This window comes from Mercenaria mercenaria, unplaced genomic scaffold, assembly GCF_021730395.1.
Source record: "Mercenaria mercenaria strain notata unplaced genomic scaffold, MADL_Memer_1 contig_3596, whole genome shotgun sequence".
Lineage (NCBI taxonomy): Eukaryota > Metazoa > Mollusca > Bivalvia > Venerida > Veneridae > Mercenaria > Mercenaria mercenaria.
In genome coordinates, this window is record NW_026461750.1 from 1 (window position 1) to 55,804 (window position 55,804).

Consider the following 55,804-nt stretch of genomic DNA (forward strand, 5'->3'; position numbering starts at 1 on the left):
CTCTCGCAACCTTGTTATGATTGTGCGAATTTGCAACCTTGTTATGATTGCGCGAACTTGCAACGTACACTATCTTCCTCAACCTTATTTAAGTTGATGAGACAGTTTAAATAATATTAGAGTCTGAAAATGTAATTATATATATACTTCCTTCAATTTGACAAATTGCACAGTTTATCAAAATTTCGCACTTTCATGAAACAATATTTGTAGTGACCAGTAGATAAAGACTTAAAATCAGGGACAATAGATTTTAAAACAACATATTTTGACATACAAAATTTAATATTTGGTTAAATATATTGCCTCCCTTTTATATGTATCAGTGAACTAAAAGAGTTTTAAAAGGGTTAGAGAATCGCAAGCTAGTCGCAATCTTAAAGACCTGCTCCGCGGCTTTTCAAATTCTTTTGTGTATGCAACCCATGATTACAATTATTTTAGGTAACAGTTAACGGCCACGTGCCACACTTTAGCACGCAAAACCACAGGTATTTCATATAGAATTTTATATAAAATAGACTTTTTTTGACAGGCGTCACTGTTCATAGTCAGGATTTCCATGCTTTTTCAGTGACAATTCGATGTTAACAGGTAGGACGGGAGCAGGGTTTTAAATATTAATAAGTATGCGGGATGCCCGCTGCAACCTTGCAAAGCAAGACCTATCCGCAAACTTAATTTCTGTCGCAAACTAGTCGCAATCTTAAATAGTATTAAGATCGCAGGATGCCCGCTGCAAGCTTGCGAAACAAGACTTATCCGCAAACTTAATTTCTATCTGAGCATCTGCAAGCATTATATTACATGGCTGCAGTCTTTTTAAGATTGCAGAAAGCTTACGCAAGCTTAGGGTAAACTTCTCACAAGCTTGCCGCATGCTTGTATTTTGGTTTGGGCGTATAGTAATTTCAATAATATAACAATATGTAACAGCAGGTGGGTAAGTTGTTTACAAAATAATGGGTATGTGAGTAACACAAGGATTGCTTATACACAGAACAATAAATTGACAGTAGGGAAAGAGTTTCTAAAAAAGCTTATTAGCTTACTACTCGATCCCTTGCTTTTGTAAAAATGTATTGTAATCACATGCTATTTGTTGAATAAAATATTGTTTAAACCAAATTGACAATAGCACAAATTCAGTACTGGTTAGTTCTTTCAAATTCATACATTGACAAACAGTATTTTATTGCGCAAATTAACTGATTTGGATATTTAGATTGTAGTTCACAACTTTTATGTACCTTTTATACATATCTGCACAGGAAATTATATTTATGTTCTTTTATTGTAAGTAAACTATCTCAACTACACATCTGTGTCTGTGTTGCAAAGTTCGTCTCAGCTTTGAAAACAAACTAATATCAATATAAAAAAAGTTTTCCCTTTTACTTTATGCACTGTACACTAACATATGCATTATGGACCTTACAAGTACCTGCTATATACCTATCTGAGCCAATAGTGATGGTGTTGGAATATAATGACCTTAACGGTTTTTGTCTTGATTATATAAGGGTATATATTTATATATGACTGTTCCAAGTAACATCCTTTTACGTGATTTTATAAATTATTTCGCCGTTATAAAGTGTCACGATGACCAATCACCGTTTTCAGTCATGGTGCTTGGAGTCTCTCGAAAAAATAAAAATAAATGCAAAATGATAAACAATTGTCAGGTACATGTACTTGCAGAAAATGGATGAACACTGCTTTAGCATCCAGAAACGTTGGTTAAGTTGACTGACGGCCATTTCATAATCGAAATACTGCAAATCTAACAAATAAACACATTTTATTTTAAAGAACGTCATCTTCGTTTTCGAAATTTTATTTAAGTGATCATAAATTAAGTTTTCCTCATTTATAAGCGGGTTTTATGCAAGTGTTTACCTTTAGTAACACATCTGTTTCACGTGGGGAAGTTAGCAGTTTCTTGCGGAGAACAGGTTTGCACTGGTTAGGTTAACTGTCCGCCATTACATGACTGAAACAGTTGAAAAACGGAGTTAAACCCAAAACAAACAAAATAAAATAAACTTTCAGTAAGCTGCAAAAACACCCCACAGGAATGACGTTAGGAATTTACATGTCCTCACTACTGAAACTTCAGGACTATGCAGTTCTATTTCGATCAAATGCACGCATGATCCACGTCTTACATGATGAACAAACAGAGCTAGTCAGGGATTTCTTCTCTTATTTTGTAAAGCCAGAGTGTGTACCAGCCTCTAAACAGAAAATGAAATTGATGGAATTTGAAGAAGCTGTTGCCTCTGAAAGATATGTTTATTGGAGCAGTAGCTTCAAACCAAGCTGCATCTTGCAAATGTAAGACTGTAAAAATGGTGTTTGTTATGTTGAGAACAGCTTACATCAAAGCTGGAAAGGTATTGCTGAAGAAAATGCCAATCAACAACAATTTGCTATGAACAACCTCTGCCATAGATCCTTCAGCTAGGGGACATTGGGAAACCATCACACTTCTGACAGAGCTTCCTGGTTCAGTCACAAAAGAGTAGGAAAAGTATATTTCCGAGATCTATATGTACCAGTTAGATCCAACCCTCCCCGACTTCAACTCAGACACACTAATTGACCACTGGTGGGCAGCTCGGGACACCTACCCAGAAATGAGGAAGTTGTCATTGGTGTGGTTGTCCCGCTTCCATGGTCCAATGATTGAAGGGATCTTCAACCTGATGGGGAACATTATGGACTCCAAGTGAAGCAGCCAAAGCATCGACTCCCTAAATGCTACCCAAACTGTTAAGTCTACCATCAAAGTTAAAGGTGCGTCTGCAATGCAATATTTCTATAGAGAGGACGTTCTCTATAGTCCAATTGTGATGGGGCTATCTCCATATGATACAAGCACAAAAGGAAGAGAACAGTCATTTAGTAGTTAGAAGAGTAGAAAAAGAGAACAAGAAAAGCCAACTGTACATTCCAGGAAAAAGTGATGACAAAAAGAGCTGCACATGTCTTGGTGGCAGAAAATGTAAGAAACGACAGTGAGGAACATGAGGCAATAGTTGCTATGCGTTGTGTGCGTAGGAAATGTGCTGATTAGATTTATGTGCTTTTGAATAAACATGTGTAATTTAAAGTTGCAAGTCAATGTGGTGTTGAAATCTGTTTTTTAAAGTTTACTCTTGTTTGTCTTGTTCACAGTGCTGAAGATATTTAAATGAACTTGCCTTTCATTCTTTGATCTCCAAATTCTGGTTTGTAGATAATTTGTTATTGTTTCATGTACAAGTTGTATAAATGTGCCATTGTTTGGTTGACTGTTCAGAATTACATTGTGTATCAACAATATTTTGGTTGCAATTGATGCCTAGTCGTAACAATTTATAGTGTGTGTACTCAGGCGTTTGGTCTGTTTGTTGTTCTATTTCCATGATTTCGATTATGTAATGTTGCATATTTATGATCCCAGTTTTGTAATGTTTTTAAACTCTCCAGTTAACTATTTCACTATGTCCCAACTACTTGTATCAGTCAGTATTAGAAGACCAGTTAAAACGACATTGTGTCTGAAATCATTAGTCCTCCACCTCTGATTCATGTGAAGAAGTTGGCAGTTACTTGCGGAGAACAGGTTTGTACTGGTACAGAATCCAGGAACACTGGTAAGGTTAACTGCCCGCCGTTACATGACTAAAATACTGTTGAAAAACGGCGTTAAACCCAAAACAAACAAATGATCATTTATGATTTTTGCTAACAGCAATAATAACAAATTGCCTAGTCTGTTAATATTTCACTTCAACATTTATTCAGTAAAATTTGGTCACCTTTTGACCCCATGTGCAGTTATACATATGCTTGATCTACCCTGATGGGTGCTTCGTCATGAGTAGTGAGACCTTAATCATGGTTTAAGGTTTGTAACGCAGAATTAGTCATTATGATACGCCTGATCACCTATCGATCGAAGGAATTCCATGGCAACAATAAATCGATTGACAGGAATGTTTTTAATAACTGAATTCCTGAGAAAATCGAGGAAACCCGTGTTTCTGACCGCACGACGATTTACCACCGACTCAATATTCGGAGGGTCTAGCTCTTCTCACCTAATGCCATTTACTCTCCTGGCGACATTCTGGTTCCTATTTTTGGCCTGCTTGTTAGCGCCTCCGACAACCACGATCACGTGGCATAATTGAAGAGTTAAAGCTAATCTAATTTTTTTTTATTTAGCGAGAACGTGTCCAAACTTGACTTAGGAAATTGCACAGGAAATACGTGCTTTTATAGCAAAATAACCCGGGACTATCAGTGGTGGTAGTGATGTGATGATGAGGAGGAAACATTAAATAGATAGTTCCATTATTTAAATGTATAATACCATAAGGGAGTACCTTAAACAGTAAATGAGTTGTTATGCTCCCAAAACGGGAAGCATGTAGTTCCTGTTCCGTCCGTTCCGCATTTCTTGTCCGGAGTATTTCTCAGAAGCCACTGGTTGGAATTTAGCGAAACTTCACATGCAACTTTACTATAGAGCGAAAGTGCTCCAAAACTTTAACCTGAAATTCTAAGTAAAAGGGGGGGATAATTCACGAAATATTCGGCAAGTGTTATGTCCCTTTTGTCAAATGCCATGAGTGATGATGTTGAATAACTTTTTCAAGTTTTAATCAAATCTATTAACTGAGATATTAGAGTGAAAGTACATCAAAACTTAAACCTGAAATTCTAAGAAAAAGAGGGCATAATTCATGAAACATTGATATCAGAGTTATGGATTTTGTGTTTTATGATGTGGGTGATAAGGTGGAACAACAATTTAAGTTTAAATCAAATCCATTCAGTAATAACTGAGATAGACTGAAATAATTTATGTCCCCATATGACCTGCCAAGGTTTGAAAAAACGACGGTATTTTTGTCCAACGCCACGCAGTTTTGACAACATCGAATTCGAGAGAGACGTTATACTTTTTAATAGAAGACTACGACTAGCACGGTTTTTAGCTCATCTGATTTTGGGGGGGAAGAAGATGAGTTATTGTCATCACTTGATCGGCGTCGGCGTTGCCTGGTTAAGTTTTGAGTTTAGGTCAGCTTTTCTACTAAACTGTCAAAGCTATTGTTTTAAAACTTGCAACGCTTTTTCACCATCAAAAGCTGACTCTCTACAGGAAGACACATAACTCCATCTTTTTTTTTTTTGCAAGAATTATGGCCCCTTTTGGACTTAGAAAATATCAGATTTCTTGTTTCATATTAACCATCATAGAAACACACGAGTAGGACAATATTTCTATTACACAGAGACTAAAATCAGATGAGCGTCTGCACCCGCAAGGCTGCGCTCTTGTTTCAAGATAATACAGACAGTGATCATATTCTTCCATTTAAAACCAGTTCTGACTGGACCCCACCCTTAGGCAAAATACAGAACTTAAATTCATACATAATTACCACCAATGTCAGTCTATTAAAATAGAAAAATAAAGGACATAGTAAAATCAGACATTACGGAAAGCTATCCTGTCTTTAAAAATACCCAAACATTGTTATTATCCCCGCCAAAGGCGGAGGGATATAGTTTTGGCGTTGTCCGTCCGTCCATCCGTCTTTCCGTCCGTCCGGAGCCATATCTAGGAAGTGGTTGGGAATATTTAAATTAGACTTCTTAAAGATGTTCACCACTATATGGAAATTTCAGTCTGATTGCCCAAGTAACACCAGAGTTATGGCCCTTAAAAGTTTCTAGTGTTAACAATATAGGGTACTATAAATATAACTTGTGACATATTTGACCTAGAACAGTGAGAATTAAAAAAATATATACAGACATCAATGATAAAAACAATAGCAAATATACCTGGACTTGGCGATCACATTTATGAATTCGTACTAAATATTTCATAGAAAAAACAGTACAGTGTAATATGTTTAGATACAAATCGTTTCAATCTGACAAATAATTTAAATTATCATTTCTCATTTTAAAAGATTTATTACAATATATAGCCAACCTACTTAAAATTTTCAAATTTGTTTCTATGAATTTAAACATACTTGGATGGTTATAATAGTTACGTGGTATATACCTTTTTCTTATCTCAGAATAAACAGGACATATTAGTACAAAGTGATATTCATCTTCCAAATCGTTGTGCTCACACAAAATACATTTTCTGTCAGATCTCAGTATATTTCTATGTCTACCAGTTTCAATGTCTAATGAGTTTGAACCAAAGGCCATTTCTATAAATGGTATCAAAACATTTTCTGAGATCAATAAAACAACAGTAAAGCTTGGATCTATGTCTAAGTTGCTTTTCTAAAGAAGCATTTAGTAGAAATATATAGCATCAATGGTGCGGTAGTTTGCCTTAAAACCAAACTGTGCGTCGGTAATAACATCATTTGACAGGTGAGCTTTTGAGATCGCCTTTTGTCCGTCGGCGTCCGTCTACTGTTTCTCGTGAACACGATAGAGGCCACATTTTGCAATTAATTTTAATCAAACTTGCACATAACTTGTATTGGCATAATATCTCGGTTCTTTCGAAAACTGACCACATTTCTTCATGAGTTCCAGAGTTATGGCCCCTTAAAATGCCAAAATATTCTATTTTTGGCTTGTGACCATGATAGAGACCACATTTTGAAATTGATTTTAATTAAACTAGCACATAACTTATATTGGCATAATATCTTGATTTTTTTCGAAAACTGACCAGATCCCATCATGGGTTCTAGAGTTATGGCCCCATAAAGAGCGAAAAGGTGCTATTTTGGCTTTTGCAACCATATGGTGACTTCATTTATGGTTTGATTTGATACAAACTTGCAAAATGTCTTGTTTGTTTATCTTAATGCTTCCTTGGTCAAGTTCGAAACTGGGTCATATGGGGTCCAAAACTAGGTCACCTGGTCAAATCATAGATTATTAACACTCTTGAGGCCATATTTATGACCTTATCTCCATGAAACTTTGTCAGAATGTTTATCTTGGTGATTCATTGGCCAAGTTTGAAACTGGGTCATGTGGAGTCAAAAACTAGGTCACCCGCTGAAATCAAAGGTAAAGCTTGTTAACACTATGGGCAATATTTATGACCCTATCTTCATGAAGCTTTTTTTCATAAATTTTATTTCCACAAATACATACATACATACATACAATTACACATAATTTAACAGACTAGCAGTTCAATATGTCATTTCAGTAGTACAAAATATCAATTAAGCAGTTTGTCAGCAATATAGTTCTAAAATGTAAATCTATGTATACCTGTCTGCATGAGGTTTTTTTTAACAAAAGGGAGAGAATAGAGTAAGGAAGTTGAAAAGATAGGAAATGGAGGGTGATAAGAGTTAAGTCCTATTGGAAAAAATGTTAACCTAATTTTTTTCCTCATGTAGCTTGGTAAGAATGTTTTTCTTGATGATTTCCAAGCCAAGTTCGAAACTGGGTCATGTTGGGTCAAAAACTAGGTCACCACTCAGATCAAAGAAAAAGCTTGTTCACACTGTAGAGGCCACATCTATGACTGTATCTTCATGAAACTTTGTCAGAATGTTTAATTTGATGATTCAAAGGCCAATATTAACAGGTGAGCGATATAGGGTCATCATGACCCTCTTGTTTTGCTCACCTGTCACGTAGTGACAAGATGAGCTCCGTCCACATTTTCTTGTGAACACGATAGAGGCCACATTTTGCAATTGATTTTAATCAAACTTGCACACAACTTGTACTGGTATAATATCTCGGTTCCATTCGAAAACTGGCCAGATCCCATCATGCGTTCTAGAGTTCTGGTCCATTAAAGGGCCACAATTTGCTTTTTCGCCTTTTGCAGCCATATAGAGACCACTTCATTTATGGTTTGATTTGATACAAACTTGCAAAATATCTTGAACAACAATAGGTTTTGGATTCCATGATGAATCCGTCAGATGCAATCGTAGGTTCTGGAGTAATGGCCCTTGATTGACCCCTGAAAGAGCCAAAATGTGTTAATTTTTACGTTGTGAAGTGACATTTTACATTCGATTTTAACCACGCTTACACACAACTTAAGTCACAAAAAGATCTTGGTTCCTTTCGAAAACCGACTAGATTCCGAGTTACTGCCCCCGAAAGGGAAAACATTTTCGATTTTGAGCCTTTCAGCCGTATAGAAGTTTTATTTATGCTTTGATTTAATACAAACTTGCACAGAATTTTTATCCTGATGATCTCTAAGCCAGGTTAGAAACTATGTCATGTGGGTCAAAAACTGGGTCACCAGGTCAAATTAAAGGAAAAACTTGTTATAACGTTAGAATCCACTTCATGAGACTTGGTCAGAATGTTTATCTTGATGATTCCTTTGCCACGTTTGAAACTGTGTCATGAGTGGTCAAAAACTAGGTCACCACTCAGATCAAAGGAAAAGCTTGTTAACACTGTGGAGGCCACATTTATGACCCTATCTTCATAAAACTTGGTCAGAATGTTTATTTTGATGATTCCAAGGCCAAGTTTAACAGGTGAGCGACATAGTTTTTTTATCATGACCCTCTGGTCTATTAAATTACAGACTTTAAGGTTTTCATAAAGCTTTTTGAAACCTCCCCTGGCCTCGGGTGAGTATTAGCTCACATGAGCAAGGCTCATGGTGAGCTATTGTGATCCTGCTGCGTCCGTCCATCATCAACAATTGTGTTTAAAAGACATATCCTACAGAACCACTGAATGGATTTTGATGAAACTTGGCTTGGATGTTCCTTGGGTGGTCCTCTACCAATGTTCTTCAAACGGTTCCGCTTGCTTACACAGCTAAAAGCAGAAAAATCTTCAAACGACATCTTCTAAACCGATGGTCCGATTTTGAAGTAATTTCACACAAATGGTCCGTATGTCACCCTCTACCAAGTTTGTTCAAATTATTCCGATTCGTTAAAAAAAACATGGCCAACAAGGTGCGTGGTCACTTCTCCCTATATGTATATAGCAGAAATTTAAAAAAAATCTTCTTGTGAGAAACTACTGGCCCGATTTAAGAATAATTTCTTATAAATGGTACTTGTGTGACCCTCTACAAAGATTGTTCAAATTATTCCGATTCATCAAAAACATGGCTGCCAGGGGAGGGTGGGGGTCATATGTATATAATAGAAACTTAGAAAATCTTCATGTATAAAGCTGTTAGCTCAATTTTTAAATAATTTCACACTAATTGTCCTTGTGTGACCTTCTACAAATAGTGTTGTTTTAATTTTACTGATTTGTCAAAAAACATGTCCGCCAAATTATTGCTCTAAGGTCAAAAATGGCCACGCCCCTGTATGTGACATTCACTTACTTAAGGCTTACAATAAGAAACTTTGAAAGTCTTCTCTGAATAAATAATAGCTTGAGCCTTGATATTTGGCGTATGATATCAAGTTGTACTCTCTAACTATGGCCCTAGGTTAAAGAATGTGTGTGACGGCTTACATAGAAGAAACCTAACTGTCTACTTGTACCATTACGTTATACAAACACACTTGAAGCCATGTACACAGGTGAGTGCTTTAGGGTCAGTGACCCTCTTGAAAGATAATATTACACAAATGTTTCTTGAGTGACCCATTACGAAGATTTTAGAAATTATTCTGTTTCACCAAAAGGCATTACCACCAGGGCGTGTGGTAACTTACCTCCTTGTTTGTGTGGTGAAAACTTTAAAAATCTTTATGTTGTCACATCACTTCCCAAATGTCTTACCAACCTCCTCCGCACCCCCACCCCCCTCCCCCTCCAAAAAAAAAATAACTGGACTAACACAATCGCCATATCAGTCACTGGTGGTAAACGCGCAATCCAATTCCCACTGGGAATACGCTTAAAATGGGTTGCGCGACGTTTTTGTAAATAACGACACATTTACGAGTGTTTTCGAAAAAAAAAGCAAAATGCTATCTGACAAAAAAATGAATAAAGATCATATGTGTGAAAACCCAACTTATTAATTAAAGAATCAGCCCTGTTATCACGAAAACACTGCTGGCTCGAACTGTCAAAAAAGTATGGAATCATGAATAATGCGAATTTTCTAACTCTTGTGCCTTCTTTCTGGAAATGTGACGCTTCTAATGATCAAACACGTGTAAAACAGTCATGCATATTACATACACTTGAATGAAATGTTGCCTTTGGGGTAAAGATTGGCAAAAAATAATCGGGAATGGGGTTGCGGCCCGGGAATTGAGTTGCGCGTATACATTATATACATTATGATGTATACGAGCCACTCTATTCCCGGTGCGCAACCCCATTCCCGATGATTTTTTGTCAATTATGTCCCCGTAAGCAGGATTTGAAGCAAATAAGTTTGATATTCGTTACTTTATAACAGTTGAGTTATCATAAAAAGCATCCGATGTCCTCAGATTAGGCATATGTCACAAACTGACATACGGGCCTCAATGTATCTGTAGTTTAAATGCAGGTATTGCATCATCTTTTTGTAAATTTTTGAGTTATTGAGGTAAATGACTGATTTTTCGCATGAAATACCTCTCATGTTTTTCTGTATTTAATAACTTAAATTTCCATGTAAATTTTATTAAATTCAGTTCAGTAATAAGAAAGTTGATATTTTATAAACTTCAGTAATTTGTGTTTTTATCCCCAAAACCACTATAACGGGCCTTAAATTGTCAAATTTCAATCCGCGCCAAAGTAGTCAGATTTCCCGGCTATATCGTGATTCCCGTGGAAATACAAATAGTCAGAGTACACGCATAAGCCGTGAGTCCCATGAAATTTAGTATTTGGCGGGACATTACCCTACAAATAGACTGGACTAGATATGCCTAGGGCAATCTGACTTAAGTATTTGATCTTCTAAACGAAGATCTGAGAATGACCCATTCACATTCGTCTTCTGTATATTTTGGATTTCCAATATTGCTATTTTTATTTTCGCAAATCTATTTTTATTTGTACCAATCAGACGACTTGTTCGAATGTGAAAGAGTAAGAAAAATGTGCAGTTAGTCCAGGGCTCGAACTCGTGACCCCTCGCTTACAGAGAAAGTGTCCTACCGACTGAGCTAATCGGCTATATGACATCTTACGACATAAGAATTGTAGATATCAAAAACCAAGGCTTTTTTAAGCATGCAGAATGTTGTAAGTTAGCTTTTGATTGGCTAGCGGAAGGGTCGTCAGAACGAGGCTGTCAATAGCTCGTGTTCAGATCCTATACGTAGCGTAATAGGAGATGTGCTTTAGTCAGATTGTGCCTAGGGCACACCACTTTCGACTTACCTCAAATTTATTTTTCTTGGTAGAAATTTATGCTCGATCGGGGTAAGAAGGTTATTTGATAGATTTTTGTATAATTTTTGAATTATGATTTTTATTTAGTAAATTCTTGTTCATTCTACAGAATTTTGTAACAGATTTACTTTTCGGCATGAGATTAGCTAGTTTCGGCATGTCAGGCTAATTTATTAAATTTTTCATACTTTTGTAAATTATTTCGAAAGAGGAATCTAAAATGTTTCGATTATATAAGCTGTAAGATTTGTACTGAAATTTGTGCAACATGATAATTGTAAAGTACTCTTTGTCATAAATATATGTCAAATATTTCGTTGTTAATTATGGAACGCCGATACTGCATTGCATTGTAATGTTAAATCTATGTGGCAAGTCTAGTACCATGTATGTAATATGTTATTGTAATTTGAAATTATTGTGTGCCAGTCTATAGCACATCTAAACAGTGTCCTTTTGTTGTATGGCATTTGATATTATATTGATACCAGCTATTGTATAACGTTTAAATCGCATTGAATTGTATTAATTTGTAGTTGTAAATAATAGCTGCAGTTTATCATTTTCGTATCAATAATTTTTCATCATAAACTTTTCATATCTTTTCCATACTTTAACTTTAGACTTGTAAGTAATTAATTTTAGAAATAATGAAAGTAATAAGTATTTTAATCACGTGACGTATGAACTAAATAGCACATATATTTTGTATAAGTAGCACGTATTATTTATGGGAGCCTACGGAGGTATGGTGTACCCAAAGGAGCAGTTTTATGTCCTGACTTTTGTTTTGCTATGGTGCTTACCATATGTTATATATTTTAGCTTCTTCCACCAGACGACTTTTACCTGGTGATGATGCCACGACCCGGAAGTACAATATCCGAGGTTCACTTGTCTTCATTCGCCTGGATGTGATTTTCCCAGCGCAGAGTTTTCGTCCCATGCTTGTGCCGTAAACCGCAAAGACGATGATTTTTGTGATCCACTGAAGTCAGCTCAGGGATGCAATCACCTACCATCATAGGGAGCCAAAACGGAGTCAACGTATTCACGGTTTAAAGGGACTTTACTTGAAGATATGTTGTATTTTTGTGCTACTTAAAGTTCAAAGTCAACGGAAACATCTGTGTCAACGAACAGTCAGTGTTAGAACTTTATATTTGATTAAAGAGTTACTGAGCTCAGGTCTTTTTTCTTTCTTTCTGATAATAAGATTTTTTTCACTTTTCATTTATTCATTGTAAATAATCATTTTCTGCTAATAAATTTGTAAATATTGTAATGGGTGTTGATTTGTTCTGATAGTTATTGTCCCCGGTACGTCCATCCTGTCACAGCATATGAGGTCAGAAACCGCCATTTTTGTTGATTTCATACTTTTTTCACGTTTCGTGTCGCCTGAGTTTTTTGTGATAATAGAGCCGAATCATAAATTACAAACCAGATATTTTACATATTTGATGTATTATCATATTTGTGTCGAATAGCACTTTGCTTTTTTCGAAAAAAATATTCTTGTCTCATACTAAGCAAAATCATATCTTCACAGACCTCAATTTCGTCTTTTTTTACGCGCAACACCAGCACCGGACGTCGCGTTACCCATTTTAAGCGTATTCCCAGCGGGAATTGGATTGCGCGTTTACCACCCGTGTCAGTACACTTTTGAAGCGAAAGCAACACTTTTCAGTTCGACATGAAAAGAATGTTTTGGTTTTAGTTTATCAAAATTATCTCGATTACTAGTATTCGGTTGGTTTCATTGTGAATACACATACAAAGTGACCTTTCCCTTTTCAGACATCGGCAATGTTCATGCGTGCTCGACTTTGGGAAGGAGATTTTATACAGAGAAGATAAACCAGATGATACTGTCAGTGTTATTAGAAAAGAACTTCAAGATGGTACTAATTTAAGCATTGTTTTTGGCTGGTAATAGTTAAAGTGGCAGATGTAGGAAACGTTATTTTAAAGGCTGTCTTTTTATACGCACGTTTGAAAAACGGGGCGTATTATGGGAACGCCCCTGGCGGGCGGGCAGATGGATGGACGGCCGGGCGGGCGGCGTCCACAGACTTTGTCCGGAGCATATCTTCTTCAGGCATGGAGGGATTTGATGAAACTTGGCACAATTATTCTCCATCATGAGACGGAGTGTCATGCATAAAAACTAGGTCACTAGGTCTAAGGTCAAGGTCACAATTAGAGGCCAAAGGTCAGATACAAGAATGACTTTGTCCGGAGCATTTCTTCTTCATGCATGGAGGGATTTTGATGTAACTTGGCACAATTGTACACTATCATGAGACGGATTGTCATGCGCAGGTCCCTTCTTTAGAATTACTTCCCTTTGTTGTTACTATAAATAGCTTATATTGTAACTTTTTCAGTCGTAGGGAAAAATTGAGACCACTTTTCTGTAGAACAACATGCATGTTACATCCATTGAGGTGTATTTTGATCTCTACCCGGTTAGGATTTTTATGTGGACATACATTTTTTTATTTTTTTTTATTTTTGGATTTTTTTTAAAGATTAACTTCCCTTAGTTGTTACTTTAAATAAATTATATTGTAACTTTATTATAATTGATCATAGGGAAAAACCAAGATCACTTTTCTGTGGTACAACATAGATTTTACTTTCAAGTTTTAGGTGTATTGTTAGGTATCTCTACCTGGTAAGGAGTTTTTTGTGGACTTAGAAAAACAAAAGAATTACAATAATTACTAAACAACCACAAAACTAAAATTCCATTTGCAAATACAGGTGCTAGTGTAAAGAAATTTACTGTGACGGGCGTATATTGTGACATTCTGGCACTCTCGTTACCAAATATTTATTCTGTCTCGGCTTCATTTATGTATGGAACAAAACGGCCATTTGCTGTTTTGGAAATATTTTAAGAAATACTGTTTTGAAATTAAACGTACATTTCAATAAGTATGCTGTTAATAACATCAAAATTTCAAGAATTTTGATTCACCCATTACAGCATGACAAAGACATTATTTTGCATCGAGATGGAAGTTTTGATTTTTTACTGGAAAACAGTTAAATACCACACAAGTATGAAATGCTTTATTTTGTTGTCATTTTCTTGCCTTAAGCCGTTTTTTTTTCTACTAGTTTGTAAATTTTTGCCATTTTAGTATATTTTGTGACTTTTCAAAAATGATAAGAGAGACATATTATTTTTGCCTTCGCTGTCTGTCCGTCCGTCCATCCGTCCCTCCGCATTAAGCTTGTCCGGCATTCACAGGTCCAACTGCTGGCTGGATTTCGACGAAACTTCACAAGAGTGATCAGTACCAAGCCTAGTTGTGCATGTCGCTGACACGTTCCACTTCGCTGCACAAATTGACCGCCAGAGCTCACGGTAGAAAAATCTTGTCCGGCTTTCACAAGTCAAACTGCCGGCTGGATTTCGACGATATTTTATAGGAGTGATCAGTACCAACCCTGGTTGTTCGTATCGCTGCACAAAATGGTCACCAGAGCTTAAAATAGAAAAATCTTGTCCGGCTTTTACAGGTCAAACTGCTGGACAGATTTCGACGAAACTTCACAGGAATGATCAGTACCAAGCCTAGTTGTGCATATCGCCGACAAGTTCCGCTTCGCTGCACAAAATGGCCGCCAGAGCTTAAGCTATACATAGAGGGGAGACATATGTTTTGTGACAAAAACACCTTCTAGTTAAACTTAAATGATACAGGGCGATGAAAAGTATTACGTATATTTCCTTAAGAATTTACCTTTGAAGGAAGTATTTCATGCGTATTCTATAAATATAAAATCCCAAAGTGAAAATTCCAATGAGAGGAAGTAACGGAAAGCACATATAAATATTGAGACATACATAATTATTCTGCCATGACATATCGATTCTTTATCGTAATTTTGACTTGCATGTATTTCAACTGAAACACATTTCAAGATAACGGTTTTAATAACATGTTTTATCAATGCTTAAATTTTAGCAAAACATTTGAAAAAAAATGCTTGAAGTCTACAGTAAAACTGCTGACCAATCTTTTAAAGACAGACCAATCGCTAAAGCATTTCATTTGAACTGCTGGCACATACTTGTGCGATAATGACATTACACTTAAATGAAATATTCTAAACACTTATATTGCACGTGCAAGCTGGATAGTTTCCTCGAGCAGATTAATGCTTTATCCCACACTGGATTTCAAACCCACAGCGGTAAGGGGAAAGTGACTTGCAGTCAGGAGTCTTTCCTATCTATCACAAATAGCTTTTGGAATTTGATAAAACAGACTTACCTTTCTGGATGATAGCTGATAAAAATACAAGAGACTTTTTATAACGGTTTTCATGCCATGAATTCCCAGTCCAATATTACCACTTTATATTTTCGCAGTAGCGAACTGTGGCAAGTCTATATCTGCATGTAGTTCTCGTGTGGCTATCGGTGTGTAACATTATCGTATTCGCATTAACCGTTAATTATAGGCTATAGCATTTATTTTTATCCATCCGGTATTCAAGAAATTAGAAGTATTAAAGACCCACCAATACCTAGTGGTCTACTTTTTCCTCCCACATGAACGTGGTGCAAATAATTCTGGTAATACCGGTATAATACAAATATTCCACAAGATGACAGGTGGGCAATCTATGCCCTGTTTTCACAACTTCATCTGCAAACTTATTTAGTCATTCTCTTCTCAGTATAGTTTTATTCACATAGTATAATAACTATCTTACACTGTAGAAACAAAGTGTGGTCTAAACTCACCTTAATACATGAAGTACCGTACATACTACTAATTGAATAATATATATTTAGACATTAAATACATTGTCTTAGCCTTATATCTGTTACTGTCAAATTGTAACTAGATACTTGTTATTTCTCATTTCTCCATACAAAAAAATGTATAATTACCATCATGGAAATACAACAATCTGACTAAAGTACTTGATCTTCTAAACGAAGATGACCCATTCACATTCGTCTTCTGTATATTTTGGATTTCCAATATTGCTATTTTTATTTTCGCAAATCTATTTTCATTTGAACTGATCAGACGACTTGTTTCATCAAGCATTTGGCTGAACAATCAAAATAGCGTAGACTGTCAAAGAGTAAGAAAAATGTGCAGTCAGTCCGGGGCTCGAACCCGGAACCCCTCGCTTACAAGGCAAGCGCCCTACTGACTGAGCTAACCGGCTAACTGACACTTTACTTGACCAAGTCCGTACCATGACCGTGATTTCTCTCAAAACAGGAGTGCGTAGTCGCGTTGTGATCGTCATAGGAATTGTAAATATGAAAAGTCCAGGCTAAATATAGATTTTCAAAACTTACAAAATGCTGTAAGTAAGCCTTCTGATTGGCTAGCGGAAAGGTTGTCAGAACGAGGCTATCAATAGCACGTCTTCTGATCCTAAGCGTAGCGTAATATGAGATGTACTTAAGTCAGATTGGGAAATACAAAAGATTACAGTTATTTTGTGACGTGTCTTTAAGGTAACGTGACAATAGCCACTACTAACCTTGGCATTTTATAGGGAAAAATATAAGTATATATAACTCTCAAAATATACTAAGTATTTAGAATTGAAGCTCAAACAATAGCTGGCACTTTTAATGACAAACGCCCCCGAAGTGTGCCAAAGAATGCTACAGTTGTCTGCGCAAAATATGCCAGAATAGTTTAGGTATGACTCATTTGCAACCAGATAAAAAAAGTTCTCCGAAGGTAACCTTGACCTTGGAGCTAGGGTCTTGGTCTTGAGCATGACACATCAACTCATCATAGGGAAGAAATGTGACAAGTAATTTTTGTTGAATGTAAGAGTTATTGACCGGACAAGAAAGATACAATGTTAACATTTGACTTCTAAGTGTGACTTAGACTTTGAAGCTAGGGGTCTTGGGCTTGTGTCTGTCACGTCATCTCAATATAGGGAACATTTATGCCATGTAATTTTAAAATCTCTTCATCAATGGAAGAGTTATGGAAAGGACAAGAAACACACCATGTAAACCGTTAAACTCTAAATATGACCCTGACCTTAGAGCTAGTGGTCTGGTTGTTATGCGTGACACGTTATGAGGAATATTTATGCCAAGTTAATTAGAAATTCCTCGATGAATGACAGAGTAACGATCCGGACATGAAACAGGCCCTATTAACCTTTGACTTGACTTCTAAGTATAAACTTGATCTTGGAGCTAGAGGTCTGGGTCTTGCGCGTAACACATTGCCTCCTTATGGTGAAAATTTATGCCAAGTTGTTTCACAATCCCTTCATGGATAACAGACACGAAAAAGAGCCTATTAACCTATGACTTCTAAGTATGACCTTGACCTTGGAGCAAGGGATCTGGGTCTTGTACATGACACATTGTCTGATTATGGTTACCATTTATGCCAAGATATTTCATAATCCCTTCAAAGACCGGACACAAAAACAGATCCTGTAAACATTTGAACTCTAAGTCCTTGGCCTTGGAGCTAGGGGTATGGGTCTTGCCCATGACACGTCGTCTCATTATGATAAACATTAATGCTAAGTAATTTCAAAACCTCTTGATGAATGGCAAAGTTACGATCCGGACACTAAATAGACCCTATTTACGTTTGACTTCTAAGTGTGACCTTGACCTTGTAGATAGGGCTCTGAATATTACGCATGAAACGTCGTCTCATTAGGATTAATATTTATGCCAAACTATTTCAAAATTCCTTCATGGATGGCAGAGTTACAGCCCGGACAAAAATTTACAAAGTTACGGTCGGACGGACGGAAGAACGGACGATGCGATCTTAATATGCCCACCTTCGGGGGCATAAAAATCGAAGAACATACTGTACTGTACATAAAAAGTTATTTACTAAAACTTTGGTAAAAGATGTAAGGATGTTATTAATAAATAAAAAACCTAAAATTATCAACTGCTTTTGTAAAGTTCATGAAATAGATATATATTTAATAACTTAATGATAACATAATATATTAACAAAACCTGAAAAGTAAATCCCTCGGAAGCACGGAGGACAAGGCAAATAGTGAATATTGCAAACTCAATTTGATTGAGACCGCATTAGCTCTACAGTCCATATATAGTGCATTTTATTTGACCTGGCGGGGCGTGGTTTCGCGACGGTCCACTACATTTTTGTGCATGGTATGTAGTACATATAACCAGTGTAGCGTTGAATTTTAGTCGTTGGTTACCGAAGATTACGGAATGAAACGATTATATTGCTCTACCTATTTTGCTCGTTTTTTGAGATTATGTGTCAGAGATTAACTCCGCTCCGCCAGGTCAAATAAAACGGACTATAATAAACAAATGTGTTTGTAAACATGGACGGATCCAAACGGAAGGGAAAGAAGCATTTTATAGAAATATTTCGATGGCAAAATACAATACATATCCGTACCCCTGACCAACCTATAAACCGGGCAAGCCTATTTTATATGTACATCAACACGACTGACCCATTTAAATGAGCTGTAGTTGGTTTAATTTGTACACTAGTCAGCAGTGTACATGTATTTAGATAATTTACAACCACGCTTTGAACGGAATGTCACGGATCAGAGTGATAGACTGGCTATATTCATCACTACAACCCGGTAAACTGTAGGGAATCTAAAGTGGTAGTATATTCATGGCATAAATGTCGGGCTAATATACGTTATTTTGTGTGCATTAACGTCTGCAGAAGCCCGCAGGAATGTTTGTGACCGAAATCAAAGGTCGAGGTCACAAACATATCCCAAGGGCTTCTGAAGACGTTAATACACAAAACAAACGTGTATTGTCGCTATTCTTGCATAAAAACATAACACGACGACTAAATGTATTGTTTTTGTATGTGATGGCTTTACGATTCCGGTACATTGTTTAATTACCATTCTGTTGTTCTTGGAAACGGTAAACATGTTTTGAATATCCATAACCAGGGCCCAGAAATCAACAACACTACAAAAGCGCGTAATGAATTTTTATCTCTCATTATTAGAAACATGTCAGTACCAATAATTTTGCATATTACTTAACATTTGGTAAACAGGAGCACAATTTCAAGAATAATAACTTTACATTCTTTTAGAGTTATTTTGAGTACGAGCACACTTCGAGTACAGATGAGTACGAACGTAGTAAGAAGCTTTCAAGTTTTTTATATAAATTCTTCGAGAAATTATATTAAAACATACCGACTGATAGTTACCAAAATTTTAATATGATTCCTAAAAACAAACAATCGCACAAGTTACACGCGATTCTTAAACATTCACGGTTATCTACAAAAACTGAATCTACACTGACTTTTAAAAGAGGAAAAAAACAAGAGGAGAAGTTAGTACGAATATTGTTGGGAGCAGTACATTTTTATTAGTAACTAATACAGCAAACTATTCTGGATAAGATTACATCTTCTAAGCTACAAGAAGATATTTTTATGAAAGAAACAAAACGCAGATATCAGAGGTCAATCGGCGCAGAAATACACATACGTCCAGGGCTGGGAAAGCATTTCAAAAATAAAAAATCATGTATTAACAGCACATGAATTGCGTTGTTTGCACACGAGTTTTCTCCCGTTAATATGCAAAAATGTATAACACGTAGATAAGTTTATTTATGTATGAGTTAAAGACAAGACGATATTATTGACATCACTATTTATTTTTACATACAGCCCACTCCTTTAAACCACCGGCAACATGGGACAGTATGAAAGAAAATCAGAATCTTTTATTGGTTGATTTACTACCAGCAACTAAAGAATATCAAGACTTGCAGCAAACGTTTACACAATCTATTCACCAACCCTCATCTATTCAACAACCCTCCAGCTGCGACATTGTAGGGGTATTGTTTTGTTTTAAATTGCCTTAAAATGTTTCTAAAGTTATTTTGCTTAGAAAATATTTGATCAAAACTGCCCTTACAGTGGCTTTTTCGTAGACCACAATGTAGAATTTCATCTGAAAAGTAGTTCTGCGCACATGAACAAATTTCGAATACTACATGACTTGGCAAATGAAACAACCTATATGAAGATGTAAGCTTGCAAGCATTAGTTATGGTAGATATATATTTAGCAAACGTTAGATACTCATACCATTTCGACTAGAAAAATACTGATTTTAGTGATCTTTAATTTTTAGACAAACTAGTGTCAGCAGGCACAGTAACTATTGAAATTAGGTAATTTGTATGCATCGTAGTTTTTAATTACTGATGGCTCAGTTTTGTTTCCATTTATATCTCAATTATTTTGTTAAGCCTAACGTACATGTAAACAGCAGCTCTTTCACATTTTTCAGCACATTAAAATAATTATAACTTTGTTTTTAAAGAACAGTAATATTGTCAACTTCCCAGAAATACAATGTCAGTATCACCAAATATCCTGAATTTGACAATAAGAAAATTTGATCTTAAAATAGACAATACTTTTTTCAGATTAAACGTATACAAAACAGGTCTCTGATGAAGCAATACGAAGCAAAGAAGACTGAGCTAGAGGTGCAAAACCCAAACATGAAAAATGAAAACTTTTTGTGGCATGGTACCTCGCCAGATGCTGTTGAAAGTATTAATAATCGAGGTTTCAATAGAAGCTATTGTGGGAAAAATGGTGAGAAAGATGACATGTATCTATATTCACGCCCTATAAACGACTGTATTTCCCCTCTTCCTCTTGCGAGTGATCAAAACAATAAACTGACAGCTAAACGTTGAAAAACAACATTTTAAAGTGACTGATTAGCTTTAAAGGTATATATATTTTCATTTTATTAGAACCTGAACATGACTTGTTTCTGTATATAATGTGCTAGTCTGATGACAGGTAGAATTATGGCAAAAACTCGATTGATCACTGATTTTGTCCAGAAATTATACATTGTCGGCGTCACAAGTACTTATTTTCTTGCTGGAAGAATGACCTATATGTAAATTCCACTGTTTCATGGATAAAGAAACAATACTAGTTTGGTAAAATTAAATAAAATCATTGATAAATTCTCGAATTTGTTTATAACCGTAAAGGAAAGAAGATTCAGTGCTATTTCCTGACTGTATGCATGCTTGCTTAATTTCTGCACAAGTGCTTGCGAGTTCGGTAGATAGACTGTATGCCTGTTTGTGAGTGACTTCTTTACAAAATGTCGGCGTTTCCTATGCTCCTGTAATATTTCTTCATATTTAGAACCCGCAAACAATGTTTGAAGGAGGGCGGTATAAAGCAGTCACCATGCGGTCTGTCTGTTCGATCTGTTTGTATATGTGTCCTCATATATTTGGTCGTGCAATTACTTCAATGCTATTGCACCTACCTCTCTCAAAGTTTTCATACAAACATCGGCCATATGTAGTTAATGCCCATCTTATTACTTTCCTTTTTCTTTTTAAAGTTACACTTAAAGGAGAAACATGGTCTGTGTTTCGTGTCAGTGCCATAACTTCTTTATACATTAAGGGATTTTGAAATAACTTGGCACAAATGTTCACCATCATGAGACCGTAATGCGACGATGTCTCATACAAGACTATATTTTCTAGAATTTCAAACCAACTAATATATAATCGCAACTGCAATTAATAACATGTGAGAAAATGAACAGTAAATGAGGTGAAGCGGCGCCAGATTGAATTCACTAATCCTTTGTGGATCGCTTTCTTGACAGCGTCGTACAGTAATCAGCTTTATTTTAGGTTTGTCTTTGTATTTGCCATAAACACATGCACTTTAACATGAACCTTGTCTTTTTTTACTGAAAATACATTCTGAGAATGAAATAAGTCCCCATTTTACAAGCAGAAGTGCCATTAGAGGAAAAAAATGAGGGTCTATTACCTCACCTGAGCAAGAAGTGCTCTAGAAGAGCTTTTGTGATTACCCTGTGTCCGTCGTCTGTCGTTGTCGGGTATTTTTCCCGATATCTGGAGTAATGATGTTATTTACCTTTGTACAAGAACAAGGGTAGCATTAATAACCCTGACAATTACAGGGGCATAACTATATTAAGCTGTTTTGGAAAGTTGTTCACATCTTTATAAAACACTAGGTTAAACACTTTTGAGGTCAATAACATATTGTGTGAAGAACAGGCTGGATTTAGAACACATTATAGCCCTGTTGATCATATATTTTCTTTAAAGTTGTTAATAGATATGTATTTTGTCAATAATAAAAAACTCTACTGTGGTTTTTTGGATTAACCAAATTTCCCTCAACTCAGTCAATCGTATTGCTCTGCGGCGAAAGATTCTAAGTTACAATATTGATGGTAAATGTTTTAAAATTAATCTCAACATGTATGATAAAGCGAAGTCTTGTGTAAAATCAAACAATACTCCATCTGAATTTTTTGTGATACTGGAGTTAGACAAGGTGAAAATCTCTTTCCTATTCTATTTTTTTTTATTCTGGAATGATTAATAGTTTTTGTCTAGTAAATTTCATGGTCTTCAGTTATTTTCTGATAATGCTAGTCATATGTTAAGTGATAACGATTTTGAAGTTTTCTTCTTCAAGTTATATTTGCTATTGTATGCTGATGACACAGTAACCTTAGCAGAGACCCCTAATGACCTCCAGTCAGCTCTTAATGCTATTTCAGAGTATTACACCTCATAGGGGCTAAAGTTGTCATATTTTTGAAAAATAAGAGAGGTATACGTAACGCTTCAGTATTTCAATTTGAGAGTGGTAATATTTTAGAAATTGCTGGCTACTTCTCATACCTAGGTATTCAATTTTCATTCAATGGCAAGTTCGGTAGAACTGAGGCTTATTTAGTTGATCAAGCACGCAAAGCTATGTTTGCAGTAATTAGTAAATTCAGGGAATTTTTTGGAGTAAGTTAATAAGCTCCAAGGAAAATAAAATTTGTAATATTTTGTACAGAACTTCTCTCACTGTCTCAGAGGCAAAACAAGAAATTTAACTGGTTATGTTATTTTAAAAAAAGTCTTGATTCTCTTTGTATATCTAATTAGTCGTTAGATCAGAAGATTCGCTCTTGTAACTCCTTCTAAAATGCTGTTAACACTTGAATTAAAGATCAGTTTATACAAAACTGGAACTATTCAGTTAATAACCCAAGCAAATGTTTAAATTATAGAATGTATAAACACGAATTTGTATTTGAAAAATATTTCAAGCTTTTACCTTTTGACCTTAGCATTTCACTTTGTAAATTCAGATGCGTGAATCATGTTGCCAATAGAAAAGGGTAGATTTGAAAACAATGCAGGAGAACAAAGTACTTGTCATTTGTGTAATTGTAACATATTTAGGAGATGAATTTCCTTTTTATTACAAATATATATTTCAAAGTTGATAAAAAATGTAATATATTTTTTTCTATCAACATAATATTCATCTATATATTTAATATATAGATGAATATTATTTAAAATATCCAGATACTCTCAAATTGTCTGACCTTATGAACAATTACAATAAGAATACTTTGTTAAAACTAACTGTTTTCTGTAAAATAAAATGATGTCTCCTTTAGATAAATAGTTAGTTCTCATCCTCCACATCATCAGTTACTTCTGCAACGATTTGTCAGATTTTACAAGCCAATCTGATTTTGTTACTATGACTTGTTATTGTTACAATTGTTGTCAGAGGCCCTTATGGGCCTTGACTTGATTAATAAACTGTAAACTGTAAAAAGCAATGAAAACGACCAAATCCGCAAGGACATATTCCTGGCGTGTGTGCGTTATCACTATCAAATGCAAACTATTTCTAACATCAGAAATAGCGGTAAATCTTGACAGTCAGTAAACATGTCGGCTGTATTTGTAACGATTACATGTTTATCAAAGTTTATTATTGAGAAACGGGGTTAAACCATTAGGCCATTCGGTATTTTGTGCTGCTTTTGAATCTTGTTGACTGATTCACCATGAAGTTAACTCTGAATTACTAATAAGGACTTAATCGACTTTTCCGATAATATATTCGTTATCCTTTTCTATTTATACGTTCATCCGCAGGATACTTGCGGGTGAAATAGTTTTGTTTGTTGTTTTTAAATCAGAGGATCATTTTCTTGCAGACGGACAGACAGACGGGGGTCAACCTATAGTCCTCTCCTGTCTCATCTCATTGATATTTTGAAATCGTAAGGTAACATTACTTCGTGCGATTTCTATAGGGGATCGACGATTAATTTCTTGCAAGACATGGTAGGGACCTTGTGTATACATTCAGTTTCTAATTCGTATTTTATGATAGTATATGAGTGTAAAGCCAACTCTGAACACTTGCATGTAAACGATGCTGAAGCATTCAATTAATTATTTAATTACGTAGGATAGCGAGTCACAGACACTCGAATCCAACCACCCCAATGGATTAGTTTAAGCATCGCATGGGGGGTGGGGGGGGGGGTCGACATTTAATGGCAGTATAAACATGACGACTGATTAAAAGAAACAATTTTATATGCATATTTTTTATTTCTTTTACGCATTTCAAGGACATAAATCGCCTTTTGTAATCGCAAGATGGAATACAGTATCATTCGCAAATACGAATTCAGATCAAATATCAAAATTGGCAAGCCGGTGTAATGAAGTATTTCGACCCCCATAGAATAACGACCCCCGGTCATTATTCTATAGAAAATGTGACTCCTTTCCTGTAAAATATTGACTCCCCTTATAAAAAACTAACTCCCTTTGAAAACTCTATAGAATAACGACCCCCGGTCATTATTCTATAGAAAAACTGACCCCTCCAAGTAAAATACTGACTCTCTAAAGATGACTCCCTTCGAATCTCATAGAATAACGACCCCGGTTATTATTCTATAGAAAAAGTGACTCCTTCATAAAATACTCACTGCCGAAATTATTACATTCGAACTCTCATACAATATCGATTCCAGGACATTATTCTATTTAAAAAAAGTTACTCTTTCCGTGTAAAACACCGGCTCCTAAAAAGACTTTCGACGATAATATCTATTAAAAAGTGATCCCCACCAAACCTAACGGACAATTTTACTAGATCTACAACTCTAATACCCTCCATTGCCAATAGTTAACATTTTGATTGTACTACTACTACTGGTGCCGCTACTTCTATTACTATTACTACATGTACTTCTTCTTCTTCTACTACTACTACTAGAACTTCAAGTACTACTACTTCAACTGCTACTACTGATACTACTATACCTGCTTCCACTAATACGTCTTGTACATCTACCTCTTCTTCTCCTGCTGCTGTTGTTGCTGTCACTTATTCCTCTGCTGCTGCTGCTGCTGCTACTGCAACTGCAACTGCCACTACCACTGCCACTGCTACTACTACTACTACTACTACTACTGCTACTACTTTCTTTTGTTGCCGCTACCTTACTTTACTGCAACTGCTAAGTATCTACTTTCCAGATTTTATTCTATTAATACTATGTTCTATGCTAGCAGTTTCTTGTGCAGTTTTCTTCTGAAGAATTACTTCATACCGAAGTTTGCATGGATTATTGACACTGGTGTGTTTTGTGAACGTATTGTGAATTGTTATTTTCCTGAAAAAAAATGTATACACCTATATAGAGCGTCTAGAAATAGAATCCCTTTTCCCGTTGCGGAATGCTCTGATTTCTGTATCAAGTGATGGTATCTGGGGCTAATGGAAGGACGGACGGACGGACAAGGGCAAATCTATATGCCCCCCTCCCCCGAGTGGGGGCATAAAATGCAGCAGTTAGGCCTTAGATACATGAGTTATCACTAAATTTGACCAAATGACCGGGGGTCGTTTTTTTATGGGAGTCAATATTCTTCGTGAAGCTCAGTTTACTTCACGTGGGGGAGTCATAGTACTATGATCTGGAGATCATAATACTATGACCGGGGGGTCACTTTTTCAATAGAATAATGACCGGGGGGTCATTATTCTATGGGGGTCGAAATACTTCATTACACCGGCATACAGTAAATGTTTTTTTACCGACTAGAGAAAAATTAATTTCATTCAAAAACGCAACAGAAACAAAACATTTTATTTACATACATTTATGGAGTATGCATACTTATTACAGAAAACAAAATGGATGATTGGATTACAAATCAATTTGGCGTGATATTCATCAATTTCTTGACATCGTCGAGAGAATGTTCATGCAATGAGTGTGATCAGTCAACATTTTTTAAACATTACCTGTCAGTTGCATCTATTATATCATCATATACACATATTTATGTTAGACTTACCGTTTAACTTAAATACACATAGAGTGTAAAGCCAAATAATGAATTTAATGACGATTCGTACCTTTTCCGTGTCATTTTATTGTTTTGATCACTCGCAAGAGGAAGCGGGGGATACAGTCGTTTATAGGGTGTGATATTGTCAGTCACAGTTTATTTTTTAACACAAATACATCATTTATCTGGCATACACATACATTTGTTAGCTCATCTGAGCAAAAGACCCAAGGTGAGCTTTTGTGTCCGCCCAATGTCCGTCGTGTGTCGTCCGTCCATCAACATTTTCTGAAAAAATCTTCTTGAAAACCACTGGGCAGAATTACACCAAATTTCACAGGAACGATCCTTAGGTGGTCCTCTTTCATCAAAATTGTTCAAAGAATTGAATTCCATGCAGAACTCTGGTTGCCTTGGCAACCGAAAGGAAAAAATATTCTTGTCCAAAACCACAGGGTCTATGGCTTTGATATCTGGTGTGTAGCATCATCGAGTAGTCTTCTACTAAGATTGTTCACATTATCCCCCTAGGGTCAAATTTGGCCCCGCCCTGGGAGTCACATGGTTTATATAGACTTATATATAGGGAAAACCTTGAAAATCTTCTTGTACAAAACCACCTGGCATAGGGCTTTGATGTTTGGCATGTAGCATCATCTAGTGGTCCTCTACCAAGTTTATTCAAATTATCCCCCAAGGGTCAAATATGGCCCCGCCCGGGGGTCCCAAGTTTCACGTAGACTTATATAGGAAAAAAGTTTTAAAATCTTCTTATTTGAAACCACAGGACTTAGACCTTTGATATTTGGTTTGTAGCTTTGTCTTATGGTCCTCTACCAAAACCGTTCAAATTATACCCCTTGGGTGAAAAGAGGCCCCGTCCTGGGGGATCCCAAGTTTTACAAAGACTTACATGAAAAAGAACTTTAAAAATCTTCTTGTCTGAAACCACAAGACCTAGACCTTTTATATTTAATATGTAGCATTGCCTTGTGGTCCTCTACCAAGTTTGTTAACATTATTACCCTGGGGTGAAAAGAGGCCCGCCCTGGGGTCCAAAGTTTTACATTGACACTTTAAAAATCTTCTTGTCTGAAACTGAAAGGCCTAGGCTTTTGATATTTGGTAATTTGCATTGCCTAGTGGTCCTCTACCAATATTATTCAAATTATTACCACGAGGTGAAAAGAGGCCCCGTCCAGGGTGTTCCCAAGTTTTACATAGACTTATAAAGGAAAAAAACTAAAAATCTTTTTGCCTGAAACTGCATGGTCTAGGCATTCGATATTTGGTATGATGCATTGCCTAATAGTCCTTCAAAATTATTCAAAATATGCCCCTCGGGTGAAAAGAGGCACCGCCCCCGCCGTCACTTAGTTATTATATGAGTTAAATAGGAAAAAATATCTGATCCTATTTCCTAGTCTGTTTAATTATAATTACCTGATATCCCCAAGTAATATGATGTCACTTGACTGTGACCTTTACCTGCTGACCTACTATCTTATTTTGAAGATACAGCTTTGATGTTTGGGTGACACACAGTTTTTGCACACCGTACTGAAACCTGACTTTGATTGACCATGAATATGACCTACTGACTTTCTTAATATTTTAGCATCAGTTTGATACTTGAAATATGTAGCTCATATTACTCGGGTGAACGATCCAGGGTCATCATGACACTTTTGTTTCAATTATGTTTATTTCAATTGTCTGCATGTTATGTGTGTTACGTTCCTACGCGTTCTCGTCCAGCAAAATATTTTAATAAATCAAAATATATCCATTTTAATGTTTCTGTGCCAATATTTTGGTGTAGTATTTCAAATATGTTTAATATATGTTAAAAACATACGTGGATTTTAATTATTTTGAGTTATTTTAACCAGAGCAATGTATCAAGCCCACTCTGACACTCAAAGCCCTAATAATTGTTTTCACATGTATGAGGCCACGGACGAAAATGATAAAATCACAACTATGACATTTCAACTGTTTGAAATATGAATTGCTCAGATAAATTTAAAATAGATCCGTCCGTTGACTATACAGCTACTTTTGTTTAGGGTATACTTGATTGTTATTGTACTAAAAGGTGTTATATTTCACAGCGACCGCATTTGGAAAGGGTGTGTACTTTGCAGTGAATGCAAGTTACTCTGCACAAAACACGTATTCTCCAGCCGACTCGAATGATGTTAAGAGAATCTATTACTGTCGCGTTTTAACTGGTGACTATACAGAAGGCAAAACGGAAATGAAAGTGCTTCCACAGAAAAGCAATTCCTCCAACAGTTCTATATTGTACGACAGTGCCGTAGATAAAAAAAATAGCCCGAGTATATACGTTGTGTTCCACGACACACAGGCATACCCGGAATATCTCGTGTCGTTCAAAATTAAAACATTGGATAAGAAAGTTTAGAACTACAATTCAATTTGTCAACTAAATATTGTGGAATTTAAATGAATGAAATTAATTTGGAACAGAAACGGATGCTGCAGTAAGATTATGTGTAACTATTATATATTAATGCACATGACAACAGTCTCCCTCTCTATGATCACATCAATGGTAATTATTTGAATGCGCACTAATTTGATTCATTTGATTATTTAGCGCACTTCAGTGATTCATTTTTCCATTTTTTTACTATGTAGCCAGAACATAGGATAAGGAATGATTTATTTCAATAATCAGATAACAGATGTGTTATTATTCATACGCCAAACTGCATAAAGATGTGCTTGTAAGTTGTCTGCATTAATTCTTTAAAATGTTTTACTTTGTATTGGAGATGATATAAGTCCAAAGCAGATATAGAACCGCAGACTTATGCATAGGTACATTGTCTTCTCGGCGATAAAAGACAGGGCGTCTGAAATCATTCGTCTCCCACTTGTAATGCATGTTAGTAACTGGTACAGAATCCAGACACAGTGGTTAGGTTATCTGAAATACTGCTGAAAAACTGTACTTAACCCAAACGAACAAATATGTCGACATGAAATTGTAGTACTTCTTTTTACATACAGAAAAGTGTCATTTGTTTTTCATGAAGGATTTAACATGATAACGCTTTAATAATGCATACACGTGGTATCTCTAGTTTTCAGTCAGTTGCTTGTTATCTTTTATTCTTCTTTCGATTTCCTCTAGCATTAGCAGTTGTTATTGCCTATTCTTTTTTGTTTGCCACCACTCTTGACCATTTTGCCAACATGGTAACAAACATATTTTTGTGACTTATGATGATACATAACAAAGACTAACAAATTGTTCGTCCATTATGAAGTTTAAATTTGATGAATTATTTCAAGAACTATATTGTTAATTTTAGCAGTTAAAATTACTGTAGTTCATTTGATGTTATTGTTTGAGAAAAAAGTTCAAATGTTCAAAAGAAAATAACAGCTCATGATCAAGAATTGATTTTCAAGATGTTTAACAAACAGAATATGTTCTGACTAAATTGATATATTAGACGTCATTGATAATGTCATATGCATAAAAAGGAACGTTAGATTTTAAGATTACATTGAATTGTATATAAACTTCTTATTTATATGCACAAATAATGTATAAACGATATGAGGAATTTTCATGATGTCCGTCTGTGCGTGCGTTCGTGTAAATTCTTGTCCGGGCTGTAACTTTACTATCAATAAAGGGATTTTGAAATAACTCGGCATAAATGTTCACCATAATAAAACGACGTGTCATTTGCAATACCATGACCCCTAGCTCCAAGGTCAAGGTCATACTTAGAGGTCAAAGGTTAAAACAGGGTCTTTTTCGTCTCCGGTCCATATCTCTGCCATCCATGAAGGGATTTTAAAATAACTCAAAACAAATGTTCATCATAATGAGACAATGTGTCATGCGCAAGATTCAGACCCCTAGCTTCAAGGTCCTGGTCATACTTATCGGTCAAAGGTTAAACAGGGTCTGTTTGGATTCCGGGCCATCCATGAAGGGGTTTTAAAATAACTTCACATAAATGTTTACCAAAATGAGACAATTTGTCATGCGCAAAAGCAAGACCCCAGCTCGAAGGTCAAGGTCACACTTAAAGGTCAAAGGTTAACAGGGTCTTTTCGTGTCCGGTTCATAACTCTCATAAAATTACTTGGCATAAATGCTGGTGGGAGGGGGTATTTGTCACTGATAGTGACACTTTTTGTTTATGTTTACAAGGATACTGTGTAGATTTGTTCATATTTGCAGATATGAACTTTTAACATAATATATCTTTAAAGTAACCTTTTAATTGATAACCTTTTAAGGTACACTACTATTCTTTTCAGTGATTCTATACATACGAAGCCAAATTTTAATTAATTTATTCGAAACAGTAAATCTGAAATTACATGACTGGCATTGTTTGATTTAGCGTTATTCGAAGTACCAAAACGTTGCAAATTCTCCAGCCCATCCTCCTTAAAAAGCAATAGGTTACTAGTTTCGCACCGAGAGGTGATTGATGAAGCAAGCTGCTACTGGCATACAAGATTATAATTATTTTATATATATATATTTATATATTATTGTTCATTTATGATATTGTTGTAATGACTATTATTTTTTATTATTATGTACAACGCCATTTATAAAAAAAAGGCGTTTAATCAAATTGTTCAGTTTCAGTTGTGTGATTACATATGTCATGTTTTGTTATTTTCCTACATATCTGCGATGTGTCACATGTTTAATTGTAAAGCGCCTTTGAACGTATATTCCATATGAAAAGGGCGCGCAACAAATCTGGTATAATAATAATAATAATTATAATTATTTTGACATTGACTTGATGCAGAACAGTCTTATACATACATTACTTTCTCGATATATACTTTCTAAGAAAACAATATCTGTCAAGAAAAGAGCTTTTCTCGATTTAATCAGATAAAAAGTATTCAGGCATTGATATAAAGAAATACCCAGACAACAAGCAGACTTTCCAGCAAAAGGTGTATATCATTTCGTCAGTCAGTCGACTACTTTAAAATTATTCATTGTTCTTCATGTTCAGACTACTTTACTTTCTTGTAAATAAGATGTTACTTACCAGTTATATCATGTTTTACTACAAAATATAACTTGAGGTAGCCATTAAAATAAATGACTTGTAAAACGCACTCTGTGTTGAATACGTATGTTTTTCTTCCTAATTGTTAATCTTTTTAACAAATACATTGATTTATTACATATTTTTAGTAACCTAGGTGAGTGGGGTAAATAAAGCAGAGCAGTTTTTCAAGTTTTCATCATGATATGGATTTTAAGCCATTTCATGAAGAAAAAAACATATTTACTAGTATGCAGAAACATCCTTTATATTATATAAAATATAATGTATCAGGAAAAGATAGAGACACAAATTGCAATAGCCAAAGAACTTTAATTTACTAGCCATCAATGGCAGTATATAAATATATATAGATTATATGTTGATATAGGATCTTTCTATTTTTTGGTTAAAAAAAATGGACCTGGCTTACTTTGCAAGCTTATACTTAAATGTGCTCGCTTTGACAGTGAGGCATTTACAAATGTAAGATGATATGGCGGTCTCTTGTATTGATTTATTGAGACTTGCTTCAATAATTATGATGTAATTCTCAATATTTGCAAATGACCTGTCTATGTATTCTACTAAATTATTGTAATTGTTTTGTTGATGTTGCCATATCTATTTAGCTATTCTGATCACTCACCGTCCGGCGTCCGTCGTCCGTAAACTTTTACTTTAAACGACATCTCCTCATAAACTGCTAGGCCAATTTCATCCAAACTTCACAGGAATGTTCCTTGGGTGAAGCTCTACAAAAATTATTCAAAAAATTGAATTCCATGCAGAACTCTGGTTGCCATGGCAACCGAAAGAAAAAACTTTAAAAATTGTCTTCTCAAAAACCAGAAGCCCTAGAGCTTAGATATTTGGTGTGAAGCATTGCCTGGTAGACCTCTACCAAATTTGTTCAAATCATGACCCCGAGATCAAAATTGACCCCGCCCCAGGGGTCACTTGATTTTACATAGGAAAACCTTAAAAAATCTTCTTCTCAAAAACCAGAAGCCTAGCTAGAGCTTAGATATTTGACATGTAGCATTGCCTAGTGGACCTCTATTAAAGTTGTTCAAATCATGACCCCGGGGTCAAAATTGACCCCGCCCCAGGGGTCACTTGATTTTACATAGGAAAATCTTCAAACATTTTCTTAAAATAAACCAGAAGGCCTAGAGCTTAGATATTTCACATGTAGCATTGCCTAGTAGACTTCTACAAAATTTGTTCAAATCATACCACCGGGGTCAAATTGACCCCGCCCCATGGGGTTACTTGATTGTACATAGAAAAATCTTCAAAATTTTCTAAAAATAAACCAGAAGGCCTAGAGCTTAGATATTTGACATGTAGCATTGCCTAGTGAACCTCTACAAAATTTGTTCAAATTTTGACCCCCCCCCCAGGGTCAAATTGACCCAGCCCCAGGGGTTACTTGATTGTACATAGGAAAATCTTCATAAATTTGCTAAAAATAAACCAGAAGGCCTAGATCTTAGATATTTGATATTTAACATTGCCTAGTAGACTTCTACAAACTTTGTTCAAATCATGATCCCCCGGGTTAAAATTGGCCTCGCCCCAGGGGTTACTTGATTGTACATCGGAAAATCTTCCAAAAAATTCTAAAAATCATCAGTTTGACACATGAAACATGTAGCTCATATTACTCAGGTGAGCGATCCAAGGTCATCATGACCCTCTTGTTTGTCATTGTGAATGGTCGAAGATAATGACATTGCCCAATTATAGACCTGTCAGTATTTTTAGCTCACCTGTCACGTAGTGACAGGATGAGATTTTGTGATCGCCCGTCGTCCGTCTTGTGAACACGATAGAGACTGAATTTTGCAATCAATTTTAATCAAACTTGCACACAACCTGTATTGGCATAATATCTCAGAATCTTTTGAAAACTGGCTAGATCCCATCATGGGCTCTAGAGTTATGGCCCTTTAAAGGACCAAAATGCTATTTTTGCTTGTGAACACGATAGAGACCACATTTTGCAATCAACTTTAATCAAACTTACACACAATTTGTATTGGCATAATATCTCGGTTCCTTTCGACAACTGGCCAGATCCCATCATGAGTTCCAGAGTTATGGTCCCTTAAAGGGCCAAAATTTGCTATTTTGGGCTTGTGAACATGATAGAGACCACATTTTGCAATCAACTTTGATCAAACTTGCACACAACTTGTATTGGCATAATATCTTGGTTCCTTTACTGGCCAGATCCTATCATGGGCTCCAGAGTTATGGTCCCTTAAAGGGCCAAAATTTGCTATTTTTGGCTTGTGAACATGATAGAGACACATTTTGCAATCAACTTTATCAAACTTGCACACAACTTTTATTGGCATAATATCTCGGTTCTTTTCGGAAACTGGCCAGAACCCATCATGGATTTCAGAGTTATGGCCCCTTAAACGGCCAAAATTTGCTATTTTGGCTTTTGCAGCCATATATAGAGACTTCATTTATGGTTTGATTTGATACAAACTTGCAAAATATCTTCAACAACAATAACTCTTGGATTCCATGATGAATCTGTCAGATGCAATTATAGGTTCTGGAGTTACGGCCCTTAATTGACCCCTGAAAGAGCCAACATTTGTATGAATTTTATCTGGGTCATGTGGGATAAAAAACTAGGTCAACAGGTCAAATCAAAGAACAAGCTTGTTTACAACCTAGGGGGCACATTTTTTATTCTATCTTCATAAAACTTGGTCAGAATGTTTGTTATCATAAAGTCTTGGATGATTTTAAATCTGGGTCACGTGGGATCAAAAATTAGGTCACTATGTCAAACCAAAGGAAAAGCTTGTATACACTATAGAGGCCATTTTTTTGCTCTAATCTTCCCAAAAATTTGTCAGAATGTTTGTTTTCATGAAATTTTGGATAAGTTGGAATCTGGGTCATGTCGGGTAAAAAGCTAGGTCACTAGGTCAAATCAAAGAAAATGCTTGTTTACACTCAAGAGGACACGTTTTTTTGGTCCAATTTTAATGAAACTTGGTCAGAACTTTGTCTCCATGAAATCACTAGGTAAAACATGTTTACACTGTTATGGTGTGTTACTTAGGTGAGCGACCTAGGTCTATCTTGGCCCTGTTGTATTTATTGTATCCAAAATTATGGAACGTGCAGTATATAATCAACGTGAATCATTTTTGGTAAAAAGTGGGCTACTTGATGACTTTCAAGATGGCTTTCCACTGAGACATGCTTCATTCGTTTAACAGATCACATACGAAAACAATCTGGTAATGGTTTATTAACTGGAATGATAATGCTCGATCTATAAAAAGCTTTTGATACAGTAGATAATTCCTTTACGTGTAATAAATTACAGAACATGAGCGTTGACTCAGTGGAATAGTTTCGCTCAAGTCATTCTGTACATATTAACAATGCTACATCTGAATTTAGAGATAAAGTGTGCGTGGTGCCACAGGGTAGCATACTCGGCCCCTTCTATTTCTTTTTTATGTTAATGACATGTGTATAAGTGTAAGCTCCAAATGTAAACGTATACTATATGCAGATGACATTGCCATTCTCTTTTCCCATAAAGACCACACAATTTTCAGTGAAGTATTGGGTAAAGAGCTGGAAAGTTGTAGTGAGTGGTTGATTGATAATAAACTCTCCATTCACCTGGTCAAAACTGAATGTATTCTGTTTGGTTCCAAACAAAGGCTTCACAAGATACCAGATTTCACCGTCACCTACAATAGTCTTACTATCTAGGCCCAAAACTCAGTTAAATATATTGGGTCTGTACTTGATAATGATTTGTCTGGAAATACTGTTGTTAATAATATTGTAGACAAGGTAACTTCTAGAATTAAGTTTTTGTACAGGCAGAGTAGCTTCCTGAGTAAATTAATGCGCGTAACTCAATGCGCGTAACTCTGTGCAATTCTCTTATTCAATGTCATTTTGATTACGCATGTACATCTTGGTAAAATGGACTTAGTAAGCAACTTAAGTAAACTGCAGGTTGCTCAAAACAAAGTTTTAAGATTCATTAATAATGTTAATTGCAGGACGTCTTTGAGAGTTGCAGATTTTAAAGAATTTGGGATTTTTAAATATTGAAGAAAGGTGTCGGCAGATGAGACTTAACCATGCTCATAAAATATTCTACAATGAGTGTCCTAGTTATTTAAAAGAGAACTTTGTGAAAACTAGTGACATGCATAGTTATGGAAGCAAAGATACTTTTTTGTTCCACAAGTAAATGGTTTTACAGATTGAAATGATCTTCCTAAAAATATTAAACTTTTAAAAGTCTAAAGTAGCTTTGTTGCACCTCAAAATGGTAGCAACGCATTTTGGTAGTCACTACCAAAATTCGGCCGAGTTTTGATAGTCACTACCAAAATGCGTTACACTCAACGCAATTTGGTAGTTTACAAAAATGTAGTACCAAAATGCGTTGATTATGTACACATCCAACACAAAACGGTATTAATAATAATCACATGATTTACAAAAAGAATATTTTGTTACGAATGGACAATGTTATTTCAAAGAGAGTCATGGTGGAACTTAATCGCTCATCCGACCTTGACCTTTTGGCCTTGAAAATATAACGGCCCTAGATTCAGTCAAGCAGGACCATTGGAACACAAGTGAGAGAGGTTAATGCAACTCTAACTTTGACATACATCGAAAGATATTGAAAGAACTTGGTACAACTGTTCACCACAATTATTTGATGCGTTGGGACAGGTTTCACAAACGCCCATAAGCAAGTATTGACTATCTGAGATTAAATTTCAGGAGATACACGAGAAAGGTTCACATAAAACAGGTTGTATAATACCTTTAAAAATATATGCAAGGTAGCCATGCAACCTTTATCCACAAAAAATCTTTAGAATATTTCAACGTTGTTTAATATATTGAAAAACAATGAAATAATCCAACCCGGTAGTGAATTTAATTCCGAGGGATACCGATTAATTTATTCACCGAGAGTTATCGAGGTTGGTCGGGTAAATATCAGGCACTCGTATTTTCGTACTTTTCTTACATCCTCCGCAGGTGTTCTCATAATACGCCGTATACAAAATGAAGAAAAAAGCCCAAATCTGCGATAAATATTTAGAGAAAATCATTCGCATTTATATATGTAGGTAAATAATAAGATACATGACATTGTAAAACTTATTGCGGAGGAAGCAAATGATATATTTCTTACCCATTTAAACACAAAAAACTCACAATTTCCATGCGTTGTCCGGGGAGGACCCCAAAATACCACTTTAGTTTTTTGGAAAATTATTCGAGTAAGCCAACGCCCACATTTTACCATTCTTTTACGTTGTTTTTCAAAGATATCATTGGCGGACTCCCGAAACTCCTCACCTTTAAAGAGAATTTATTTAATTTTTTGCTGGAAATATGTATCCAAGACCCATAAAACACGCACATAATACACTATTTATGTTTATGTGGGATGTTTTAAAAAATATCTAGGCGGAGGACCCACGTGCCATCCTCACATTAATACTTCGTTTTACAGAATTCAACCTTTTCGTGCATTAAAATATCTCGGTGGACTATCCCTCCGACAACACTAGCACATTTAAACAACAAAACAATACAATGTTATTGCATAGGAAGCGTCGTTTGAGGTCCCTTTCACTCGCTCAGGAATCTTTTGGTTGTTTTTATACGAAAAATATCTTGGGAGGGAAACTCCGACCCCCCCCCCCCCCCCCCCCCCCCCCCCCTCCTCCCACACACACACCATTTTTATAGGAAAATTCCCTCCTTTTATCTCTCTCTTTTGTGCGTAATGTAAAACTGAGCACAGCCCCTGATGTAGAAAAAACTACCAAAATACTGTCCATTCCATGATCTTTAACACATCATATGTACCCTTGCAACGCATTTTGTCGCTACCAATACTCGGCCGAAGTTTGGTAGTGACTACCAAAATGCGCTGCTACCATTTTTTGAGGTGTAACATAGCTTTTAAACGTGTTGTTAAACAGTTTTTGATGGACAAAATGGTAATTAATGAGAATATGTGTACTTTTAATCTGTGGGGTTTTAATAAGTCTGTTTTAGTTGTAACAAACAATCTGTATATTATTGTGTTATAAGTTCGTGCTTGGTTGCACATTTATGAGCAATTTTTCACTATGGCTACCAACATTTTGCCAGTGTTATATCTGTGGCTAACAACATCTTGCCAATGTTATGTATATGGCTACCAACATCTTGCTAGTTTTATATCTTACTTCTTCAGTACATGTTCTTTTTGGTTTTTAGAATAAAGTATTCTTTATGGACCCGATGGAAATAAGTCTTTGGACTTTATCGGGCATATGCCATTAAACTTTGACTGTGATATTATAGCATTATTGTGGTATTCTTAAATATTTACTTAAGGTATAAATTGTCAGTATCATTTATTTGACTAGTATAGTTATTTGACTGTCATAGATTGTTGAAAATGGGCTACCAATTGTAGTTGGATATATGGCACGAGTAACATCTTATCTTTATCTTGTGGGATAAAAAATCAGTTCATCTGTCTTTTTATTCTTTTATATAATTTTGTAATTGGGTTATATATTGTGTATTAGACTGTTATGAATGATTTTAATTAAGATTAAAACATTTGGATATTGTCTTGCCCGCTGTCAGTTTAAATTTGCTTCGATTGTTGATACCTTTTAGTAAATAGTTGACCACCTAGCACATTTCGGACAAAGGAGAGGTTTATAACAATAAATGGATAACTAATTAATCTTAGTTTAGTGTCAATGGTTCTACGGTTAGGTTAAATTTACGAGAAGTGTTCAATATACCCGAAAAATGAGATCAACTGTTTTGGTTTTTTTATGGTAGATAAGTACATATTGAATATGAATACTTAAAATACACGTTTCAGAACATGAACATTATTTATTTATCATTTCAAAGGCAGCGTCACTACCACTGACAAAATAGAGACAAACGTTTGACTTTCCGAAAATTGTATATGAATGAGACTACTTGTTGTTGCTTTTTTATATCTTTACATAGATCAAAGAAAAAAAGATCATATGACAGGATGGTCGAACAGAGAACAGAACCTATTTGAACAATTCAACACTCAGTACAATATTTACAACTTTATTTACATAAATGAATATAAACAAATGAAAAAAAAAAGATGAAAAAAGAAAGGGGGAAATTTCAGTCGGAGATATCTTTATGAAGTTTCCACAGTGACGTTACAGATGTTTCAGTCTCCAATAAACTAGCACGTAAAAGAATTACACAACTTAAATACTGTCCCATCAAGTCGCGAAGAGGTTGACCACATTTTGGCTCCCCATATCCGGTGTTTGTATCATTGAGCTATCTCAGTCGGGTACAAAACCAACAATTTTGTGGTTAAGGCACAACCATGGAACTAAGATCCTCAGCTCTGGGGGTAATCGCAACCAGGCGAGATGCGTTGACCACGGGTATATCACTTCCGGGCCATGACATCACCGGGAGATATGTCATCCAGTGGAAGAAGCTAAAATATATAACATGTGGTAAGCACCATAGCAAATACAAATAAAAGCACAAACTGCTATGTTGGGTACACCTTACCTCTGCAGACTCCCATAAATAATACGTGACAGTAAAACAAAGTATACGTGCTATTAAACTCATACGTGACTTGAATACAATACGTCAGTTGGTATCTCTATCAATTTTCTAGTTAATTACTTATTGGACCAACTAAAGGTAAAGTATGATAAAGTTGTGAGAAGAAAATGATGACAAATCATAAAAGTACAAATTCCTTTTATAGACAAGAGAATAATTAACTGTAGCTATTATTCACAACAACAAATAAACGTAATGCAATAGCCGGTAGGAATAATAACTCTGTATGATCGACTTGAAGTTGAAAATGGACAACTTGATGTTTATTCACCACACACGCGTACACTATCTTTAAATTGCAATTAAATATTGAATATACGGTAACATACTCGTCAAACCATACATTTATAGTATAACATACAGTGCTGTGATACATAATGATAACGTACATGGATAAATACAATGCAGTACCGGCGTTCCATAGGGTACAAAAGAAAATGTTTATGTGAAAAGCACTTACTAAACATTACGTTACGTAACTTTGAATATAAATTTGACACCTAATACAAGTGAAATTCCTAGATTCCTCTTTCGAAATAAAAAATTAACAAAAGTCAGAAAATTAAATAAATTAGCCTGACAACTCGAAACCAGCAAATAGCTTGCAGGAAAGTAAACCTTTTACAAAATTCCTTAAAATAAACAAAAATTTACTAAACGAAATCACAATTTGAAAATAATACTGAAACTAACAAATAAATTTCTGCAAAGAACAGAGTAGAGTGACATTCTGTCAGTCGGTAATGTGGTGTGCGCTATGCATATCTAAACTTGTCAGTATTTATGTTTTTGTCCCGCAAAAATATTTATTTTGCACGTGAATAACGACAGAGCCGTGAAATTGACTATTAACCCGCGAAAGTAAATTGTACAAATTAAGCTCGTTATTAAAAAAAATACAGTGGTTTAAGAGATAAAAACATAAATTGCTGAAGTTTTAAAAATTTCCTTATTACTGAACCGAATTTAATGGAATTTACATGGACATCAAGTTATCCAATGCAAAAAAATCATGCGTGAAATCTGACATTTACCTCAATATCTGAAATATTTACATAACCTGTCTTTCTACTATAGACACTTTGAGGCCCATGTGTCAGTTTGTGACAGATCAAAAGGTTATTTTCAAACTTGTGTTCACCAGTTCGTTCTATGCCTTTTCTTGTAGATTCTAATTGTCAAGTCTTAACTCTTGTTAAACAACGTTCATTTTTCTTATGATGTCGTAGGTCATGATAAATTATGCTATCATATTTGTTTGCCTGTTTGTATGAAATTGTTTCTTTTTCTTTTGATAATTATACATCTATCAAATTTTGTTGGGTTTTGTCCCGTCCGTCTCCCGTCTCATCCATCCCATCCAATCTAGGTTACCGATACAGATATCATTATGTTTATAGGCTCATAAGACAAATTCACAAACCAGGTCCCACAACTCTGACTTGCGATTTGACAAATTTACCTTCCTTTTTCACTTGGAAAGAATTCCCCAAATTGACATTTCTTTCAATATTTCCGAAACTTATTCATGCATTTGATTTAAATTATACGGTCATAATGTAAGCTTACACATCAAATTCTATAAGTCTGCCTTTTATTTTGACAAAATTATTATTTCCCTTAGAAAATTTGACAAAATTAATATCTCTGGAACAAACGAAGGTATAACACTGGAACTTCAAAACAGGTTGAAAGCATTACATAATAGGTCCGTTTGAACAATTCACTTGGCCCAAAACTTGCATTTCCTTTAATATCTGAACCTATTCATACATTTGATGGAAATTTCACACACGCGTTTCAGATCATACTGTTAATCTTCATATGTGGCCCAACCCGTTTGCTTTTGATATTCGCGTTATTACTACATGTGTTTATTCTTCCTTTTGTTTGTTTGCTGATTTATTTGCATGTATTGTATAGAATTGTATTGCCGTATTTCTTAAGCAATAAAATATGATTAAACTAAACTAATCTTCATATCAACTTTTATAAGCCTGTCTTCTATTTTTACTAAGAAAATATTGCAAAATGTTTGATTTCTTTAAAAAAGCAACTCCGAAACCAATGAAAGTATTGCATTGAATGGCAAAACAGGTTGTAATGATAATGAGGCAAATTCAAATATACAAGGTTCCATACATCTGACTTATTTTGACAAAATTACTTCAGATCCCTTTTTATGCACTTTGAAAAATATCTTTTTGCACTTTGAAAATGTCCTAAAAGTGCTATTTCCTTCAATTAAACGTATGAATCTTCACACAATGTTTAAGAGTACGAAGTTGCTGCAAGATGCAGCAAAAGGAAACTCCGCACCAAATAAAGCAGTGTACGTAGGACTGATAGAACGTTTTTTTTTTTTTTTTGGATTAAACGTCGCACCGACACATGATAGGTCATATGGCGACTTTCCAGCTTTAATGGTGTAGGAAGACCAAGGTGTCCCTCCGTGCATTATTTCATCACGAGCGGGCACCTGGGTAGAACCACCGACCTTCCGTAAGCCAGCTGGATGGCTTCCTCACATGAAGAATTCAACGCCCCGAGTGATGGGCAAGTGATTTGAAGTCAGCAACCTTAACCACTCGGCCACGGAGGCCCCTCACTGATAGAAGAGGAGATGATATAACGATACTGGTGTCTTTGTTGTAGACCCTAGGCAAACAAACAGTCTGATGGGGTTTCATCAGTGTTAGAGAAAAACCATTGCCTTTGTAGTGTGAGCAGGATTTTTATTGTTGTATTTAGTGACTTAGTTATTGACTGATCATGACCCGTATGCAAAATTGACATCTTAATTTCGGTATTTGGAATGAAATGCATTGCATACACAAGATTGTGCCCGAAATGACTGAGTTTTAAACATAGCTCAGATGTAATCAAGACCATTGTTCTGATACGCTCGTAAATGTCTAATCAAGAATGTGGGCTCTATATGATATTTTCAATTTTAGGTATGACGGTATTAAATACATTTCTTTGAGTCATATTAAATTGTCAAGGTCTACAGAGTTTTTTTTATACTTTTCCATTCTTTCACTTGTTGCCAGACCATGTTCTTGAATAAAATAATCCAAATGCTATTGAAAACACAGAAAAAAACAATATGTCGACCATAATGCAAGAGCACCGGCTAACTTTGAATGACCAATCTATTCTTCCGCAAACTTTCCCAGCATCCTCAGCTGTCACTAAGCAACATCCTTAAACTACATATTACCAACTTCCATATATCTGACCTCTTCTAAAATACTTTGTAAGGGTATGATTACTGACCAAATTGAAAATAAAAGCAATACCTAGCATGAAAATGGATTTTTTCCCAAAACAAACAATGAACTATATTGTGTCAGGGACTACATTCGAGTGGACCACCTAGGGGCGTTTAAAAGGAACAAGAAAATTATAACCCATGTGTTATATGTTGACAATTACATTATTGTATTTTCTTAGAGGGTATTGTTGTTGTTGTTGTTGTTATTTTTTTCACCTCCTCCTAAGGAGAACAGCTTCTGAATACGCAGCAATGAATATTGACAATTGAGTATAAACACCTTTACCACTATATACAGTCGTATACTGATCAACTGGTATTTTGGAATGACAAACAGTTAATGTTGTGCAATCAGCCGCCTCTCAAGAAAGACCATTGTACTTATATTGCTAAAGGCCAGCCTGTAGGAAATCTATATTAAGATAATAGAGCATTGATACTTTAAAATGCAAGTCACATTTAAGGAGTTGCAGAGTGAGTTACAAAATCAATAGTCATGGCTACAGTAACATGACAGAGCCTACATGTACATTTAATAAGTTGCAGAGTGAATTGCAAACTAACGCTGTAGTATTTAAGGAGTTGCAGAGTAAGTTACAAAATCAATAGTCATGGCTACACTAAGATGACAGAGCCTCCATGTACATTTAATGAAGTTGCAGAGTGAATTGCAAACTAACGCTCATGTATTTAAGTAGTTAGCTGAGAGTGAGTTACAGGAATCATAGTCATGCTACACTAGATGACAGAGCCTCATGTACATTTAAGAAGTTGCAGAGTGAATTGCAATACTAACGCCATAGTATTTAAGGAAGTTGCAGTGAGAATGTGAGTTTACAACATCAATGGTTAGATCATGTCCTCACACTAGATGACAGAGCCTCCATTGTACATTTAAGAAGTTGCAGAGAGTGAATTGCAAACTAACGCCATAGTATTTAACGGAGTTGCAAAGTGAGGTTACAGAATCATATAGTCATGCCTACACTAAGATGACAGAGCCTCCATGTACATTTAAGAAGTTGCAGAGTGAATTTCATACTAACGCTATAGTATTTAACGAGTTGCAAAGTGGGTTACAGAATCAACAGTCATGTCTACACTAAGATGTCAGAGCCTCCATGTACATTTAAGAAGTTGCAGAGTGAATGCAAACTAACGCTATTGTATTTAACGAGTTGCAAAGTGGGTTACAGAATCAACTGTCATGTCTACACTAAGATGTCAGAGCCTCCATGTACATTTAAGAAGTTGCAGAAGTGAATTGCATACTAAACGCTATAGTATTTAACGAGTTGCAAAGTGGGTTACAGAATCAATAGTCATGCCTACACTAAGATGACAGAGCCTCGATGTACATTCAAGAAGTTGCAGAGTGAATTGCAAACTAACGCTATAGTGATAAGGAGTTGCAATAGTAAATTACAGAATCAATAGTCATGCCTCCTAAGATGACAGAGCTCCATGTTACATTTAAGAAGTTGCAGAGTGAATTGCAACTAACGCTATAGTATTTAGGAGTTGCTAGATGTGAGTTACAGAATCAATAGTCATGCCTACACTAAGATGGCAGAGCTCCATGTACATTTAAGAAGTTGCAGAGTGATATGCAAACTAACGCTATTGTATTTAAGGGTTCGAAGTGAATTACAGAATCAATAGTCATGCTACACTAAGATGCAGAGCTCCATGTTACATTTAAGAAGTTGCAGAGTGAATTGCAAACTAACGCATATATTATTTAGAGGAGTTGCAGTAGTGAGTTACAAGGGAATCAATAGTCATGCCTAACTAAGATGCAGAGACTCCATGTACATTTAAGAAGTTGCAGAGTGTATTCAAACTAACGCCTATAGTATTTAAGATGTTACAGAGTGGTTAGAATCATAGTCATGCTACACTAATGACAGAGCCTCCATGTACATTTAAGAAGTTGCAGAGTGATGTTGCAAACTAACGCTATGTATTTAAGGAGTTGCTCAGTGGTTACAGAATCAATAGTCATGCCTACACTAAGATGAAGAGCCTCCATGTACATTTAATGAAGTTGCAGAGTGAATTGCATACTAACGCTATAGTATTTAAGGAGTGTTGCAAGTGAGTACAGAATCAAGTCATGTCTACACTAGATGACAGAGCATCCATGTACATTTAAGAAGTTGCAGAGGTGAATTGCAACTAACGCTATAGTATTTAAGGAGTTGCAGAAGTGAGTTTACAGTAATCAATAGTCATGCCTACACTAAGATGACAGAGCCTCATGTACATTTAAGAAGTTGCAGAGTGAATTGCAAAACTAACGCTATAGTGACTAAGGAGTTGCAAAGTAAATTATAGAATCAATAGTCATGCCTACTCTAAGATGACAGAGCATCCACGTACATTTAAGAAGTTGCAGATTGAATAGCAAACTAACGCTATAGTATTTAAGGAGTTCCAAAGTAAGTTACAGAATCAATAGTCATGCCTACACTAGATGGCAGAGGCTCCATGTACATTAAGATAGATTGCAGAGTGATTGCAATCTAACGCTATAGTATTTAAGGAGTTGCAGAGTGAGTTACAGAATCAATAGTTCATGCCTACACTAAGATGGCAGAGACCTCCATGTAATTTAGAAGTTGCGAGAGTGATTGCAAACTAACGCTTATAGTATTTAAGGAGTTCCAGAGTGGTTACAGAATCAATAGTCATGCCTACACTAAGATGCAGAGCTCCATGTACATTTTAGAAGTTGCAGACTGATTGCAAACTATACGCTATAGTATTTAAGATTCAAGTTGGTTAGAATCAATTAGTCATGCCTACACTAAGATGACAGAGCTCCATGTACATTTAAAGAAGTTGCAAGATGAATTGCTAAACTAACGCATATGTATTTAAGGAGTGGTGCTAATGTGAATTACAGAATCAATAGTCATGCCTACACTAAGTGACAGAGCTCCATGTACATTTAAGAAGTTGCAGAGTGATTGCAACATATTACGCTATAGTATTTAAGGAGTGCAGCAGTGAATTAAGAATCAATAGTATGAAAACACAAAAGATATGACAGAGTCACCTGTACATTTAGAAGTTGCAGAAAGTGAATTGCAAACTTACGCTCATAGTATTTAAGAATTTCCTAGAGTAGGTTACGAATTCATAGTCATCCTACCTCTAAGATGACAGAGCCTCCTGTACATTTATAGAAGTTGCAGATTGAATTGCAAACTAACGCATAAGTGATTTTAAAGGAGCATTGCAATAATGTGTTCAGGATCACAGTTCAGTGCCTACCTAAGATGGACGTAAAGTCAGTAAAATTATAGAAGTTAGTGCAATTGATACTAACGTTATAGTTTTAAGGAGTTGTAAGTGATTTACAGAATCTATTTTCATGTCACACTTAGAGAACAGAGATCATGTACATTTAAAAGTTGCAGATTTGAATTGCAAACAAACGCTTAGTATTTAAGTGTTGCAATGTATTACGAATCAAAGTTATGCCTACACTAAGATGACAGTACTTATGTACATTTAGGAATTTTGCAGATAATTGCAATATTTAAAGCAAGTATTTAAGGAGTTGCAGAGTGAGTTACAGAATCAATAGTCATGCCTACATAGATGACAGAGCCTCATGTACATTTAAGAAGTTGCAGAGTGAATTGCAAACTAACGCTATAGTATTTAAGGAGTTGCAGAGTAGTTACAAAATCAATAGTCATGGCTACACTAAGATGACAGAGCTCATGTACATTTAATAAGTTGCAGATGAATGCAAATACGCTATATTTAGGGTTGCAGAGTGAGTTACAGAATCAATAGTCATGCCTACACGAAGATCACAGACTCCATGTATATTTAAGAAGTTGCAGAGTGAATTGCAAATTAACGCCATAGTATTTAAGGAGTTGCAGAGTGAGTTACAGAATCAATTGTCACGTCCACAACTCAGATGACAGAGCCCCATGTACATTTAAGAAGTTGCAGAGTGAATTGCAAATAAACGCCATAGTATTTAAGGAGTTGCAGAGTGAGTTACAGAATCAATAGTCATGCCTACACTAAGATGACAGAGCCTCCATGTACATTTAAGAAGTTGCAGAGTGAATTGTAAACTAACACCATAATTTAAGGATTGCAGAGTGAGTTACAGAATCAATAGTCATGCCTACACTAAGATGACAGAGCTCCATGTACATTTAAGAAGTTGCAGAGTGAATTGAAACTAACCCTAATATTTAAGGAGTTGTAGAGTGAATTACAGAATCAATAGTCATGCCTACATAAGATGACAGAGCTCCATGTACATTTAAGAAGTTGCAGAGTGAATTGAAACTAACCTATAGTATTTTAAGATTGTGAGTGAATACAGAATCAATAGTCATGCCTACACTAAGATGACAGAGCCTCCATGTACATTTAAGAAGTTGGAGAGTGAATTGCAAACTAACGCTATAGTATTAAGGTAGTTGTAGAGTGAATTACAGAATCAATAGTCATGCCACTAGATGACAGAGCTCCATGTACATTTAAGAAGTTGCAGAGTGAATTGCAATCTAACGCTATAGTATTTAAGGAGTTGAGAGTGAATTACAGAATCAATAGTCATGCCTCCAGATGACAGAGCTCCAGTACATTAAGAAGTTGCAGATGATTGCAAACTAACGCTATAGTATTTAAGAGTTGAAGTGAATTACGAATCAATAGTCATGCCTACACTAAGATGACAGAGCCTCCATGTACATTTAGAAGTCAGTTGCACAGATTGAATTGCAAACTAACGCTTAGTATTTAAGAGTTGCAAGTGGTTACAGAATCAATAGTCATGCCTACACTAAGATGACAGAGCCTCCATGTACATTTAAGAAGTTGCAGAGTGAATTCAAACTAACGCTATAGTATTTAAGATTCAGAGTGGGTTACAGAATCAATAGTCAGCCTACACTAAGATGACAGAGCCTCCATGTACATTTAAGAAGTTGCAGAGTGAATTCAACTAAACGCATAGTATTAACGAGTTGCAAGGTGTGTTACAGAATCAATAGTCATGCCTACACTAAGATGCAGAGCCTCCATGTACATTTAAGAAGTTGCAGAGTGAATTGCAAACTAACGCTATAGTATTTAAGAGTTGCAAGTGAGTTAACAGAATCAAAGTCATGTCTACACTAGATGGCAGAGCTCCATGTACATTTAAGAAGTTGCAGAGTGAATTGCAACTAACGCTATAGTATTTAAGAGTTGCAAAGTGGAGTTACAGAATCAATAGTCATGCCTACACTAGATGACAGAGCCTCGCATGTACATTTAAGAAGTTGCAGAGTGAATTGCAAACTAACGCTATAGTATTAAAGATTTGTAAGTAATTACAGAATCAATAGTCATGCCTACACTAAGATGACAGAGCCTCCATGTACATTTAAGAAGTTGCAGAGTGAATTGCAAACTAACGCTATAGTATTTAAGGAGTTGCAGAGTGAATTACAGAATCAATAGTCATGCTACACTAAGATGCAGAGCTCCACGTACATTTAAGAAGTTGCAGAGTGAAGCAACTAGCTATAGTATTTAAGGAGTTCCAAAGTAAATACAGAATCAATAGTCATGCCTACACTAAGATGCAGAGCCTCCATGTACATTTAAGAAGTTGCAGAGTGAATTGCAAACTAACGCTATAGTATTTAAGGAGTTGCAGAGTGAGTTACAGAATCAATAGTCATGCCTACACTAAGATGGCAGAGCCTCCATGTACATTTAAGAAGTTGCAGAGTGTATTGCAAACTAACGCTATAGTATTTAAGAATTTCCAGAGTGGGTTAAGAATCAATAGTCATGCCTACACTAAGATGACAGAGCCTCCATGTACATTTAAGAAGTTGCAGACTGATTCAAACTAACGCTATAGTATTTAAGGGTTGCAAAAGTTTACTGAATCAATATCATGCCTACACTAAGATGACAGAGCCCATGTACATTTAAGAAGTTGCAGAGTGAATTGCATACTAACGCTATAGATTTAAGGTGTGGTAGAGTGGGTTACAGAACCAATAGTCATGCCTACACTAAGATGACAGAGCCTCCATGTACATTTAAGAAGTTGCAGACTGAGTTGCAAACTAACGCTATAGTATTTAAGGAGTTGCAAAATGTGTTACTGAATCAATAGTCATGCCTACACTAAGATGACAGAGCCTCCATGTACATTTAAGAAGTTGCAGAGTGAATTGCATACTAACGCTATAGTATTTAAGGAGTGGTAGAGTGAATTACAGAATCAATAGTCATGTCTACACTATGATGACAGAGTCTCCATGTACATTTAAGAAGTTGCAGAGTGAATTGCAAACTAACGCTATAGTATTTAAGTAGTTGTAGAGTGAATTACAGAATCAATAGTCATGCCTACACTATGATGACAGAGTCTCCATGTACATTTAAGAAGTTGCAGAGTGAATTGCAATCTAACGCTATAGTATTTAAGTAGTTGTAGAGTGAATTACAGAATCAATAGTCATGTCTACACTATGATGACAGAGCCTCCATGTACATTTAAGGAGTTGCAGAGTTAATTGCATACTAACGCTATAGTATTTAAGTAGTTGTAGAGTGAATTACAGAATCAATAGTCATGTCTACACTATGATGACAGAGCCTCCATGTACATTTAAGGAGTTGCAGAGTGAGTTACAGAATCAATAGTCATGCCTACACGAAGATCACAGAACCTCCATGTATATTTAAGAAGTCGCAGAGTGAATTGCAAACTAACGCTATAGTATTTATGGAGTTGTAGAGTGAGTTACCGAATCAATAGTCACGTCCACAACTCAGATGACAGAGCCTCCATGTACATTTAATAAGTTGAAGAGTGAATTGCAAACTAACGCCATAATATTTAAGGAGTTGCAGAGTGAGTTACAGAATCAATAGTCATGCCTACACTAAGATGACAGAGCCTCCATGTACATTTAAGAAGTTGCAGAGTGAATTGCAAACTAACGCCATAGTTCTTACCGAGTTGCAGAGTGAGTTACAGAATCAATACTCATGCCTATACTAAGATGACAGAGCATCCACGTACATTTAAGAAGTTGCAGAGTGAATTGCAAACTAACGCTATAGTATTTAAGGATTTCCAGAGTAACTTACAGAATCAATAGTCATGCCTACACTAAGATGACAGAGCCTCCATGTACATTTAAGAAGTTGCAGAGTGAATTGCAAACAAACGCCATAGTATTTAAGGCGTTCCAGCGTGAGTTACAGAATCAATAGTCATGCCCACAACTCAGATGACAGAGCATCCATGTGCATTTAAGAAGTTGCAGAGTGAATTGCAATCTAGCTCTATAGTATTTAAGGAGTTGCAGAGTGAGTTACAGAATCAATAGTCATGCCCACAACTCAGATGACAGAGCCTCCATGTACATTTAAGAAGTTGCAGAGTGAATTGCAAACTAACGCTAGAGTATTTAAGGAGTTGCAGAGTAAGTTACAGAATCAACAGTCATGCTTACACTAAGATGACAGAGCCTACATGTACATTTAAGTAGTTGCAGAGTCAGTTGCAATCTAACGCTATAGTATTTAAGGAGTTGCAGAGTGAGTTACAGAATCAATGGTCATGCCAACAACTCAGTTACAGAGCCTCCATGTACATTTAAGAAGTTGCAGAGTGAATTGCAAACTAACGCCATAGTATTTTAGGCGTTGCAGAGTGAGTTACAGTATCAATAGTCATGCCCACAACTCAGATGACAGGGCCTCCATGTACATTCAATAATTTGCAGAGTGAATTGCAAACTAGCGCTTTAGTACTTAAGGTGTTGGAAAGTGAGTTACAGAATCAATAGTCATGCCTACACTAAGATGACAGAGCCTCCATGTACATTTAAGAAGTTGCAGAGTGAATTGCAAACTAACGCTAGAGTATTTAAGGAGTTGCAGAGTAAGTTACAGAATCAACAGTCATGCCTACACTAAGATGACAGAGCCTACATGTACATTTAAGAAGTTGCAGAGTCAATTGCAATCTAACGCTATAGTATTTAAGGAGTTGCAGAGTGAGTTACAGAATCAATGGTCATGCCAACAACTCAGTTACAGAGCCTCCATGTACATTAAAGAAGTTGCAGAGTGAATTGCAAACTAACGCCATAGTATTTTAGGCGTTGCAGAGTGAGTTACAGAATCAATAGTCATGCCCACAACTCAGATGACAGGGCCTCCATGTACATTTAATAATTTGCAGAGTGAATTGTAAACTAACGCAATAGTATTTAAGGATTTCCAGAGTGAGTTACAGAATCAATACTCATGCCTACACTAAGATGACAGAGCCTCCATATATATTTAAGAAGTTGCAGAGTGAATTGCAAACTAGCGCAATAGTATTTAAGGATTTCCAGAGTAAGTTACAGAATCAATAGTCATGCCTACACTAAGATGACAAAGCCCCCTTGTACATTTAAGAAGTTGCAGAGTGAATTGCAAACTAACGCCATAGTATTTAAGGAGTTGCAGAGTGAGTTACAGAATCAATAGTCATGCCTACACTATGATGGCAGAGCCTCCATGTACATTTAAGAAGTTGCAGAGTGAATTGCAAACAAACGCTACAGTATTTAAGGAGTTGCAGAGTGAGTTACAGAATCAATAGTCATGCCTACACTGAGATGACAGAGCCTCTATGTACATTTAAAGAGTTGCAGAGGGAATTGCAAACTATCGCTATAGTATTTAAGGAGTTGCAAAGTGAGTTACAACATCAATAGTCATGTCTACACTAAGATGACAGAGCCTCCATGTACATTTAAGAAGTTGCATAGTGAATTGCAAACTAATGCCACAGTATTTAACCAGTTGCACAGTGAGTTACAGAATCAATAGTCATGCCTACACTAAGATGACAGAGCCTCCATGTACATTTAAGAAGTTGCAGAGGGAATTGCAAACTAACGCCATAATATTTAAGGAGTTGCAGGGTGAGTTACAGAATCAATAGTCATGCCTACACTCTGATGGCAGATCCTCCATGTACATTTAAGTAGTTGCAGAATGAATTGCAGACTAACGCTATAGTATTTAAGGAGTTGCAAAGTAAATTACAGAATCAATAGTCATGCCTACACTAAGATGACAGAGCCTCCATGTACATTTAAGAAGTTGCAGAGTGAATTGCAAACTAACGCCATAGTATTTAACGAGTTGCAGAGTGAGTTACAGAATCAATAGTCATGCCTACACTAAGATGACAGAGCCTCCATGTGCATTTAAGAAGTTGTAGAGTGAATTGCAAACTAACGCTATAGTATTTAAGTAGTTGCAGAATGAGTTACAGAATCAATAGTCATGCCTGCACTAAGATGACAGAGCCTCCATGTACATTTAAGAAGTTGCAGAATGAATTGCAAACAAACGCTATAGTATTTAAGGAGTTTCAGGCTGAACCGAAAGATAGTGTCTGTAGTGCTGGCTAAGGATGCATGACACCTTATTTTGCTTTATTTTTGTTTCCTCTTCAATTAATACTTTAAAAATATTTGAAACTCACTGCCTTAGGACAGCTACTTTAAATATTAATTTCAATACTTTAAATATATGCAGATCGCTGTTGGTAAACCCCCACCTTTATAATTTTATAAATTTTGAATATTATATTGAATACTGAATTGATAGAACTGTTAATTCTGAATTAATTACATATTGTAACATTATCGGATTGTGGTGGTATTTGATGCTTTAGAATGGTTGTGCTAAATTATTGTATTAAACTATTTCAGTATCTAGTCGGAATTAACCAAAATGTTCTTATACAGTTGGACACGGCTAGTTGTGTTTGCATTTTCATGTGGAATATTTGAATGGCACTTTTCTGCGTGCCAGTTCATTCATTTCATTATTACAACTTGATGTTGCACGACTCATAGGTACAGTGGTGAAGAGCACATACTTTATGTGTCAAGCCGCCCTATACATAAACATAGAATGTTATAAAAGTCCCGCGTAATCTCTTGGTGAAGGCTAAAAAAAATTTTTCTGCTGAGAGTGTGGGCCTGTACCGGGTACTAACATATGTATAAAACGTTCTACCCTTGAACATAATAATTTATAAATGTATTGAACTCCTATACAGTTTTGGTTAGTTCATAACACACTATGTCTATTATTTTTGTTGTTTTGTTTTTACTTTCATACAAGGTAGAATGTATCATATGGTAGTCATGCTTCTGCAACTATATAGTTTCTAGCGGCAAAAATGCGGATACAATCACTGTGACTGACTGAATTTTATCATATATTCTGAAGAAAAAAATAAAAAAATAAAGACAAAATAAGATTGTAGGTTGTTTTGTTTTTCTATATTCATTCATTCATTCTAACTCTGTATCATATCAGCCGATAATGTAAAAATTTCACTATTCTCCTTAATTCTTCATTAATTTTGTACCCGAATACATTGATTATCGTCACAATTCGATAGTCGGTGATTTATAAGTGATAATGAACGGTTATAATACCTGATCCAGTATCTAGTTATGTCTTAAATAGTACTTGTACAGCTAATTTTCTAATACAGACTGTATTACATTTTGCATCAGTCGGTTTTCTTATCATAATGTTCATTTCCTAAAGATATTTGTAAAATTTTCATATAGACCCCTAGGTCAGTATACAGTTTACTCATACTGAAATACGGTTATGGTACGGCAGGAAAGCTACACTCCGTGCCTTCCGGTGTACGTAGCAGACGATAGAAATGATCCAAGTTTATGTAAAGTATTATGAATTGAATGGTATTATTATAATTTCATTGCTATTTGCTCTAATTGTTATAGTCAAATTTTCTTTAGAAATGTCTATTTAGACTGTGAAATGTACATGATGCCCCTGTGAACACTGCGCCGTAGTGTAGTCATGTTCGGATATAATCCGCCAAGAAAGGATACATTATAGAAATGCACTGAATGTGATGATATAGATATTTAGAAGTAAAAATGTCTTTGGAAGCTGTTCAGAGGTATGTGCCATTTCATTTTTTAACTATTTAATTAGGGCTGGGATGAAATATTTATGTAAATATTGTAAGATTCAAGAATACAACAGGCTACATGGGTTACATTCGTTTCTCGGACATGCGTTTTAGTACAGCAGACTGGTGTTTAAGTTTTCATAGTGTCTGTGCACATTGCTTAAATATTTTAAAAGATAGATGGACTATTATTTATGCATTGTGTTATACGTTTCGGTTTAATCAACAACACTCCCCCCTGTCTTATTTTCTACAGAAACTAAAAACTATAGATATTAATTTCAACTGTTATTACCCATAAAACTGGTAACTAAAATTAAATAATATCACAGTCTGCACTAAGATAGTCTAAATTTATAAAACAACACTCCCCCTGTTTATTTTCATGAAAAACTAAATTTTATAGACCAATACTCCACCCTGTTTTATTTTCAAGAGAACTAAAAAGCTAAAGATAATAATTTCAACTTTATTGCACATACAACTGGGAACTAAATTTTAAAAACTGCACAGTCTGCACTTAAATGAAACTAAATTTTATAGACCAATACTCCCCCCTGTCTTATTGTTAAGAGAAATTAATAATATAGATGATAATTTCAACTTTTATTGCCCATACAACTGGGAATTTAAATTAAAGATGAGCACATTCTTCACTAAAAAACTAAACAATATAAATAGAATCTTTACCTTATTAAATATTCCATTATCCTTTGTTTGTGTCTTCTCCTTAGTCAGTAATGTCTGTTGTGCTGATTGCATTTTGAATGTGTGACATTAGAGTGCCGAGTGTTTCAGCTGAGTAAAACATGTTTAAGGCACCACTACATTTTCACAAGGAATGTATAATGTCATATATTCTTGGGTCCTTTTTCCAGCACAGGCTGAACCGAAAGATAGTGTCTGTAGTGCTGGCTAAGGATGCATGACACCTTATTTTGCTTTATTTTTGTTTCCTCTTCAATTAATACTTTAAAAATATATGAAACTCACTGCCTTAGGACTGCTACTTTAAATATTAATTTCAATACTTTAAATATATGCAGATCGCTGTTGGTAAACCCCCACCTTTATAATTTTATAAATTTTGAATATTATATTGAATACTGAATTGATAGAACTGTTAATTCTGAATTAATTACATATTGTAACATGATCGGATTGTGGTGGTATTTGATGCTTTAGAATGGTTGTGCTAAATTATTGTATTAAACTATTTCAGTATCTAGTCGGAATTAACCAAAATGTTCTTATACAGTTGGACACGGCTAGTTGTGTTTGCATTTTCATGTGGAATATTTGAATGGCACTTTTCTGCGTGCCAGTTCATTCATTTCATTATTACAACTTGATGTTGCACGACTCATAGGTACAGTGGTGAAGAGCACATACTTTATGTGTCAAGCCGCGCTATACATAAACATGCCTACACTAAGATGACAGAGCCTCCATGTACATTTAAGAACTTGCAGAGTGAATTGCAAACTGACGCCATAGTATTTAAGGAGTTGCAGAGTTAGTTACAGAATCAATAGTCATGCCTACACTAAGATGACAGAGCCTCCCTGTACATTTAAGAAGTTGTAGAGTGAATTGCAAACTAACGCTATAGTATTTAAGGAGTTGCAGAATGAGTTACAGAATCAACAGTCATGCCTGTATTAAGATGACAGAGCCTCCATGTACATTTAGGAAGATGCAGAGTGAATTCCAAACAAATGCTATAGTATTTAGGGAGTTGCAAAGTGAGTTACAGAATCAATAGTCGTGCCTACACTAAGATGACAGAGCCTCGATGTACATTTAAGAAGTTGCAGAGTGAATTGCAAACTAACGCTATAGTGATTAAGGAGTTGCAAAGTAAATTACAGAATCAATAGTCATGCCTACACTAAGATGACAGAGTCTCCATGTACATTTAAGAAGTTGCAGAGTGAATTGCAAACTAACGCTATAGTATTTAAGGAGTTGCAGAGTGAGTTACAGAATCAATAGTCATGCCTACACTAAGATGACAGAGCCTCCATGTACATTTAAGAAGTTGCAGAGTGAATTGCAAACTAACGCCATAGTTCTTACCGAGTTGCAGAGTGAGTTACAGAATCAATAGTCATGCCTACACTAAGATGGCAGAACCTCCGTTTACATTTAAGAAGTTGCAGAGTGAATAGCAAACTAACGCTATAGTATTTAAGGAGTTGCAGAGTGAGTTACAGAAT

General features: G+C 35.6%; 1 protein-coding gene across 1 annotated transcript; it reads left to right on the plus strand.

Moving 5' to 3' along the window:
* The first annotated feature begins 2,874 nt into the window (after positions 1-2,874).
* On the plus strand, positions 2,875-31,678 carry LOC128553218 (protein mono-ADP-ribosyltransferase PARP15-like). The gene is made up of 5 exons (XM_053534338.1): positions 2,875-3,023; positions 13,096-13,199; positions 19,989-20,161; positions 20,759-20,933; positions 28,651-31,678. The coding sequence occupies exons 1-5, from the start codon at positions 2,875-2,877 to the stop codon at positions 28,962-28,964; spliced, it is 915 nt and encodes a 304-aa protein (XP_053390313.1). The 3' UTR covers positions 28,965-31,678.
* The last annotated feature ends 24,126 nt before the right edge of the window (positions 31,679-55,804 follow it).

Bases quoted from the DNA above. Each gene is read 5' to 3' on its own strand.
- LOC128553218 (XM_053534338.1), top strand. From the start codon at position 2,875: ATGATACAAGCACAAAAGGAAGAGAACAGTCATTTAGTAGTTAGAAGA. The intron at 3,024-13,095 runs GTGAGGAACATG...TTCCCTTTTCAG, and splicing joins AGAAAATGTAAGAAACGACA to ACATCGGCAATGTTCATGCG. The intron at 20,162-20,758 runs GTATTGTTTTGT...TACTTTTTTCAG, and splicing joins CCAGCTGCGACATTGTAGGG to ATTAAACGTATACAAAACAG.